At 39.3% G+C, this 62,317-nt stretch overlaps 2 protein-coding genes across 2 annotated transcripts; one reads left to right on the forward strand and one right to left on the reverse strand.

Annotated features, from left to right (window-relative positions):
- Nucleotides 1-3,637: 3,637 nt before the first annotated feature.
- Nucleotides 3,638-43,031, forward strand: LOC139714638 (DENN domain-containing protein 3-like; the record flags this gene model as incomplete). The annotated part of the gene is made up of 21 exons (XM_071626318.1): nucleotides 3,638-3,835; nucleotides 5,617-5,757; nucleotides 7,624-7,730; nucleotides 14,787-14,945; nucleotides 15,630-15,857; nucleotides 17,489-17,634; nucleotides 18,832-18,885; nucleotides 23,340-23,389; nucleotides 23,871-24,007; nucleotides 24,981-25,156; nucleotides 25,935-26,033; nucleotides 26,562-26,742; nucleotides 27,734-27,864; nucleotides 30,498-30,718; nucleotides 31,436-31,580; nucleotides 34,328-34,455; nucleotides 36,014-36,165; nucleotides 37,116-37,252; nucleotides 39,616-39,734; nucleotides 41,418-41,540; nucleotides 42,156-43,031. Coding segments are annotated over 21 exons (3,024 nt in total), but the record flags the coding sequence as incomplete, so codon positions are not given.
- A 16,170-nt stretch (nucleotides 43,032-59,201) lies between these two features.
- LOC139714639 (RBPJ-interacting and tubulin-associated protein 1-like) lies at nucleotides 59,202-59,858 on the reverse strand. Its single transcript, XM_071626319.1, has one exon. It carries the CDS (start codon nucleotides 59,856-59,858, stop codon nucleotides 59,202-59,204), a length of 657 nt encoding a protein of 218 aa, XP_071482420.1.
- Nucleotides 59,859-62,317: the final 2,459 nt, after the last annotated feature.

Here is a 62,317-nt window from a genome sequence, read left to right on the forward strand (position 1 = left end):
ATAGTTTGTTTTTTTTTTTAGAAATGGGGATTCAGTTTTCAACTTTTAATGAGATGATTGGAAACTAATTATATGAATTACTAAAGAGCATACAATCCTAAGACTAGAGGAATTCAAAGTTTAGTGATGGAGATCCAAGTTGAAATGGTTGTGATATAAATATTTAAACAGAATATAAAGTAAAATGATTTTTTTTTTATTGCAAGTGATACACAAATTGTCCTTATTCAGGTTTCAATAATAGCCACGACAAAATTCATGGGTAATCTACTCGATCACTGGGGTTCCACGCAGCAGGTATTGCTTATTTATAAAAATTAATATTTCTTGTGTCAAGTTGTTTTTTATTGAAACGAAATGGCAAACTGCCCTTCATCAATGGAAGTAAACACCTTCAACTATTCAAGTTTTCAGTAGTAACTATCCTGATAAAAATAGGGCATACATACTCAGGTTGGTCATAAAAATATAGAATATGATTAAATATGATTATGATGGTAAATATTTGGGGAATATTGTTCCCTTGTCAATCTGGATCAGTATTTGAGTAGTGTCAACTGATTCCATTCCAATAATTATGCAAAAATTTGTTTATGGGTATTTTGCAAAATTATTTTGCAAAATACCCATAAACATGTCTTTCCACACACTAAACGAATGGGGGACAAGGGGCATGCATACTCAGGTTGGCCATAAAAATATAAAAATATGATTGAATATGATTAGGATGGTGAATATTTGGGAAATATTGTTTCCTTGACAATCTGGATCAGTATTTGAGTAGTTTCAACTGATTTTACTTCAATAATTATGCAAAATACCCATAAACATGGTTCTTCACACACTAAATGAATGGGGGACAAACTGTCCCATACGTAACTGTCCCATACGTAACACGTCATGTCTGTCTTTAATTAGAACCTGTAATTAGAACTTTTTACCTAATGACACGAAACTTACCTGTGATAATCTTGAGTGTTGTGACTTTCATCACAGTGAGTTACAAGTTGTAGAATGAAATACTTTCAGAGAGTTTTGAGGTTGAAAAAAATGTTCAAAAAAACAAAAATTTTCTGGTCCCATACGTAACGGCACATATTTTCTCTTCTAGAATATAAATGTGAAGGTCATTTTTCTCCATTTTTTGCATGATCATACTTCTTCTAGATATCAATCACCATGATAAAGTTTAATATGGTCAAAAGCCATTAACACTATTTTTCAGGTCATAAAAGTCTCTGAATGTCCCATACGTAACGCGCGTGTTATCTTGGACTTGCCCTTCTTTGTTTTTTCGACCTTTTGTTTTTGTTGTTTTTTTAAACAAAATTTGTGGCAGACACTTTTTGAAGCATAGTACTCCTAAAACAAATTAATTTTAGTCATTGAGAGTAAAAATAAGCATATTCATATGAACCATGTGAAAAAACTCAATTTGCATTGACTTTGTACACAAAGTCACATTTTTGAGCTGTTTTCGGCCTCACGTGCATGTACAAAAAGTTACGTAACTTCAGAACCGCACCCCCGGGCGTCACAAATTTGGTGTCAAAATATGCGGGAAACTCTAAAGAAAAAAGTCATAGAGCATCGCGGCGCGAGCATTGCGTGTTGCAGAGTAATCGCGCGAAATGTCGAGGGGGGGGGGGGCCTAAAAGGCCCCCCCCCCAGTCTTTTTAGGGTTAAAGGAAATAAAACCCATCATGGTAGAAAATTATCTGGTGTGGTGTAAAAGGGCTGTTGAAGTTGTGACCTTTGACATCACTGTAAAGGTGTTCCTTGCTGATGGGCGGTGATTTGGCTCAGACGGTAGCATGTCTGCCTCCAGATGAAAGGACCCAGGTTCGATTCCTGAGTCTAACTGAGCAGTGTTATGTGGCATTCCATCCCCTCTTCTAGTAAGAGGCAAAACACTCTGTCCCTTTATTGCAAAGGACATTAAATGGAGGTCCTGTGTGTGAGTTGACTCGTGAACGCACATAAAAGATCCCACTTCATTCATTCATTCATCACAAAGAGCAAGATGCTAATCTGGTGAAGTGGTCACATATGGTGTACCTACCCACACAAGAAGACGGGCGGAAGATGCCGACCCCTCTGTTTCGCCCCAGGTGGCTATAGCAATAGCCAGCAATTGGTGACGTTGTGCGCCATATTGTGCCAAATGCTGAATGAACTTGTTGCTTTCATATGGAAACCTGGCTGTACACATCTGCTTTTTCCTCCCTTTTTTTTTTGTATGTGTGAATGGAATAGGTGATTGATAAAGACACCGAGCTCATAGGTTTCTAAAGACCTTCAAAAGAGGAAAAAATATCTTGAAGAGAAAGTCATCACTGTCTTTCTCAAAGAGAAAGTAAATTTGCCACAAGTGAAAGGATTGGCACTCAAAGTTGTAAAAAACAAAAAACTTTGCACGACCATCGGGCAAGTGATTAGGAAATGTAGACCGCGTTTAAGTTATCCATCATGGCAGCCCAAGGGCACTATTTGTATGGATCTTGTAGCCTTGATAGCACATCAAACAAAAAGTGAACAACAGCTGAAAAGATGTTATGCCTACTGGTGATGTGACATTTGCTCCTGCAACAATTGCTCTGATCTTATTTTCTCCAAGGACTTATGGGCGGAGTTAGGGTTGTGATAGGCTTTCAGGTTTAGTTTGATACGAGGATTAGAATTATAGGGTTTGGGTCATGTTTGTGGGTAGGTTTTATGTTTGGCTTAGCATGCAGATATTTCATGGGAGCAATTGTCACAGGAGCAAATTGTCATGGAACTGTGCTTAAGATGGCAACGAGAAGAATACAGAGCTCATTAAAGACCTATTCTGCCCTTAAAGGAGAGTTGATCCAAAAGAGAAAGTTGCGGTTAGATAGCTTTGCCTCCATACGGCAACAACATCCTGTCCGGTGCAAGATGCTAGGAATTGGATTTCAGTTTATTTCAGAAACATCTCTCATTTTTTTGTTGTGCTCCAGCATGTGGAAGAATTTTGCCCCCCCAGTAGGTGATTTTGCAGGTCCCAAGTCTTTATGTTTCATTAGGCGTGGTCAGACTGGCAAAAGATCGAGAAGTTTAACATCGCAAAGTCTTTGCGATCTTTTGTTATGCAGTCACACTGGCAGCCAAACTTGGATCAAGAAAGAGTGCGCCATCCGATGGCTAGTGATTGTGACGTAACAATGCACATCTGTTCATGACAATGGCCTCATGCTTAGGAGACACCGCCCACAAACAGATCAAGAAGTTTGTCGGGGATGAGGGAAATATCCTTAGTTGGAGTGGGAAGTTTCACAAGAAGTTTTGCGAGAAGTTTCGCGGGAAGTTTGCGGTCACACTGGCAAAACTTCGAGATCTTAAAGATCGCGAACTTAATCTTCTCGATCTTTTGCCAGTCTGACCACGCCTATTTTGTTTGTACCCTGATGTAGTGAGAAAATCTGATATAACAGTTATAGGTACTGGTAATTGCCATGGTGTTTTGGGTTCTCATTTGAACAAGGTTCCCATTTACTTACAAAACAGGTTGTTGCTTTTTTCTAATACCATGAGGCAGTGGAGTGAAGCTCACATTGTATTAAAGTTTGTTTCGAAGCCTTTGTAATGACTCTTCTCATCTCTTTATCCCATCAAGTCCTTCATGCTGAACGAGTTCACCATCAGCATCCCGCCGGCGGACGATGCGGAGAAGCCCGTCGTCGATGTCCCGCTCCACCTCCCGTTCCTCATCTTCTCCCTAGATGACATCCTGAAAATCATTGCCGGCATCCTCACCCAGCAGAGGATTGTCTACCTGTCACATGACCCTGCGCTCCTTGTTCCAGTCATGGAGGTACGTGGGGTATCTCCCTGAGTGGCAAATGTTTGCAAATAGATCAAATTAAAGCAAATATTTACTTTTTGTCAGGGTTCGTAAACTGTTGCAATCAAATTTATTGGCAGTTTTTCTTGTTGCAGAAATTTGCAAGGCTATTTTGAACATGTACAAAAATGTCTCTGCTACAAGAGAAACTGTTCCCGACAATTAAAACTGTTTACATCTGTGATGCAACTGTTTATGAACTTGATTGCAACTGTTTGCAAATCCTGACAAAACATAAAATTTGCTACATTTGCACATAATCGCCATTCAGTGAGATACCCTCTTATGCGGGATGACCGAATTGAAAATGTAGAGAAAGTTTGCAATGTTGATTGGTGTGATGGATGCAATAGGCTTGTTTACTAAAAACATATTCTAATCCTATGCATGACTTTCTTGCAGTGGTTCTTTGTAACAACCTGAAAGCTTGCCTGGATTTGCCCAACATAGCAATGTCTAATGCATGCAAACTGGACTCCTAGTATTGAAAAGTGTTTTGAGATACAGGTTGATAGAATAGCTCATTACTGCATCAGAGTGGAAGAAACATCAATTGTTGTAGATGTGTTAGTAAACTGATCTGTTGCACTCACCATCGTATGGCCCAACATGTGTAGTTTTCATTTGCCAAGCCCTTTTCATTTCCTCAAAATTTCATCTGTAAGAAGTGAAAGTCGTCAGAAAAGCATAGAACAATAATGTAATGTAGTCACCTTCAGCTTCTGGCCGTTAGATGCCACATATTGATGCCAAATCCTTTAAATTTCCTCGAAACATTTGTGCTGTCTCTTAGTTATCTTATTTTAAGCCCTTTTCATTTCCTCAAAATTTCATCTGTAAGAAGTGAAAGTCGTCAGAAAAGCATAGAACAATAATGTAATGTAGTCACCTTCAGCTTCTGGCCGTTAGATGCCACATATTGATGCCAAATCCTTTAAATTTCCTCGAAACGTTTGTGCTGTCTCTTAGTTATCTTATTTGTGTGTGTGTGTGAGTTTTATTAAAGATGTATTTCCGCCTGCAAAATATGAATTTCTCATCTCTTTGTAGAAATTATGCCCCACTTTCTGTTGAAGGACCTACTTCCCTCTATCATTAAAGCATTGATGACTTCTGTAAAGGGCACAAATTTAAAAGAAGTGTTCCATTTCTGCACAAGAATTCTGTATTTAATTCTGTAAAAGTGCATTTCTATGACTTAATAGTTACAATCTGTGATGTTCCACCTGAAGCAAAGAGACAACAGAGTTTGAAGCCCTACTTTACCCTTTTAACCCCGTTGAGGACGAACTGATTTTGCTATAACACACATTTCCCATAGACATCTGCCCGAGTATACTCGGGACTCGTCCTCAATGGTTTAAGGACTTTTTACATTGTGTACGGCATTGTGGGGCTTTTTGTACCAAATAGCACTCAAGCATTCAAAGGCATAAAGATATATGCACATCAATTACCGGTGTTAGATCAATGTTGATAAGCATTTTGTTCTCCATACTGCCATACAAGAACTTGTACATCCATTTGCATCAAAGACTACATCAGCTGTATGTCAATAGCATGTGCTCCCTTCATAAAATCTTTTCCTATAATTATGTGGTGGTAACAAGGATGTATGAACTGCTTGAAAAAAAAAAAGGAGGACTGCAGAGATTCATAGTCAAATTTCATTGACATAACCAAATTTTAGTAAGATTTGGATGTAATTGGTGGTGTCATCTTATATCTGTTCAATTTCGATCCTTTTTCAGTGCTTCTTCAACTTCATCCTGCCCTTCAAGTGGCCATTTGTCTACGTGCCAGTGGTTAGCGCCCGTCTTCTTGACCTCCTGGAGGCCCCGGGCTGTTTTATCATGGGCTGCAACGCCCAGCACAGGAATAGAATCCACCAGGTGATGTGAAATGGTTGTGTCTTTGACCCCTTAGGGGTCAGAGCACATGAGAGGCAAGATCACCATCAGTAAATGATTGCACAGCTTGTGGGCAAAAGCTCTATTATACGAATAGTGGATGGTCACGAGTGTGATTGTACGAGATTTTGCACGAGGTGAAAGATAGAGGTGCTCTATTCAACGAGGCGAAGTTGAGTTGAATAGTATACAAATGTATGCGCCTCGTGCATGTCGCACCATTGTCAATACTCTCGAGCGCGCCGCACCTTCACTAACGCCACGAAATAATCCTGTGCATTATTTGTTTTATAAAATGGGTCGAAAACTAACAGCATTATTCACGTACCTTTGTGGGTCAATACCAGTCAGCTACATGTAGCACTCGCTCAAAAGTCAAGATGTCCGAAGATGTTCGTCCCAAACATTTACGCACGTCGCACTCGGAAATCCCGCACATAAGTACTGTACGTACATATAAGAGTATACGTACGCCACGTACGTGTTATGCACAACAAAGGCCGCCGGCTGTTGTGGCAGCCCGAACTAGAAGTTGTTTACAGGATTGACAGCGCGTATAGTAGCGCGTGACGCACTTGTAACAACTGATTGAGTGCGCACTGCTAGTGTAAACATTGTGACGTACGTCAGGCCCCGGCCGTGCATTTACTAAGAAATTAATGCACGCACACGTGACTCATTTCAGCGCTTCCAATTGGCTACATTCTTGAACCCATTTTATAATGCGCCTCATCTTTCACCGAGTGCGAAATCTTGTTCCATTACATGAGTAAAGACCATACATCATACACAATGGAAATTGGTGAGGTCAGCCATGCAATATCCATTTTTGCTCGCACAAAATTGCATGACTGACAGAGACAGCGTGCAATTGTACTTTTTAACTACATGTTGCATGATTGACAATCAACCAGTTGGATAGCTGCATTCTTTGTAGGTGCTGTATAATGGATGAATGAAAAGCATCTATTTGTGGAAAAAAAACAACGAAGACCACCTAACAGTGCAGAGCTGCCAAGTCTCCCTCATTCTACAGGAAGCTCTCTGAAACTTGAACAAATCTCTCCATGTCCCAAGAAAATGAAATTGAAAAGAAAATCCTGATTTAGAGAATTTGTTTCACCTATAAAGAAAACATGTGCTGGAGACAAAATACATGTCTCCATGTTTGCCTTTTTGGAACCCCAGTGAATGTTAGCACCCTTGACAATGCGGTATTATGTGTGTTCTTGCATAGGCACAAGATATTGTGGCTAAGATCTATTTAACAATAGTGGCGAGAATAGTGTTCAGATCTTTAAGGGCCCGTATAGGTTGCTTCTTGGCATAATTTTGACACAGATTCATTGTCCGTTACTTACAATGAATTCATTTACTTTGAGATACTTTCCAAATTTAATTATCAATGTATCTAATGATGAAGGAAATTGAGTAGTATGGTATTGTCAGCTTTTCCCAAGATATTCTTGAGTAGACTTCAATACTATTGTACAGTGGTGGTTGATAAGTCTCAACATCAAAAATGTACTTTAGCAAATAGAGGCATCAAACAATACTTCCCTCTTATATTTTTTCTTTACTTTTTCTGTCGTTGATAAATCTTGTACATTTTGAGCTTGTGTCCACATAATGTGTAGTCATATATTGATATTGAACATACACCTTATAAAGCAATTAGCTGATGAGTTAACTGAAGATTGTGAAGATTTCTTCTTCTCTATAGCTCTTTTTAATAAATTTTAGTGGTAGTACGTTGCTTGTTAGGGATGGATATAAACATTCATAAAATGTCTAACTCTACTGTTATGTGTAGCATTATATATTTCTGTTTCTTTCCTTGGCTTCCAGATCGAGGGTCTGATGATTGCGGACATTGAGAAGGGCATTGTTCATGAGTGCTCCACCTTATCGGTGCCTAGACTCCCAGAAGGGCCAGCTGAGGGGTTTAAAAAGCAGTAAGCATGCTTAAAGTTTGTTTGTCCCTTTTGCAATCCTTAATATTTGATTCCTTTCATAAGCTGGTATATTGTACTGGTAGGTAATTCAGACCTTTCCTCAGAATGATAAAAGTGGAAAAAGCTTTATGATGGAGGAGGAAACAATATTACGGTAAATGTGGAAATTTTTACAGAGTTGAAATTTTTGCGCATTTGGCGCAACCAGAAACTAGCGCGAAAATAAAAGCATGCGAATATTTTTGCTTTCCATATACTGTGGTAGTTGATGTGTAGATGATGTAGAATTAGAAACACGCGAAACTCGTCTTACTTGGCAGAGCGTGAAAAGTTACTCATGCAAAAATATTCACTTTTGCAGTATACTAGATTTCAAGTGAATTTGTTCTGACCCTGAAAAAATTCCAACCATATTCTTGCTACAAAAGGGGAGCGTATTCTCGAGTTACATGGGGTTATGTATTCATTTCTTTCATAAAAACTCTGAACTTTATTACTGTAAGATTTCATACATGATGCTGAGAGATACTATTCTTCAACCTTGCAAAAATTTTGTGATGTTTGCGAAGGGGATGTATATGACCTTTGAACCCCCCCTCCAAAAAAAAAAAAAAACGAGACATGAAAACTCGTCACATTGAGGACGAGTTAGGTGATACGCTTGTGGTCATCAGATGACGGTCATCTGCGATCGACAAAGAAAAGAATGTGATATAGGCACCTTGAAAATATATTGAGCGTGCATGCCAAACCGTTTCTGTAACCACTCGGCCACGGGTCATCCACGGAAATGGTAAGACAAAAAAAAAATACACACAACAATGTATAGATATAACAGGGGGAAAGTCAATGCCCACTCAACTATTAAACGTGGCCGTGTGAACATCTATTGCATTGCTAGACGGAAAAGCGGCCTTGTAACGACTGAGGTCGCTATGCCATTTCTGGCAACTTGGGAAAAATACGTCCCGCAGACATAAAACCTATAATCGGCTGGTTTTTGATACCTTGCCTTTAATCACGCACGTGTGCAACCTTACGTCTCTGAGACGTCGCCTTTAACCTCTCAGTCATACGTCTCGACGAGAAAATATGAGGAACGTAAACTTATATGTGAAAGATGACTCAGGAATCGTTTCGTCCATCTTCCATTCTCATTTTCAGTTTTATGCTGCAAAATACTCAACCTGGTGAGAAGATAAAAAAAAAAAATAATAAAATGTATGATTACTGCAGCTTATTGTCTCAGCTACAACATACTTAAGTTTCAGAGGAAATCAAAATCAAGTGAGGTAAAGGTGCTCGAGCGTTATCGAGTCAATGCATGGATAAAAAACAAAAATCCCCTTTCATAGACATAACGTACAATCTTCGCTGATTTCGATATCTCGCCTTTAACCATACCTTCTAGCATGATGACGTCATCAAATTAGAAAATAACGATATGGACTTGAAAGTTGTTCAAAGTATAACATATTCATCGTACGTTGTCAGTTTGCTATTGACATGACGATCGATCACATGAACATGAGGCAGCTATTAGTACCTGTATGAAATTATTATAGGCATGGTTATCAAATTCCCCTAAAATTTCCTTATAATTGCTTTATTTTTACACACAGTTAAGCTATCCCTTTAAACTCGTCACAGTTTAATTAGGATCATTAACATCATACATTAGTACCATATTCAGTTCCATAGCTGATCACGTTTGCTAATTAATTAAGATTAATTGTCTAGAATGTGTCATATGGCCAACCTGTATACACACGTACACACACACACAATGCTAAATGTATGTATCAAACCTCTGTGACACAACTTTGAACTAACTGTAGGAATTATCGCTGTACTTATCATCTATACTTTTTATCACTATCTGAAACTCCACAAAAACCACTAATTGACAAATAATCATCAATACAGAAGACTGACTTAAAGGAACAATTCAAATACCTTTTTTACAATGTATAGCTTGTTCTATGTATAAATCAGCACAAAGTAACCACAACTACATTGTGTTACTGAATTGATATGAACAAATTTCATTTTATTATAATATTTTAAATCAGTTTGAAAAGCCCAGCCTGCAAAATTTTGCAGCAGTCGAAGTAATGCAGTCTCCAACGCAAAACAAAGGGATACTATGTGAGTGTGTGCGTATAGTTGTGTTTACATGCGAACGTGATTTCTACATGGACGAAGGTCTAGTACTCCATTGAAGAAAAATCAAATTAAAAAAATAATTATTTTCTTTCGTGCTCTTGTGAGATTCGAACCCGTACGTGTGCAACCTCACGTTTCTGAGACGACGCCTCTAACCACTCGGCCATACGTCTCGACGAGAAAATTAGAGGAACGTAGATTTATGTACGTGAAAGATGAATCAGGAATCGTTTCGTCCACATTCCATTCTCATTTTCAGTTTTAAATTGCAAAATTGTCAACCTCATGAGGAGATTTCAAAGAATAAAATGCATGATTACTGCAGCTTATTGTCACAGCTACAACATACTTAAGTTTCAGAGGAAATGAAACAAAATCAGCTGAGATAAAGGTGCTTAAACGTTGTTAAGTCAATGCATGGTTTAAAAAAAAACTCACCTCCCATAGACAATACACGTAAACTTGTCCGATTTTGCGTCTTTACCTTTAATCACAATTTAAGGTATGATGACGTCATCAAATATCAAAAGCATGATATGGACTTAAAAGGCAAATGTTCAAAGTACAACATATCTGAATTTGGGATAATATTGAGCTTAAACAACAGAGATACGAGTAAATGAATGACAGAAACAGTACCTCAAAAAAATTAATTCCACTTTTTTGATTTCAGATGATGATATATGACGTCATGAGTTTTCCTGGCAATATTGGTACTTGAAACGTTATTTCCAATTCATATGCTTTTGTAATATGCAATAGAAATATAGGGTCAATGGACGATTTAAAGAGCTATGCCGAAATAAACAAAGACATGTTTTTTCACTATATTTGCAGAAAGACGCGCGCGCGGAATTTCAACTTTGACGCCAGTGCATTTCTTTGTTATAGGTCAACATCGATCGGAAATCAATGGATATTGTTACTCAAAGTATCAGGAATCCAAATCAGTTGAAAAAAATGCATTTTCATGTTGCTTACGCCCTCTGCGCGCGAAATTGCGCGGACGGACGCGCACGCGAGAAAATGTTTGAAACGCTTAAAATTGTCTGAAACTTCGAGATTTCCCATTGGGAAGTCGTTTTGAGCCTTTTAAAATTTTGACGCGCGCAAACGCGCGCGTAATGAAGACCTGGGTAACTAGCGTTAAAAAGTAAGATAGAGCGTGACCTGACCTTTATGTCCACCGAAAATGATACAGAAATGATATCCAGTTATGAAGTTATGATCGATCATGTGACAAGGTCCGAAAATCACTAAATGGCGCCTAGATGACGTCATAGATATGTTACTGTCATGAAAACCTTATTGTGGCTAGATTTTGTCATGAGACATGTTGACTGAAAATGTCATGTTATTCCGTAATATCATTGTTGAGATATTGACGACACAAAATGTGGCAGAAAGAAAGAAGAATAAAAAAAAAGAGAAATTTTGACAATCACAATAGGTGATACGCTGATAGCGTATCACCTAAAAAGACTAGGAAAAGTCATGATAATTTAAGTAGCAGCAATGTGGTATTGTGGATGGGGTTGTGGCCTTGTTAGAAGGAGGTTGCGGGTTCAGTTCCTGTCTAATGCAGATACTTCCTTTTACAAGATATCTGACTGTCTCTATCCCTCTAAACTCAGGTCAGGGTGTACATGTATGAATGGCTCCCAGTAGGTGCAAGCTGTTACTTTTTTGTTATGCCTCCGCAACGAAGTGGCCGGAGGCATTATGTTTTCGGGTCGTCCGTCCGTCCGTCCGTCCGTCCGTACGTCCGTACGTCCGTACGTCCGTCCGTACGTCCGTCCGTCCCGTTTTGTTTTTGTCGATATCTCAAGAACCGTGTGGTGGTTTTACATCAAACTTGGTATGAGGGTATATCCTTGGGGGATAATACTTTGTGTGGATTTTAGGGTCACAGGGTCAAAGGTCAAAGGTCACAGGTTATTTTGTGAAAAAAATTGAAATTTCATGTTTTTCTCCATATCTCGCAAATGGTTTAAGGTATCTTCATGGAACTTAGTATATATGCTTGTACTGATGGGCAGTGATTATGTAGGGAAGTTGGGGTCGTGGGTCAAAGGTCAGGGGGTCAAAGGTCAAGGTCAACTCCTCAAAATATCACTACTTTCCTTAGAATGCAATATGCCTGAAGGTTTTTTTTTTTTAAACTTGATGTATGGCATGTATTACCCAATATATATTTTTGGGGAAGTTTCTTGCCAAAAGGTCAAAGGTCAAAAGGTCAAAGGTCAAGTGAAAGTGCTAAATTGCACTTTTTCCTCCATATGTCGAAAGTAACTCCAGGTATCATCATGAAACTTACATATTTATGCATGTTCAACCTAACAGTGATTCTCTTTGGAACTGTGAGGTCAAAGGTCAAAGGCCAGGTTTAGATAATGCTATTTTCCCATTTGATACTGAAATTATACTTTTCCTCAATACCTTGAAAATTACTCAATGCATAAACTTATAAAAGGGTCAAAAGTCAAGTAAAAATCATCAGTTCCCCAAATACCTGCACTCTGACATTTTAATCATTCATCCAATTGAACCTAGTTCTAGGAAAGTGAACATTCAGCACATTTGTGTCAAACCTGTCCTTTTAATATTTTGCCAATTGTGTGAAACTGTCATCACACATTGTCAAGACATTGTACTATAGACCTATTAGGAGAACCATGCATTATGGCGGAGGCATATCAGTAGCCGTAGCGATATGTCTAGTTTATCAGTAATTACTTTTTGGGTTTTTTTTTCTCTGTAGGTGATAATGCATGTGTTTAACATGAAATGTGTGTGTGATTGTGTGTTTTTGTTTTGTTTTTGTTTTTTGCAATTTGAGTTGATATATTAATTCTTCCCATGTTTTAACCGAGTATGATTTTGCCAGCAATTGTTATTTATTTATTTTTTATGTGCATTAGTACACTTTTTGATATGCAAAAGTTGACAGTCTTTAGTTCAGTGTACCTGGCAGAGCTCACTCCTTTGTGCAAAGTGTAGAATGATGAATATATCAAAACAACAACAATAACAACAACAACAACAATAACAACAACAACAACAACAACAACAACAACAACAACAACAACAACCCACGAACAAAAATGTACCATGTGCGTAGTTGACTGCTATTTTGGTACTAGAAGTAATGCATTTTATTAGCGGTTGACACAGTAGTGTGGCCCCACACATACAACCTACAAGTGTCATTTTCTGAAGCGAACTCCTGATATAATGAGGAAGTAATACATCATTTCTGATTCACTAGATGTCAATCATTTTACTCGCAATTGCAGTCACAGTTGACTCATGTGATTGCTCAATCAATAGTGATCAGGTAACAACCTGCGGAAAATTTGTGCAGTAAGTGGTTACTATATGGACTTCACCTAGGCTTTAACGATGAGTCGATTGTGGCAGTCATGTTTGTGTTGCTCAGTGTCTCAAAATATCAGTACTTTCTGAGTGACCTACTTTATTTAGGTGTTGCTGTTGTCTTGTTTTGTTGGTGTTGTATTGATGTTATTATCATTTTCCTGTCATTCATTATAATGAAATTAACCTCCGCGTTTTTTCCTGTTGATCAAAAATAACTGGGCTGAAATATATAATTGGCCTGTGTTAGCCTAATTTTGTACACTTGCATTTGGATCACTATCAAGAATTATGCCCCTCAGGTGCTGGCCTCATTATCAAAGTTGAGTTTTTCTATTGTGAGCCAGATCTAAGTTGAGTGTAGCTTTTATTCTTAGCGCCCTATTTAATCATGTGTGCCATCATGCTCTATTCAATGGTTTCAATCATATGATATACTGTATTTTTGGAACATCTGAGAATATTTAAACTCATCATTGTTTACAATCATGTAGTCTTTTCTTCTCTTGGTCATGTTGGAAGATGAATCTGTGCAACAATATGTACGTGGGCTGAGGACTCTTTCCCTCCATACCCACACACAACATATACATTCATGTGCTCATTTTTGCTTCAAAAGATTTCATGAGAAAATTAGATAAAAGATAAAGATTTGAGAATCAGCTAAACCTGAGATTTAGCAGATGTTCCTCTCCAAAATGAAGAACAAGATAAAAGGCAAACTTCCCCTCTAAATACGTTCTCATTGGAAGATACACTTCATTTGGAAGAGGTATATGAAATGAGAGTAGTGAGACATATTTGTAGAAATTCTAGAAGAATTTGATGAATGTGTCAAATGCAGACATATACATGTAGGTACCTTTAGCTGATCACAGCATCATTCCTGCGACAAATGCTAAATTTACTTCGAAATGACTTTTACTTTACCATGATCATGTTTGTGTTGTTTTGCCAATTTTATATAGTAACATTTTAGTCAAATGCCAGGCTTACCCTGAAAATAGTTTCCCATTTGCTCTCATTTGTCTAAGTTTGCTCATATTTTAAGAGACATGTCAGTGCATTTTCATTGTTTTTATCCAAAAGAAATCAATCAAGACTTCAGTTCTTCTTTGGGAGAAACCTATACCAAAAAAGGAGACTGACATTTATATATGCAGTCATCCGTCTTCATTTCAGACTAGTCTTTAATTGTATCATTTCATTTCATTCATTTTATTTCATAAATCTATTTCAGCACAGCACATGATACTGCTAACATGGCTGTTCTTCCCCATGTCTGTGCATCACGAGGTAAAATGACATACTACAAATCATATATACATGATCATTACACATAAAAGTATAAAATATATACACTACATAGAATCAAGCAAAATTAAATAAAGCAAAAAAAAAAACAACCAAACAAACAAACAAAAAACAAAACAAAAAAGCAAAAGACAAAAAAACAAACAAAATCAAATCAAAGTATACTTAAAAATGTGTCTTTTATGGTACACCCCTACTCAGGTTCTACCACGCCCGGGCCAAATACTATGAGCTGGCCACGCTGGGCAAGAGTGTGCCCGCCACCCTGGAGATGGAGCGGGCCCGGCGGCAGAAAATGGACCGGCAGTTTCAGCAGGAGATCCAGGAGTCCTTCCTCGAGATGCTCGTCCTCATCTTCCGGTAAATAATTAAGCCTTTGTCTGCCAAGGGGTCAGATTTCACACACAAACCTATGGATTGGAAATTACTGTACACAACAAATATTTCGCGAGGTTTTTATTTTCGCGAATTTCGCGAGTTGGGTGCTATTCGTGAAATTAAAGACATGCTGAAATATTGACTCTTCTCCCGATGTGAGTGTGACGTACGCATGTACATTTCTTCGTTCAGTACAGGACTCCAAGATCGCAAATTTAACCACTTTAGAAAATTTAGACTCGCGAGATATATGGTGTATACAGTAATGTAACATACAGAGGGTTAAAGAAAGAATAGATCCAATAAGATTTCATATTAGGACTCCCTCATTTAACGTCACATGCTCATAACAGCCATGCTTATCAAATAAAAGACACGTTTTATTCACGTTTCAAAGATAAACAAAACAAAACCTCCTTAATAACAGTCATTGTATAGACTGAAGAGTATGATTAACCACCTCCCCAGAAAAAAAAAAAATGAGAATAATCCAGCAACTGATTGTATCCTTACTACCTAACCTGTATTACATGCACTATTGTCACCAATTGAGACTTTGCGGAGCATTGGAAATAACTTATATTTGTCCTGCACATACAGTAAACTAAGATGTAACAACATTAAAATACCTTCATCCCATTCTGTTCTGTTTGTTTTTCTGGGTAGCGAGTTGCCTGAGTTTATGAGCATGGACCAGCGCTGGTTCAAGCTGGACGAGTTTGTCGCCTCCCGGACGGACGAGGAGCGGAAGTTCTACGACGAGGTGGTCCACTCGCAGATCTTCAAACCCTTCCGGGAGGACCGGCTGGACCAAAAGAAGGACTACTACACCCAGATGGAGAAGAGGATTCGCCCGCCAAGTCTTAACGTGTCTGCGGTGGTAGACCAGAGCAGGTGAGTGTGAATGCACAGAGTGATATGGTTTACAGACTTGTGACGACTCCCTGCAGATATGCACATGTAAACAGTTTTTGCTACATCACAATTTTATAGTATCAGGTTTATGGTTTCATAAGGATTAATCATAAGAGTAATCTTACGATAGATGCCATTCAAAAAAAGTTACTCTTGATCTGTTATTAAACCTGTGCCTTACACTGTAAATGAAGCATAGGTATCTTATGTGACACAGACTTATGATTATTGATCGTACGCTAGATTCACTAAGTTACACTCAGTAAATGGAGCATAAGATCAGTCGTAGCTCTCTATGAAACAGGCCCCAGGGCTCTGAAAAATTCAGTAAGATATAAAGTTAGATGCTGGGGAGAGACAACAGCTTGCTGTATCAGGTTTTTTTTTGTAGCAATGGTGTACCTTCATACCAGCATTTTATTCATTTGAATGTTAAAGATCCGGTAGCGTGGGGAGACATGGGTGGCCCATTTGAATCAATCTTCATCCGCTGCCTGCTTGGGTACATTTGAAAACCACAAATGGCGCATGTCAACCAATATGTGCATTGAAGCATGGTTCCATGACATTTGCTCCTGTGACAATTACTCCCACGGAATATCTGCCTGCTATTAAAGCCAATCATAATTTCTACCCACAAACATAACCCATACCCATATGCTAATCCTCACATCAAACTAGACCTAAAACCCTATCACAACCCTAAACTTTACCCTAACCCTAAGTCCTTGGAGAAAATATTACCAGAGCAATTGTTGGAGGAGCAAATGTTGTGTCACTTGAAGCATTATACTTGTAATGGATTGACTCTAGTTGACATTCTTCAGCTGTGTGTTTACAAACGTACTTTTATAAAGATCAGTGATAAAGCTGTATCAAATTTGCTGTAAGGATTCTTGAATATATCCCTGCCGGGCCTCCATTCTTTACCTTGGTGCCAGCATTTTATTTATTTGAATGTTAAAGATGCAGTAGCATTGGGAAACATGGATGGCTTGAAGAATCAATCTTCATTTGCTGCCCACTGGGATACATTCGTCTACCACAAATAGCATTTGTCACTGAATATGTACATTGAAGCGTACACTCATCAAAAAAATGTATCAGAAATCAAAATGTTTAGAACTGTTGGAGGATTTGTAATGCTGGACTCCAGCAATGCTGGACTCCAGCATACATTTTCCAGCCGTGTGTGTACGTGCATAGAGATCAGTGAAACAGCTGTACACAATACGTTATGGGGATTCTTGAATATCCGAGCTGGGCCAACCTTCACACTCCATGGTATCCTCATGCTACCAGGGGACTGTTTCATGAAACTTTTTGTCAGTGATTTACACTGACAACTGTTAAAAGCTACTGAAATCCTTGCGTCTGATTGGCTGATAGCAAATTTGTTGGTGAAAACCTCCGACAAACTCGATGATGAAACGCCCCCCAGGTCTTTAGTCTTTGAATGTGAAAAATGAAAAGTTGATCACTTTTATATTTGAAATCTAATTTTTATGAAAGTTATATGATTATTTCTGTCTGCCCGTCTAATCTTATTTATGGAAGTCAGCCTGAACAAGTGAAGAAGAAACCTACAAATGCTTGTTTCTGTGTTGCAGACTCCGTAAGCCCAGCGCTGGACAGGTGTGCCCGGATCCCAGGCGCCGTAGAGTGTCCGCAGCCCGTAGCCTCAGCGAGGCGGGTCAGAGTTCGGCAGACTACGCCCAGTTCATGCTGCCCCCATTCCACATGCCCTACACATCGGGTAAGATATAGTCTTGTGAGAGCCAGGAAGACATATCAGTCACTATCTGTTTTAATACCTCTTCTCCATGTTCATCACCATGTATTCTTTTGATAGAGATATCTTCGTCTATGTACCAAGACTAGAGACTGCTCTAAATTAGATCTAGGTTGGATATTACTTCAGTTTAGTGCTAATCAAGATTTTTCTGTTTTAACAATTTGTATTTGCCCAGAATGACAGATAAAATAGGCTATTGTATTTTTTTTTTTGGGGGGGGGGAGAGACAAAGGAAAAAGTGGTGTGAGGTGCTATGAACTCACCCATTTCCCATCACCTGATTTTCACATTGTTGGCATGACAGAGAAGTTGATTTCATAAGAGAAGATTTTGCATTTAAAGTGACCATCAACATGTCAGGCAGTCACAAGCAGGGATTTCTCAGGTGCCCCAAGGTGGTTAGATACTAATACATCTACATGAAATCACCCATCTATTCTAAAAGAAGGGCAAGCACATACCCATATTATTTTAAGTGATCAGGGCATCATAACTCAGGATATGAGAGTGATATGCCAGTATATGATTTATGGACTGTATTATGTAACCTTACTGAATTTGTGGATGGTGGAGGGGGATTCCTGGCAGGCATAGATGCACGGAAGTAAAAAATTGTTAATGTACCTCTCAGAATATATGTGGCTAAAGATGGCAATAGCTCTTTTAGAAACTCCAACGTTTCCTCTTTTGGAGAGAGATTTCCCACTTTAAGGCCATTTCCATTTCTCTCTTGCTTGAGTTTGAGCTCTTCCACTCAATCTGTATTTCACATACAGTTGTAAGATGTACATTTGTATTTCTTATGCACAACTTTAAAGAGATGGTATAGTTTTGGTTGAGATGGGGCTTCAGGTTTCCAACTTCTTTTTGTGTGATATTATGAGAAACCTCTTATGAAATATGAGCAGGCGCTGGACCTGGCCCTGGACCCCGCCTGGCTGCAAGGGACGTTTAGAGTCTCCAGTCTACCAGGGGGTCCAGGCGGGAGAATCTCCTGTTTGAGAGATGCTTCTGGTTGGAGTCCCCAGCTCTTTGTTTTTAACCCATTGAGGACGGACTGATTGTGCTACAACACGCATTTCCCATAGACCCCAGCCCAAGTATTCTCGGGACTCGTCTTCAACGGGTTAATTCATTAGTCTGTTTGATCACCTGCAGGCAATGATAAGGTCAGAGAAGAGCTGTCCGTTGAATATCCCGACGCCGAGCAAGGTCGGTTGGAATCTTGAAAAATCTTCTGCGTGCAAAAACTCATCTTCTCTTTGCCTTCTTTTCCCTCATATTCGCTGTTGAGAGAAGCATACATATGTGTGTCTCTGAAATCCCCTGGATTTAAAAAAAAAAGGAAATAAAAATTCTGAATTCATTTGCTCCACCATTCTGCACTACATGGTGAGTTTATAAACATCACGTGTGATAGTAGATGGAGCATTTTCATCCTTTCTGAAATAACTCAAACTATCAATTACGATATATAAGTTTTTCCATATATTTATATGATACCCACATCATATCTATCTGCTCTGCTTTTCCAAAACGATGTACCATTTCTCCAAATAGTAATCTATATTTCCTGATATGGCATGGTGGACCATGCCCAAAATCTTAATTGCAAGGATTTGACAGAAAACCCAAAATGTTTTCTAGTTGTTTTTTTATGAGGCCATTTTCTTTTTTTTAATGGTCATTGTAACACCTGAAGAATTGCCTCCAAATCAGCACTCACTTCAAAAAAGAAAATCTCTCCTCTTTACTGCTGTGACTGCCTACGAGGGCGCTGTCCACATTACTATATTACCTGTGAACCGACTGCACACTTCATCTTTTAGCAGTGTCTTGACCTTCCGTAGACCCAGCTGGGAACGTCATCTTCCTTGACCATGATGAGACAGTCTACTCGTGTGATAGTGTCCAAAAAATTGGATGCACAGCTGATTGTATCAATAAAATAATAAGAAGAGATGACTTCCTATTAGTTCATTGAAAATTCATATGCATATTTCTTCCATGCTGTTACTTATTGCAGACAATTTCTAAATCAAAGCTGTATTTTCTGGCACCTGGTTAATTTCAGCCTTCTGTGAGCAAAGCTGTTCAAATGCCTCAATCATTGAAATCCATAATTCAGCATTTACACCTCTAGCCAGCCACATGTTGATAATTTGTCAAAAACGCATTCATTGTTAGGTTTTAGGAAATAGGTTTAAGAATGGAGTCAATCAGAAGCTCTGAAATGAGTCATGTGTGTTCTCTATATTCTTTTTTTGGTAATCCATGAGGAGGAAAAAAAAAATCGTGCAGCAAAGAAGCATTATTGCACTGCGTGTTATCTCCTGGCAGATTACTGATTGCTCTGTGTAAGCGCGCAACTAGCTGGGCCTAGTTGTAAGCGTGGCATGAACCCAAACAATAATTGCTTTTGTTTGTAGGGTCGTCCGCACGGCCGATTGAAGAGCAGCTCCATTGTAATGAAATACAAAGTTGTACCAGCTGATGTCATACAGTAGTTCGTAAACCCGTTTTATGAAACAAATAATGCACAGGTTTAAGATCTATGCTGTTAGCTGAAATGCAGCAAACTCTTGGGTGTTCACAATGTTGTGCAACATTGTGTGCCTCGTGCATGTTACACCATTGTATTAGAAAACCCTTGAGTATCCTGTGTCTCCACTGATGCACAGTCTCTCACCTGTGCATCATTTGTATTGGATAGGTCAATATCATTCCATATGTTACGTAAGTCAATATCATTCCATATTTTACATCCTCTCGTGTGAAATATGAGCAAATTCATTGAAATGATAGGATATTGTATGATTGTATAGTTTGGTGTTAATGCTGCTAATGATGCTTTTTGCCTACTACCACAGGTGTTAAGGATAAGACCTTCACCCCTTTTTACCTTGAGTTCCCAGATGGTAGAAAAGGTGTGTCAATCTAGCCAACTTTCTGAAAAAAACCTTTCAAGCAACAGCTGCAACATGTTCATCAGTCCATGCAGAAATAATGATCATCGCAAATGCGGCAAACATTATGCAATATAATCCACTATCAAATTTTCAGCATTTTTACATAGATCATGTTACAAATTGGTGAGGGTTTTTTTTTTTTTTTTCCAATGCAAGCTTTCATCAATAGAGCATTCATTAGAATCTGAGAAATGTGCTACCATGGAATTGTTACCAGTGGACATAATATCTGCAGAAATGGTCTGTTTTCATGAACAAAGGGAACTGGTTTCTTGCAAAGAGAGTATAATTACAGAGGTGTCCTGTCCTAACTCTTTCTCTCAGGACGAATGGGATCGTGTGCTTGATCTGTGTTCGTAGTGATATGGATCGATTACATCTTATCAACAGGAATAACAGTAAAAAAAAGAAAAAAAAACTCTTTGGCATATATTTTGTTCTTAAAACTTGTTTTCAAAGTCTGAAAAGTTGGGATGTTTAAGAATGAACCCTCACTGCAAAAATCATCAGTCACAGCTCTTTATGTCATTGCAAGCAAAAGAACAAACAAACAAGAAGTCATCGTATCAGTTTATCTATCATGCTGGAAAAGTGCCAATACATTTCTTCTTTGAGATTCCAAGTAATTCATGGTCCCATACATTTGTGTTTTTCCCACCACATAGTAGTGTTTAATGTGTGTGTGTGTCTGTGTGTTTATATGTGTGTGAATGTATGTGTATGTGTGTTTATATGTGTGTGAGTGTATGTGTATGTGTGTATACATGTGCATTTCAATTAACTGCTAGATGTCATATTGCCTTCTTTCACCCTCTTCATTAGCCCAGTTGTACCAGAGTTTCTTCTAATTGTGCATGCAGTAGCTAGTTCACTGTTCAGAGCGCAAAGTTCATGCTAACTTGTGGGTGCCAGCGTCCCATGTTCATGCTGTAGCCGTGAGCAATGATCAGTTGTGTCAATGTCTACTGTGTGGACTAAATTTCTGGTATGAATCGGGGCCCATTGTGCAGTGTGTGTGCCTCATTCACATTTCATAGGATTGGCCGTATCAGGCATCTTGAAGTGGTGCAGTAAATTTGCTTTGCCTCAGAAGGGGTTGATATAATAATTGAAATGCGTTGAAGGCAAAACTATTTTCAGGTTCAAGTTGCTCCAGTTGTTTTCTTGAACATGAGCAATTTATTTATCGTATCTTGTTCATACATATGTCTTATGTTTTCAGAATTGTATGCTCAAGTCATCCCAACTCTTACATGTACATGTGTAGCTCTTAAATATCACTGCAGTAGATTTCATAGTTGTATTTGCTCTATCAATGATTTTATCATTTTCCGGGTGGGGGAGGGGATTTGGGGATAGGACTATGTCTTTTTGAGCAATTGAGTTGAAATAATTTTGGTTTGACTATCTCCCCAAAAGTTTGGCTGTCTTCCTAGGACTGGCATCTGCAAAAAAAAAAAATGATAATAAAAAGAAAATGAATGAATGAACGAATAAATAAATAAATAAGGAAATGAATGCATGAGTGCATGAATGAATGAATGAATGAAAGAATGAATGAATAGATAACTAAATAGATAAGTGAATGAATAAATGAATGAATAAATAAACAATAATATTAGTAATAATCCCCCATGGAAATAGCCATAGTTTGCAAGCCATTCTATATGTATTTAAAGCTTGCAGAAAAGGATTTTTTTCAAGGAAAATTTAAAAAGTAATTTAATTCCACCTTAAACTCTTTCATTTGTTGAATATCCTGCCATCTGCAACCCTTTCGCCTTTGGCCACCTCAAAAAACAATCTACCAATTGATTTTCTTCAGTAAATAGGGGTTGAATTTGCACGAAGACTTCTGGTTGCTAAAGGATTGAAAAAAAAGTTGGTAAACTGTGAGGCACAATTGCACATAGTCATTCTTTACCATTGGGATATGCCATTCTTTACCAATTTGTACAGTCTACAGTTGAAATATGAATGTGTTTGAAGTGTTGGAAAAGTACCTATAACATTTTGATTTATTTGGATATGGTCATATGCTAACCATGTTTCATTTTTTTTTTTTTTTGTGATGCTCAAAAATGAAGGTGCAGCAAATTATCACAGCTCTCAAAAAACTATCACGAATCACCTTCCTCTTTTATCCTGGGTTTATAATCTGGTTGAACGTGTGTGCCAAATTTGTTGTCATTTTGCTAAAAATGCTAACATCATCATGATTATTACTAATCAATTAGCAAAACAAAAATCACTATAGTTATAACAGTTTAGATAACTATGTACATTCGCATGGAAATGGTACGGTTGACGTATAACAGATAAAATGAACAGGGAAGCATTCATGACATAGGCTAAGGCCAATGATCTGAATCTTGCCAAGACTAATTGAAACAAGCAACATCTAAAACAAAATAATGAAGAAAAAAAGATGAATAAGAGGAGGTGGAGAAATAGGAGAAGAAGAAGAAGCATGAAAAAAAGAAGAAGCAGAAGAAAAAGGAAGAAGAAAAGAAGAGGAAGAAAGGGGATGAAGGAGAAAAGATTTTAGGAAGAAAATTGAGAAATTTGTTTAGAAAATGTCTGAAGACTTCACAAAATTAGAACGTGATACCAGTCTCACCACCAGTTCAGCCATAATTAGCCACCTCTAGCGGCATCCTCTCAATAATCCCCCTCACTCTCTTTCCCCACCTGTAGCTCATCACTTCTTCACCAAATGCATTGAGCAGCTGGACAACTCCATTGAGGTAAGTAGACGTACTCGCCACATCATGACGTACTGTAAAGTAAGACATTTTCGCGGCATCAAGTCTTTGGCAGTTGAAGCTGACTGCCTTTTTTCTGTGGTATGAAATTTTCACAAATTGCCATTGGCATTCAATTCATATAGCATGACAAGAACTTTACCATGCATTTTCAATTTACAAAAATCTCCAGTTGGCTCTTGCAAAATTTGCAAATTGAACTACACATGTAAAGGAGAAGGAGAAGAAGAAGAAGAAGAAGAAGAAGAAGATAATTGTGATTGATAAATTGATGCTAGTGATGGTAGCAGTGATGATTATGATGATGACGGATGGTAGCAGTGATGATGATGAAAATGATGACTGTGACAAGGAGAAGGGAGAAAAGGGATGATGGAGATGACAGTGAAAATAATGAAGATGATGACAGCGATGTTCATCGTTACCGATGTCAAGCTTTAATTTGCTCTCCTGCTTCCCACAGAGCTGCAAGCACCCCCCTCTGAAGGCCTCCTACCTCTACCTGAGAGGAATGTTCCACGTGGCGTGCGGCAGCCCCCTCAAAGCCCTGGATGACTTCCACAGCCTCCACACCACAGACCTCTCCATCCTTCCCTCAGAGTGAGTAGACGCCTGTCCTTGCTATACGATGATGGCAGGATGGATAATGGAATTCTGTAGCTTAAGAAAATATGGTGAAAAGACATTTTCTTCTGTGACAATTGCTCCAGTCTAATATTCTCCAAAGACTTAGGGTTAGGGTTGTGATAGGGTTTTAGGTTTAATTTGATGTGAGGATTAGGATTAGTGTTAGGGTTATGTTTGTGGGTAAAATTTATGATTGGTTTAGCGTGCTTAGATTTCATGGGAGCAATTATTGCAGGAGCAAATGTCACGGAACCAATAATATAGATGATCCATGCCATATAGTACTAACAGAATGTCTGATGGAGACCTGCTGCTTTGAAAAACAAAAATCACTCCGCGCAATGATTATGAGATGAATAATGGAGTTCTTCAACTTTGAGTGATCTGAATGAAAAAAATGACATAATGGATTGAAAAAAACGGCAAAGTGAAATCCCCTTTTTCTTTGCTCAATTTTCATTTATGTTGTATACATTTCTGGTTGATTTCCCTTTCTTTGCATTTTGAGAGGTATGCTAAAAAATTCATACTAAACTAATTACACATCTGACTTTGGATCTGCCATTACCTGTGGGGACTGAAGTTCAATACTGTAAAAGAAAAGTGCAGTCACATCGCAGACACTCACATGCTTTCCAACTTGTCTAGTATGATGCTATTAAAGTGCATTCAAACAACATTTAATGATGTATGTGAAGTTTATAGAAATTTGATACTCAATTTCATCATGTAATTGTACCTCTTACATTAAATATTTCCTGTATTCATAATGATCTATAAGTGTTTATTCTGTAATTTAAAGATAATATTTACCATTCATTTGGTTTTGTGATCAGTAGTCTAGTACCTAGACTTTGTGCTTGCCATCATACTTAATGTTTATCTCAAGGGATGAGCAGGAGCTCTTACTTTCCTTCCTCCTTGTGATGATAATTCTCTCACTCAGGACCATCACTCAGTTGATGGACAACATGAGTCCGGAGGAGAAGGAGCTGCTACAGAAGAAGGACTTCTTCAAGAGAGGCGAGATGCTGAGGAAGATCAGCCAGAGGCGGCTGACTCCACAGTTCACCAGCATGCCGAGCGTTCAGCCAGAGGACCTCGCTGGTATCGGAGAGCTGGGTGAGTGGTGGGAATGCACTGCCGCTGCTCTTGGTGGTGCTGAGGGAGATGATGATGTCAGTAGTGATGATGATTGAGGATGATGATGACGGTAATGATGGCAGTGATGATGGTGGTGATGGTGATGATGATGAAGGGAATGAAGATGATGATGATGATGATGATGATGGTAATGAAGATGATGATGATGATAGTGATGATGATGATGATGGTGATGGTGACAGTGGTGATAATTATGGTGATGGCGATGATGAGGATGGTAATGAAGATGATGATGATGATAGTGATAAAGGTGATGATGATGATGATGATGATGAAAAAGGGTTGTGCTAGTTATTGGCCTGGTGGCAATGACAGTGATTAGGATGTTGGTGATGACAGGGATGCTAATGATAATGATGGTGGTGATGATGAAGAGGATGGTGGTGGTGATGATGAAGAGGATGATGGTAACCATTACTACGATGAAGTTGATGACAGTGATGATGGTACTGACGATGGCAGTGATGATGATGACATGATGAAATCCTTGCATCTGATTGGCCGAGAGCCATTTTCTCAAAATTTGTCGGACAAAACGCTTCATGAAATGACCCCCTGGAGTGTACTTGTTGGGAGTTAAACTGCTCTCAGAATGCAGACTTCAAGGTTGATGATAGTCATCAGCACAATGTAGTCTTCATTTTAAGCGAGTGTATACAATTATTTTACTCAAACTGTTACCATTCCTGCTGTAATTCTTTTCTCACCTCCCATTTTCTTTACACCCATCATGCAGGTCAGCGAGAATTCATTCACTGGATGCAGTACTTGGAGATCGCCATAGATTTGGACGTAATCGATCGCCTCTTCAGTGCCCTCTCGGCCGGCTCAAGTTGTGAGTTTTCTCCAAGTTTGCCATGACATTATCTTCATCTTTTCAAACAAAATACTCTGTCTTAAGTTGGAACCTGTTCAGAGTACAATTTCTTCTGTCTAGATCCAAATCTATATTTGGTGATTTCTTTTGATTTCTTTGTCAATGCATTAGTTGTCTAATGTTTATGTTATTTTTACTTGCAGGTCCTGTAGAAAAAATTAGTAATTTTCCATTTCAGTATTGTCATATTGTTATTGATGCCATTTTGTCTAATGAAGGTATCCCAGTTGTTGTCATACGTGTACTTCTCACTTCTTGATCATTGTGGCCCTTCGTAGATAAAATGTCAAGATATGGTCCAGTCCCATTCAGTCAAATTAATGTGGGGTCAGTAACATGATCATTGTGACCTAACTCAGACAGGGCAAATGTTTTCACTGTGAATTACATTGAAGGTATCCTCTCAGTTGTTTGGTGAGAGACAGCAGTTACGCCACCGACAATAGATAACCTGACCTTTGACCTTGCCCTTGTCTCTCCTAACAGACCTGGATGCCGAGACATTCCTTTATTTCTATGAGTCGTGGAAGGAGGGCATAGATGAGACAAAATCCATCCCACTCAACATCTACAAGGAATACCTGGACAGCACTGAGAGTGTGCTAAAGGTGTCTGCCCTGATTCGCACGGATGACGGGATGGGCAGGCTTGTTCTCACGGAGAAGAGGTGAGGAGGGATACCGTATTCGCCGGCGATAGGGCCGCAACGCTGGATAAGCCGCATCCCGACTGTGGTGATGAAAAACAAAAAAAAAAACTCAGAAGGATTTTGTTCAGATCAAATCTTCATTTACTTTTCTTCGTTCATTTTTATAATCTAACTTTGTTATTTCTATGTGTTTCCACATGTTTCCTAGCAATAACAATACCAATCGGCACATTGCATGGTCCCATACATGATTATGTGTGTCGGTTAGGCAGGTGATTCTCTGAGTTGGAAAAACAATACAGTAGTTTGCTTGTGCTGGGGTATAGGCCTCACCCTGACTGTACTGCTTTATTTTTGTTAAAAATAGTGTGGCCTTATCGCCAGCGAATACGGTAATGCTCTTTTTCTTTTTCTTTTTTTAGGTCACATCTTTTTCTCGTACTTTCTTCTTGTCTGATAGGAGTGAAGGCTCAGGGGACTTTCTTTGTGTAACTCAAACTGTTTTGTCAGTCCCACATATACATATCTTTATTGTTTTCAGCAATAACAATCTTCTCTAAAAGGTTTTTGTTAGTTTTGTTTTCACGCTTGAGTAACATGATGATTTTTGTTGTGTGCACAATTTGTGAACAGGAAGAAATTATCTTTACCAGTCACACACAGAAAAATTCTTCTGCGGTGTAATTTGTCTTCAAGAATATGATTTGACTCTGATGAGAAATTTCAGAGGTACTGTATGTAAGGAGTGGACATTTTCGTGCATTTCACCCGACAAGAAACTATCATGAAAATAAATGCACGTAATTTTTTTTTTTGCTTATTATATGTATTTTTTTCCTTGTTATATGTTTAGAATCTGCAAAATCAAAAACATATGAAGTTTATCTTACCCACCAAGCGTAAAAAAAAATTACCAAAGTGAAAATTTCCACTTTTAGTGTATTTCAGGAGCATGCACATTGATGTGAAAATGGCTGATTGATTTGATTTTGATGTGTTTCTATTCCAGGCTGTTCTACATGGCAGAGGGGAGTAACATGTACAGGGAGGTCGTACGGTGTCGGGACATCGAGAAGTTAGAAAAGTTTGAATACTTCAACATCCTCCTCAGCTGTCAGGCGCTTCGCATCTACAGCACGAGTAAGATTGGATGTTACCTTTCTCTTTTATGTTTTGTTTTGTTTTGTTTTTAGCTCACCGGGGCCCTGTTTCATAAAACTTGTTATCAATAACAACTTACGATAGTTGTTATAAGCTACTGAAATCCTGATTGGCTGAGAGCAAATTTTTCATAGAAATGTGGCAGTTGTTACTGATAACAAGTTTTATGAAACAGGACCTTGATCTCAACCAAACATGGCAGAATTCATCAATGGAGGTGGAGATCATAGTTTGTACAACTGGTAGTGATACCCCTGGGGGCCCCTAGAACGGGGCCCAAAGATGCAAAACTCGCTAGTTCTCATAATTTTGACAGTTTCGTCTTCTTTAAAACAAGTGGCTGGAATGTGACCAAACTGGGCAGGAATAATCAGTGGGGAGAGGGAATCACAGTTAGTATGAATGTTGATGGTGCCCCATAGGGGCCCTTGGATGGTGTCAAAATACTCCAAATCACATATTTTATTTTATTTTATTTCATTTTTAGCTCACCTGAGCCAAAGGCTCAAGTGAGCTATTGCGATCGCCCTTCGTCCGGCGTCCGTCGTGCGTCGTGCGTCGTCCGTCGTCCGTCGTCCGTCGTCCGTCGTCCGTCGTGCGTCGTCCGTCGTGCGTCGTGCGTAAACTTTTTACATTTTCATCTTCTTCTTGAAAACCCCATGACCGATTTTCATCAAACTTGGCAGGTAGCATCCCTAGGGGGTTAGGAACTCAATTTGTTAAAATGGGCACCATGCCCCACCCAGGGGGCCCCCAGGGGGGCCCAAACCCCCCAAAATTAAGGAATCTGTAAAAATCTTCTTCTCTAGAACCAGAAGTGATAGAGCTAAGTTAATACTATGAGTTAGTACATTGATGACTGTAGTATCAAGTTTGTTCATGGCAGAATCAGGGGTGCCCCCCTTGGGACCCAGGGGAGGGGGGTGGGGAAGGGTTCTAATGGGGCCTAAATTGTACATTTTCATCTTCTTCTTGAGAACTCCATGACCCATTTTCACCAAACTTGGCAGGTAGCATCCCTAGGGGGTTAGGAACTCCATTTGTTAAAATGGGCACCATGACCCACCCAGGGGGCCCCCAGGGGGCCCAAACCCCCCAAAATTAAGGAATCCGCAAAAATCTTCTTCTCTAGAACCAGAAGTGATAGAGCTAGGTTAATACTATGAGTTAGCACATTGATGACTGTAGTTTCAAGTTTGTTCATGGCAGAATCAGGGGTGCCCCCCTTGGGACCCAGGGGGGGGGGGGGGGGGGGGTGAGGAGGGGTCCTAATGGGGCCTAAATTGTACATTTTTATCTTCTTGAGAACCCCATGACCCATTTTCACCAAACTTGGCAGGTAGCATCCCTAGGGGGTTAGGATCTCAATTTGTTAAAATGGGCACCATGCCCCGCCCAGGGGGCCCCCAGGGGGCCCAAACCCCCCAAATGAAGGAATCTTTAAAAATCTTCTCTAGAATCAGAAGTTATAGAGCTGAGATAATACTATGAGTGAGTACATTAATGACTGTAGTTTCAAGTTTGTTCATAGGAGATCCAGGGGTGCCCCTCTTGGGGGTAGTTGGAAGGGTCCAAATGGGGGCCTGAATTGTACGTTTTCATCTTCTTCCTGAAAACCTCATAATGGATTTTTGTCAAACTTGGCAGGTAGCATCCCTAGGTGGTCAGGATCTCAATTTATCAAACTGGGCACCATGCCTCACCCAGAGGGCCCCAGGAGGCCCCAATTCCCCCAAATTAAAGAATCTTGAAAAAATTGGGCCCTTATTGTACATTTTCATCTTCCACTTGAGAATGCCTCGTCAAATTTTGGTAGAGCTGTGAATAATTTAGATTAGTGACTGCGTGAAAGGTGAACTTGCGATACTCAGGTGAGCGCTAGACCCGCGGGTCTCTTGTTTTAAACATTTTCATCTTCTTGAAAACTGGTGGCTGGAAATTGACCAATGGGTTGTTGTCCAAGGGGTCTGCAGCAATTCTGAAGAATCTCAAGATGTGTGAAATACATTGAAGTTTTAACTCCTCATGTGGAGTGCAATGGAGGTGAAGTACACTGATTGAAAGAAAAATACCCCCTGCAGGTGTCTTGTTGTTTTGATGAGTGGCATTGCTATATTGAGGTCTGAGAATGCAGTGGACTTATACTGTAAACGTTGATATTTTTTGCGCGATAAATTTTTGTTCCGGGCGGCTCAAGAACATTAATTTGTAGGTTCTTGAATTCACACTGTGCAGTTGTCATCCCATTCAAAACATTCACATAAAATTAAGGAGATATTTTCGCCGGTTTTAGAATTCGAGTTAGCCAAAAGTAGCACGAAATACATGAAAATTAATGTGCCACAAAAAATGCCTCAGCACCAAATGGTGCCTGAGGCTTTTTTGTTAGGAAGATATGTAGTTGAGGCACGCTGTGAATCCAATATGAATATCCAAAATTTATTTTATAAATGATTATACATGTTTATGTGTCCAATGTCGTTAAAACATTACCAGTAGATGTTTTTATCCCTGAAATATTCTTTCTGTGATTATAGCCTTTCTGTCAGTAATTTTCACTCGGGTCTACATGCATTCATTCATTCATTTATTCATTCATTTTGTGATTGCAGAACCCAGCACAAATCCCTATGTTGCCAATTTGAAAGTGGAGCGCAACTGCTGGTTCACGCTGATCACGGAGCTCTGGGCGGGGAGGGTGATCTCGGAGGCCCAAAAGGACCCGCAGGTCGTCCAGCAGGCGGCCCGGAACGTGAAGCTGATCGACGCCGTCATACGCAGTGCAGAGAACGAGGATGCCACACATGCCAAACACCTAGACAGTGCGGTTTGGGTAGGAGACAAATCATTAAGTGTTGATAATCTACAAATAGCTGTGCTGTACAAATTGTGTGGTACATAATGACATGGGGAAAGTGAATCCAGTCAAACTGTGTTGATCAACACCATGCTAATTATGGTCCAAAATGGTATGATAAAGTCATGTACATGTATGTTCAGAAATTTAGATGTATTGGAAATATGAATACTATTTAATACACTATGGAGTTTTGCTCCAGTATATCTTTCACACTTAAAGATTTATTTTTCAATGATTTTCTTGTGTGAAATTGTGAAAAATCTAGGCAAATTAGTAGCAGCAGTACTGCACACTGTCACTGTTTGCTGCGTCAGAGTTACTAAGACTGCAAGCCATTGTGTATGGCAGAAGGGCATAGGTACAGATATATCCTACCATATTGAATGGCTAGCTGTTCTGGTAAATGTGACCTAACAAGAAGGTCAAAGTGAGTAAAACCACTTTATTCAATAGGAGAATTTCAAAAAGTCTTAATGTGGAAGGAAATAAGATCTTATAAATGTGTCCTTCATTCCCAAATTCAACTCCCAAGGGCATGTTGGTTTTCATGGCTTCTGGAGTCAAGAAAACAGGAAGACTTCTTGATTGATTGCCTTGTGTTCGTTGCTACCAGAGTGCAACAGAGATGCACCCTCTTGCAAAAAACATGGTTGCTTTTTTATCGTTCCGTTCACGTTTTTCCCACCACAGCACCTCTGCCACTTCACCAGGCTGCGGGAGGAGGGGATGGCCATGGTCCCACCCGAGACCCGCTCCGCCCTGGTCCACAAGTTCAACCCGTCGAGCAATGAGGCCCAGAAGACGACGGTGGAGGCCATGGTCTACACACCAGGCAGTAAGGCATCCCAGGCCTCGAATTAACCGACGGCCACCGACGGCCATGGCCGTCGGTGCCCCTCTCGTTGGCCGCAATGCCTTTTGTTTTTTGATCAAAGTTACGGCCAAAAAAAAATGTGCCCTTTTTCTTGGGGCCTTGGTGCCCTTTTAGAATGAAAGTTATTATTTATGACGTATGATATGCCCTTTCTCAAAGTCTCTTTAATAAGCTTGAACAACTTTCCTGATCTCAAATATCATACCTTCAGTTCACTCGCGTCCCGATATATCTGATTCAAACTCAAAGTATCTTTGCGAGATACGAGACGACGTGTACATGTACGTACATGTACGCCCGACCGGCTTTTACCGTCCCGACTGCCTCCGCAGCGCAGCGGCCGCGAGTATGTACTAGCTAGGCAGCGCATATTCAGATAGAGTAGTAAAGAGTGAACACCAAGTTCACCAAGAAAAAAGAAAAATCCCACGATGCCACTCCAAGGTGTGCCAGACTGAGGAATGGGGAGGGGTGGAGAGAGAGAGAGAGACCAATCAACAGAAGAAACCGCGCATACTGGCGCATTCTTGGAGGTCATGAACTGTCTGTCACAGACTAATCATAGCAATCTACACGCGCGCGCAAATTCCTTTGCCTTGTGGTTTTACCAGCCAGCTGTCGGAATGTGCTTTGAAGTTTCATGGCAGCCTGGCCTGGCTGGCCTGAAAGGGTGTCGAGTTTCAATCAATACCTACTGTTGTTTTATTCCTGTTTTAAAAAATGTCGTTTCACCTGATAGAAACGCGGAGATCGGGAATGTGTTACAGCTGTAGGGAAGAGGTTTGTGTTGTGTGTTGCACTTTGTGTGTGTGTGTGTGTGTGTGTGTGTGTTTCTTTATTTTTCTCGGTTTGTTTTTCTTCTTTCTTTTTTCATAAACACCAAACATGCCCTTTCCAATGTGGCCTTGGTGCCCCTCTGGCTGACTTAAGTGCCCTGGCATCCCATATTTTTCTTTTACTTGGTTCAGTCTGCCTGATTGGCGCTGTTCACTGACTCTGTATTGCTTGTAACGTTGGGCAAGCCTTGAATCCCTGTTTATCGTATTCCTGTTTATGTTACAATAATTTATCTTATTATATTAAACGGGTTAGTCAAATACCGGTTAGTGATTGGCTAAACACAGTCACGTGATGGAGGCACATTCGTTATGTTCGCCCATGGGCAGAAAATTTTTTGTAATGTTCTCCCATGGGAAAACATTTTCACGTAGCAAATGACAAACGATACCAAACGATTGAACGATCATATTTTTCATGCAATCGATAGGATGAATTTGCCTATTCCATACAATGTGAAAAAGCAGATGACCGATTATTGTGATGCGTACGAAAGCGTGATTTGAAGGACCCGCGCACAGTGAATTTGGCTCTGCGCGAGCGATCGAGTGCGTTGTGCTGGTGGTTGTATTTGACTAACCCATATGATATAACAGATGATGACTTTTGTTGTTGGGAACATGTACCAAACGTTCCACCAAGGAGGTTCAAGAGAATGGAGTCACAACTGTTGTATTTCCTTTGAAGTCACGTTCGATGTCGCCACTCGAAAGTATGTGAAGCATGTAGCAAACTGGATCTGCCGCACAGATAGGAAGACAATTGACTCATCATCATGTCTCATTGCATAATCATCAGCCACTTGTGCATAATCATCAGCCACTTTCTAACGAAAATATGTCTTTGTGATGGTAATCACTTTTCGCCATCCCTACTTATAAAAGATAGGTGGTATATAATGGTAAAGACACGGGGATGCGCAAATAGAAGTTGCGCAAAAAATGATGAAATGAAATTGAAAATTACTCGACTGACTGTGCTCGGCCACTCATCTGATATATCTATCAATATAGAATTATACTCCAAGATTATTCCATATCAGTTTTATTTGGAGGAATAAAGTGGAAAAGTGAAAAAACCGGCTTTCCGAGAGGGTACAGTTTTAAACACTTTCACATGATACAGCTCTGATTTTCACTTTTGCACATCAACTTGAAGGGATTGACCTTTGTTTAATGAGCTTTATCATTAAGTGAGATTTCGTTTCATTTAATAGATAAACAAGCAAAATATAGCCAACATTAAGTTATGTTCAAAATGAATCTTCAGATTGCTCAGACGGTGGCATCAAACCCCGTCACCAAAGGCACAGATGCACCTGTGGAATTCTTTTGTATATCAATAAAAAAGTGACAACTGTTTGAATAATTACAGCCAGTTAGAACTCCATCTCTTAAACCTCCTTGGTTCCACCCTCAGGGTTTGAAATGCTATTTCGGGAGGCTATAAGTCCCTCGACTTGGTCTCGGGACATAACCTCCCTCAATAGCATTTCAAACCCTTCGGGTGGAACATTTGGTATGTTCCTTCCCCCGCCAGTCATCATCTATATAATGTGCACAATACCATTTGTGTACATTCTTCTAGTTCTTCTAGTTGCCTGGGCAAACCGGGGGTGGGGGGGGGGGGGGGGGGGGTGGGTGAAGGTTGCCACCTTTGCCTATTTTCCAGTGTGTGTGTGTGTGTGTAGGCTGTGACTAGGGACACCTTTACACTGCTTTTCACCCACTTCTTTGTATATTAAAGGCATAACATAATAATGTTAACTTTTTTACAGTAGGCCCTATAGAATACCCGAGTTATGTTACATATTTAAAATTGTATCATATAGGACTGTTACCTGATAACCTTCCAAACTAAATTCCATTCAGACCAGAGTCTGACTGAGGAGGAGGCAACGCCGAAGCTCTGGTGCGCCATGGGGTCAGGAAAGGTCAAGGTCTTTGACGGCGGGAAGTTTGTCCTCGAAGCCGAGTTCGCCGACGCCAAGGATAGAGTGGTGAGCTGGAAGGTTTCGCTGTAATCTTCAATATTGAAGCACTTTGGAAAGCATTTAGTTAATGAATATTTAAAGATAGATTATGATAAACTAGAAAAGCACTCAAAGAGCTCAGACCACCAAGCAGCTCATTGTATCTATCCACTAATGCATCCTGAAAATGGCCCTCATTCCCAATGATAAAGAACAAAGCCTTTCTATTGTGTCTCAGAGTCTACCTTATCAGCAGCTTCCTTCACGCTGTGCCTGGAACGTACAAGTGCTCAGGACTCGTATGCATACCTCAAATATGTGCAGCATGAACCCCCTTGTTTGTTGCCTACATTTGCCGATGAGAATTCATCAAAAAAATTTGTAACAAATATCCTGAATCTAGATAGTTATCCAGTTCACTGCCAAAATTTTGTCATCTTTTCCTTGTGTCATTAATAACTTTTCATCCAAATTTGTTTACAGCTTTTTGAGTTATTTTGCAAACAGACAGACAATGAAACACACCAATGCCAACAAAATACCCTCCTTGGTGGAGGTAGTGATTCTCCAAAATCATTCAAATTGAATTTTTGAGATAAAATACTATAATACATACGAGGGGGATACAAAGTGCTAAAGGTGACTTTGATTTGATCATGAAGACAGCTGATGTGACTGAAATGCAGATGGCTATACTTGACCCTTTACATGCCCTGTGCCCATACAATTTGCTTAATTTGCCGAGATTTTTCATCAGCGTTTAGTAATATCTGTCCAAACTTGACCTAGTAGTAAAGTTATCAGGCCCACTCAGGTGTAGCAAGGGTGCCTCAGATCAACAGAAAGGCCCTAGCAAGACAAATGGGATTCTTAGAATGAATATTGGGTGATCGCCAGTCATTGACAATCACTTTCCAGACATGAATGACTTAAGTCAACGAAAGCACTCCGGCATGCATGCCAGTCAGCGATCGAAACACAGCAAGAGTTGAAAGTCAAGTGACTAGGTACATGTATATCCAGGAGGTACTCGAGTACTGCAAAAGCTGTTATTTTCATGAGCGTTTAATGTTGGGCTGTTAATTTGTCGAACAGACAGGCATTAGTGCACTAATGCAGTATGATATAGCCTTGTGTCAAATTGCAAAAACAACATCTTGCAAAAATGTCTGTGACCTCCTCATTCACGTAAAGATCTGTATGCAAAAATAATAGGTTTTAAGGAAGGTAGCATGCATGCCAGCTTAGGCACAGGGTAGGGCAGCGAAAGCTCTGCATAGTTGTTAGACCACATTATGCAACTCTAAGCATGCCCACTGTGAAAGCTCCTTAGGTGCTACAGTGCACTGCTGTTATAACGAACACGGTTATAACGAAATTCCGGTTACAACGAAGTAAGAATTCAGGCCGCAAAATTATCCACTCTATGTATTTTGATTGTTTATTTGTTTGGTTTTAATGAAATTTCGATATGATAAAAAAAAACTGCCAGTCCCGAGGACTTTGTTATAACGGGAGTCCACTGTACCAATGGTATACTGTGTTTACTTGTTGTCTTTATCGTTCTGTGTCATTGTTACTTCAGTGCTGCCTACTCAGTGTCCGAGGGGAGCAAGTGTGGGCGGGGTCCTTCGACACCACCATCTACATCATCGACATCGGCACCTGTCTGTCCAACAAGCAGCTCATGGATCACACCGACATCGTCTCCGACATGACCATCTCAGAAGATGAGAAGTTAGTCCCGCCTTTGCTGTAGTCTCTCTCAATCTCTTCATGTCTTTATTTTTGCTTGTACATCTTACTGTGACTATTCTCGTTTCAAGTCTGATATTGTTGGCTAATGCAGGCTTTGAAAAAGAAAAAAATATCTTCTGCTGTACGGAATGCATATCAGGAGCAAAAAATACTCATTACATTCGATCCAATCATTTCCTGCATATGAGGTTGACAAATTATGCATTGTGCAGTTTCATCTTGGGGATATATACATTGTGTTTATGTTAAACTAGTGAATAAATGTATCACAGGTTGGTACAGACCATCTCTTTTCTCTCTCTTTATATGTTTATCTCTCTCTTTATTTCTATTCCTATCTATCCATCTATATCTCCCTCTGTTTCTCTCTGTCTGCAAATATATATATATATATATATATTTTAGTTCATGTGTCTGTTAAACTGTTGATCTATTTGTCTATCTATCTATCTATCTATCTATCTATCTATCTATCTATCTATCTATATATCTGTCTGTCTATATGTATGTGTGTCTGTATCTCTATCTATCTAACTATGCCTGCCTATATGTATATATGTTTGTAGCTCTATCTATCTATATGCCTGTCTGTCTATCAATCAATCAATCAATCAATCAATCAATCAATCAATCAATCAATCAATCAATCAATCAATCAATCTATCTATCTATCTATCTATCTATCTATCTATCTATCTATCTATCTATCTATCTATCTATCTATCTATCTATCTATCTATCTATCTATCTATCTATCTATCTATCTAAATCTATCTATCAACTATCTATCTAATCTATCTGTCTATCTATCTGTCTGTCTATATGTATATGTATTTGTATTTCTATCTATCTATATGCCTGTCTGTCTGTCTGTCTATCTATTAATGTCATTCTCCTCTTTCTTTCCCTACCCATGTCCACTTGACCAGGACTGCCTTCACCTGTAGCTTGAACGGACAGATATTTGGCTGGGACTCCCAGACGCTGGCTCAGCAGCATCAGATTCAGCTGAAGAACACCAAGACCCTGGTAGCCATCAAGTGGTACAACGGCCACCTCTGGTGCTGTGAGTTGCACACTACACCCAGTAGTTTAATCCGTGTTTGTTTGTCTGTTATTTCATTTCATGTGACTGTTGAGTATTGTTCAAAGAGATTATACCTATAGAGTAAGTAGTCGCCATACGCGTGCGTACAAATAGTGCGTCCAAAATTGAAGAGGGAGCGCACACTCAGCTCCTGGCACTGGATCTAAGTCTACGTTCAAGTCATATCTTCTCATATCATATCTGGAATGATATGTTATTCTTTATTACACATTTTCATTTTCAGAATCACAATGTGGTTAATTGTTTAAATATTAGTTTCTACGATGATATCATATCGTTTGAACCATTGGGTAGAGTCCAGACCTTTTTGTTGTTCGCAAAATAAACAGTGGGAACTTGGGTGTAGACTACACAGTACTTGACATTATGACGTTTGTTTCGCATTCATTCCCACTCACGCCATAAAATCAAACAACATAAGGCACCATTATGGCGCTTAAACATGACCATTGTGACGTCACAATAAAACAGCGCAAGGTCACTGCGCCGAATATTCAAGTCGAGCGCATTAAACAGTGCGCTGCCATCTACTGATTAATAACTGTACAGGATCCGTGCAATGGCGGCTCCCACAACGCGAAATGGCAGCTCCCTCGTGCGGCTGCCTCCCCACTGGACTACGCCCTCTTGTGGTATAATCTCTTTGGTATTGTTGTTATACCCCCGCCAAACGAAGTTTGAAGGGGGTATATAGGAATCAGCGGACGGTTGGGCGGTCGGTCGGGCGGTCGGTCGGGCGGTCGGTCGGTTGGGCGGTCGGTCGGTTGCAAATCTTGCGTCGCGAACTACTTCCTCAGTTTTCAACCGATTCCCATAAAACTTGGCACAGATGTGTGCCTTGGGTTGTAGATGTGCAAGACGTATTTTTTGACAGTACCCAAAAGTACGTTGCCATGGTAACGGCATATTATGGGCAAAAATGGGTACAAATCTTGCGTCGCGAACTCCTCCCACAGTTTTTGATCAATTTTTATGAAATTAGGTACAGATGTTCATCTGAATATGTTAATGTGCAAGACACATATTTCCGCAGTGGCAAAAAGTGCGTTGCCATGGTAACGGCATGTTATTGGTAAAATATAGGGCAAAATGCTTCATGGCAAAACTGCTTCATCAGTGTTCTTCCAATTCTCATGGAATTCATATTGAATGTTTGTCTTAGGATATAGGTCAGCATGACACATTTCTTGACAGTGACAAAAAGTATGTTGCCAAGGTAACAGCTCACATATTATGAGCCAAAATGATGGAAAATTTTGTGTTGCAAACTACTTCCTCAGTTTTTGCCCAATTTCCATGAAACTTGGTACAGATGTGTGCCTTTGGTTGTAGATGTGCAAGACGCATTTTTCGACAGTACCCGAAAGTACGTTGCCATGGTAATGGCATATTAATGGCAGAAGATCAAGGAAAGATCTTGCAGATTTAACTACTTCCTCAGTTTTTTGACCAAAGCTTATGAAATGTTGTTTTGACCAAAGCTTATGAAATGTTGTTTGGCGGGGGTATAACCAGTCGCTGTAGCGACATTTCTAGTTTTTCATCAGGACAAAATTTGAAAAAGAAATACAGTGGACTTCCGTTATGATGAAGTCCTCTTTTGTTATATGAAAATTTCATTATAACCGAACAAATAAACAAAAAATACAGAGCGGATAATGTTGCAGTCTGAATTTTTACTACATTGTAACCAGAATTTCCGTGTTTGTCATAATGGAAGTTCACTGTATATATGGGCAGCGACGCAAGAAAAAGAGCCCTTAGGGCATAAAATACCAAAATGAGTTTTCACTGCCGCATTGTAGAATGAACTCTGACGTATTTAGATGTGTAAAATGTTTTCTGAAATTCCATGAATGGAACTGCCTAGATTATGAGTGTGTTTATGAGATTTAAAGGGATAGTATAGTTTTGGTTGAGATGGAACTTCTATTTTCCAACTTTTTTCATGAGATAGTAAGAAACCTCCTATGAAACATGAAAGAGCATATTATTTGATGAAGATTGGTTTTGGAATGGCTGAGATATCCAAACAAATTGATCCTAATAAAAGGTAGGACCCACCTTTTATTAAGATCACTTTGTTTTACTTCGTTTTTGGATATCTCAGCCTAAAAGAAACTTTGAATTTCTATTCAAATGGTATGCTCTTTGGCATTTCATAAAGTGGTTTGTAAGTATTTCACAAAAAGTTAAAAGCTGAATCCTCATCTCAGTCAATGCTATACCATCCCTTTAAGCACCAGTACATGTAGTTCAGAAATGTAACTGGGAGCTTGACCAATGATACGTCTACAATTCTTGTCTGTTCCTTTATTCAGGCACGAAGAATGACATTCGAATAATCAATGTGGACGGGACAGAGCTGAGACGTCTTGAGCATAAAGACAAGGAAGGGATGTCCTCCATTATAGAATCTTTCCTCATCATTGGCAGTCGGGTAAGAGATAAATAGATAGATAGATTGATAGATTGATAGATAGATAGATAGATTGATAGATTGATAGATAGATAGATAGATAGATAGATTGATAGATAGATTGATAGATTGATAGATAGATAGATAGATAGATTGATAGATAGATAGATAGATAGATAGATAGATAGATAGGTAGATAGATACAACGTAGATCTATAGAAGATACTGTAAAACGAGAAATTTTCGCGTGCACTTTAATTTCGCGAATTTCGCGAGCGCCAAGATTCGCGAAATTAAAATGCACGCGAAAGTCCTTGTTTACACTATATGCATTGAACGCCAGTGGCACTTTGCGAAAATTTCATGCCACGAAAAAGGCTGTCGGTTCCAATTCGCGAAAATATCATGCCGCGAATATATCATGTTTTACAGTAGATAGATAGATAGATAGAAAGATAGATATATAGATAGATAGATATACTGTAAAAATTGAAATTTTCGCAGTGTTGAAATTTTTGCACATTTCGCGCAACCAGAAACGAGCGCGAAAATAAAAGCACACAAATATTTATGCTTATCATATGTTCCAGTAGTTGAAGTCGTGATTCCGCGGAACTTAAAACACGGGAAACTCTTCTTCGATAGATAGATGGATAGATAGATAATCATATAGATAGACAGAAACAGAGAGAACAGAGAGAAACATACCTAGAGAGATAAATTGATGGACATAGAGGTAGTTGTAGATAGATACAGAGATAGTTAAATGTATTAGGGACATGGAGAGATAAATTTATGGATGTAGATATAGAAATATGGATAAAGAGATAGGTAGATGGATAGATAGATAGATAGATAGATAGATAGATAGATGAATAAGTAGATAGATGGAGTGATAGTGTCATTGATTGATACATAGATAGAAACAGAGATATGGATAGACAGACAGCTGGATAGATAGCAAGAGAGAGGAAGAGAAAAAGAGAGAGAATCTTGTCATTGGCAGTTTGATCATATAGACAGGTGGATGATAGATGGATGGACAGATAGATAGATGATAGCAAGAAAGAGAGAGAGAAAATCTTTGCTGATTGTCGGCTGTCGGGTAAGATGGATAGACAGATATTGGACAGATTCATACATACATCATAGGTGGATAAATAGAGGGGGGAAGCAAACAGAATTTGTCAGTGATGGAGGTGGTTTCCATGGTTACTGAAATGGGTGTAAGTAGGGACTGCAAGGGTTGGACAGAAATTCAGAAAGCACTTAACAATACACCAGAAGTGAGACGCCAGGAACTTGTGTTCAAGGATGGACTGATATAACAGAAATCTTCCCTGGTTGTCGGTAGTTGGGGAGGTCATCATCATCTTCATCATCATCATCATCGGTTGTTGGGAAGATAATGCAGCAAAAGACAGAGAGAGAGAGAGGGAGAAAGCAAATGGAATGTATCAGTGATGCAGGGGGTTTCTATGGTTACAGATATGCATGTGGGTAGAATCTGTTTGTTCAAATTCAGAAGGCTCTCTCCAAAGAAGTCATATGATGATAAAGAATGGAGTAATAATTTGATCAGTCAGTGGATATATTGAGACACAGGGACTGTTGAGAAACGCTGTTCAAAAAGTGTAGAGATAGAAGATGCTGACACCACTTCAGTGCATTGCCTATGGTCTGATGTACTCTCCCTTTCTCCAGGTCTGGACTGGGTGTGGTCGACGGGGCGAGGTGGTGTGCTGGAATCTGGACACGTTCAAGCAGGAGAAGCTCCTCACCGTCTCCTGTAGAGGCATCAGCAAGCTGGTTGCCATTGGCAACAGGGTGAGTAGTTATCTGAGAATACTAACACAGAAATGATATGTACGACAACCAGTTTGTGGGTGTGAGTGGCTTATTCAGGGGCTATTTAAACTAAACTGTGCCTATGCAGACAGTTATATCCTTTCTGTGGTAAGACCCTTGTTAAGTGAAATGAAAGTATGCAATATATGCAGGCAGTTTCCAGGTTGTGTAAGTGGATTCTGCTTGTTGATGTTTGCTAGTTGTTGCATTCTTTATCTTTGGTCATATTTTTCCCCTGGCAAATGGAAACTTTCTGCGAGCAATGTAATGTTTGCAAATGTGTAATTTGTTTTTCTATTTGTTTTTGTTTTTGTTTGTTTGTTTGTTTGTTTGTTGTTGTGTTTTTTTTTTTTGGGGGGGGGGTCATAACTTTTCCATAGATGTAAGGATGACAGTATGCAATCAAGGCTTAAAGCCAGTATTGTGTAACTTGCTATTTGTTTTCTCATTTTTGTTGTCATTCTCCTCCTCCCCCTCCTTTTTCCCCCTTCCTCCTCTGTCTCCACCTCCCTTCAACCACAAACCCTCATCCCCTTCATCCCCCCATCCCTCACCCCCCTCCCCCTCCACCCTCTAATCTCCACCCTCCCCCAGATATGGGCTGGTAGTAAGCAAGGTAAGATCCACCTCTTCAATGCCACCACCTGTGAGTGGGAGCAGACCCTGGAGGCTCACGAGGATGCCATCCGGTCCATCTGTCACGCGGAGATGCGCTACGTTATCACGGGCGCCGGCAGCAAGGACGGGAAGGTCGCCCTCTGGAGGGCAAACTTTGTCATGAATTGAAAGGGCCTGAGAGGGCAAGAATGTTGAGGCCTTCCTATATCTATTTTGCACACAGTGCATTTTGGTGGTAAGAACATTCCCGGGTATCATGAGTTTGGACTCAAGAGTTGCCTGATATGCAAAAACCTGTGAAAAGGTAGTAGCAGAACGCCAACATGCATTGATATGGTCAGCGTATACCTTTCACTGCCTGACTATCACAAAGCAGGAGAGGTTTGAAGATGGACGTGGGCATGTCGTCAGGTCGGCCAGCACATTTTACCCGCTCTGCGTGTCGAAGCAAAATCAGCCCATCCTCAACAGGTTAACATGTGCTACAGCCTGACTGTTTCATTAAGAGTGGTAGATTTGTGTGAAATCTAAATGATGTGAATATTTATTTGTGCCTGAGATTTATCAATCTCTTAAAGTATGCAATATATTCTGTTTGGTAAGAGTTTTGCAGTCTTCCTTTTACAATGCTGCGTGAAGTCCACAATCTCATAATTTTGTTGATAATCACTTCTAAGTGCTGATGCCAAATATGAGCAATGATATGTATTTTGTCAATGCTTTAGTTGAATGTTGCAGGGAAATAAAATTAAAGACCATTTGTGTTTCGTACAGTAGTTTGGATAGCACAAGTTGTGCTGGTACATGCATTTGTTTAAAAAATAATGTTAAGTTTTTGTTAAAAGTATGGAATTGATAAGACAATAATTATCTTTTGCAACTGCCAAAGCTGTGTCTGATGATATTCAGCAATTCCTGAAAAACTAAAAGTTTGTGTTCTATTATCTTGGATCCCCCCACCAAGTATTTTGTTTTACATTTTCTCTTATTGTGAAAGATGCATTATCAGTAGTAAGAACATGTTAATTATGACATATGAGTAGTAAAAAAAAAATGATAATAATTTTGGACAAGTGTTACAACAGCTTGAGTTGGAGAGCAATTTTAGGCAGGAGCTTTCATGAACATTTTTAAAACTTCCATGATATGTGGCGAGATACTGCTTTTTAGCTGACATGGTAAGTTGCATTTTGATGGACTGACAGTAGTGAATGTTATATGGACTACCTTACTTGTAGGCTTTGCAGTGAACTGAGATTGATTCAATGGAAGAACCATATATCCAATGACCAACTCCCTGTGAACCCTACATTTTGTTATTTATTTACTTATTTTTTTTTTAAATTACATTTGGAAATTAATGCAAATCACTTCATTTATAGGTGAAGAATCTTGAATTCATTCCATGAGGTTTCCTGAAGACCAATTGACAACAAGTGATATGTAGATTTTAAGTGTACATTTGTGGAATGTAATATCTGTATATTATGTGTCTTATGTAGTATCTGCAAATGTTTATACATGCAAGTAATCTACGATTTCAGTTTAAAATGTGTATGATATGCACATGTACAATCATATATATAATGGTTAGACAGAGTTGTGTTAACTTGTGTTGAAGATCTGTACCTAAATGTTTGTATGTTATGTAGCATTAGACCTCCATGTGATATGTGTAATGTAAAATGTGTATGCATATGTATAATCATATATAACGGTTAGAGCATATGCCCCAAATTTATGTATCTATGTACATATTTTATTTGTTGCTCAGGAATGTTATATACTGATAAGCATTGTATAGGAAAGCTAGACTCTACTTACGGTGAAAACTATGCAGCCAAAATGGATGTACTTAGAGCACTGGAATTATTTGGTCACTTTTATCACAGTCAAAGCAGTGATGTTTGCATGGTGCTGGTAGCATGAATGACTTTGTCGGTTATTGCGAAAATGACATGACAGTTTAGAATAGTGCATTACAGATCACGCACCTATCCCAGTGAATGAGACGTATTCTTGACATGAATTTCCAATGCAAGAACTCTTGGTCATCTTGTAGAACTGTGTGCTTAGAAGGAATGAAAGTAATGCAGAGTTGATTCAGACAATTAGAAAAATTATTGTAAAAATGTGATGTTTACAGTAGTACTGTTGTAACATGTGTATTACATGTATGTATCATGTTAATATAGCTTTGTAGATAGATATTGTTACAGTTTATGTGAACTTGGATGGTATTGAAAGGGTCATAAGAAAATGTGTCACAGACTAGGTTCTAAAGAGAGCCGTTTGCTTTGTAGTGCCCCATGAAATGAGCCCTTCAAATATAATAAGTGTTATTTGTACATCAAATGTTTTTGTCGATCTGTCTAAATTTCGTACAAACATGTCATAATTCAGAAGCAGCAGCTGTTGGTTGCTCAACGCTCCCACTTTTTTAACAAAGGCAATACAAAAAGTAGGCCTACAGTACTTGCGGATTATGTGGATTCTTTGCACAAGTCATTCATTGAGTCTACATATTGATTTTTGCGTGCACATTTGACTCTGTACTACGTCATGTATAATGTTACCAGTTACAGACATTGTTTTGCATTAAGGAATAATATAATAAGGTCTTATTTACCCAGGGTAGCCTCTTCAATGTTGCCACTGCTCTACCAGAGGGCCCTGCCATTATTATTAGCCTAGCATTGCCAGGTACCCATTTATACGCGTGGGTCGAGAGGGACGTGGTGGGTAAAAACATCTAGTCTAAGCACTGGGCGGGAGAGCCACTGGATGGGGGACAAAAGTAAACTCAACCCCAAAAACAAAACAAAACAGAACTAACTCAGCCATATGAAAATTCTCAAAATCACTCAGTCTTCTTACCACATCAATTACCAAAAATAATCTAATGCACATTAAATCAAGTAATATATTGATTAATAGACATATTATGTGTCTGATACAACACTGTCTGTGGGGAGTCGATAGTCATAATTGAGACATTCATTCCATGGAAAAAAAAATGTTAGAGTTTTCTTTGAAGTCTTTTAAGTAGAGAAGTAGCCATCTTGAGATAACTTAAATGCCCCTGCACGTGCACAACCAGAACTAGGCAAATTAGGTAAGATATGGGTCACATAATTAGTGCAGTTGTCAGTGGGGAAAATGGCGTTGCTAAAATTGTGAAAATGCAATGCCACTTGGACTCACTCTCACACAGGAAGCAGACAAATCAAGGAAGCCAAACATGCATTTATATTGCATAGTCAAACATGCATGTATGTTGCATAGCTAAAATGCATGTATAATTTTATTTTAATCATGTAGTAATACCAGCGTAAGGTATAACTTTAAGTGCAATATATTTTGTATCATGTAGAAGATATGACAGTCCATTACCATCTTGACAATTCCAACAGAGTAATTTTGCAGGTGTATGTACATTTTATGTTAAATCAAAATCTTTTATTTTTCTTATGGCATCTTACTTTCACAAGTTATATGTTTATATGACTGTTATGAATGTATATCTGCATACTGTATTGATATAAATTCTGATTGATCTAACGTGGTGTTTTAGTACTTTGTAATCATTTGCAATTTGGTGCCAGTCACTGTACACTATATTTTACATAAATAGTTGGTGAACAGTTTTTCTTTGCGTGACGTATAAGCTGTCTTGGCTTCCCGGGCTTGGCTTTGACTTTAAATTCAGCAAAGGTGCTAGAATAAAGCAAGAACAATAATTGACAACCAGTAATGGGAACCAGGCATGGCGACCAAGGTTGTTTTGTAGGAACCAACAGGCACAAAATGGTCAAGAGAGTGGACATCCAGGGAAAAGCTGGTGCCCAAACACACACACACACACACACACACACACACACACACACACAAGAACACACACAACTTATTTTAGCTCACTCCGTTTTACATGTCTGAAAGATTTGTGGAAGAAAATGAGAAAGCTATATTATACACTTGGCAAAAAAAAAAAGAAAAAAAAAAGACTTTTTCCTGTTCATGTACAGTATTTCACAGAAGATTTGGATAAAAAGCAGTGTGTCATATAACATATTAAAGATAAATTAATTGGCTTAACAACCTGGTTGATTAATACAAAGGGGAACTTTAAGCATGAGTTAATACATTCGATTTTGTCTTCCAAGGCACATGTTTTAAAGTAAAAAGTGCAGAAATTGACATTTTGTCATTCATTTGTATATGACATTTATGATAGTAATAAGAAAAGACCAATCTAAAACATTGAGAGACATTAATGAAATGGAAATAATGTCTGTTTTCTTGTATCTTTATATCCTCAAACAAAAACAAAGTGGGGAAACTAAAATTCAAATAAAGTTGGGAATAAGCCACAAATTTGACGAAATGAACAGAATTTTATATCATTCTTTTAATATAGGATTTTGATTCATGAGACAAATTCAAGAACCAAGTAATATCTTATGTTTTCCAGATTTGAAATAACATTTAAAATTTCTACCATTTAATATAGCTTGTTCTCTGTTACTGTAGTATTTGAATTTGGATTTGACAGAGTTGAGATAATTCGTCATTTTCTTCCTTTACTTTTAGCTTTACTTTTTGGGGAACAAGGACATTATAGGAATCATAGTTTTGTTTTTGGTTTTGGTTTTTTGCAAGTTAATGCGTGTTTCTGATCGCGTTAAATTTGTCTTGTTTTAATTTTTATATGGAAGGGACATTGACTTACGCTTGTATGACAACTGCATTTTTGCAATTTTTACCTTTGTGCTTTGGAAGAGAAAAACGAGTGTGTTCATTCATGCGTGAAGTTCACATTTTTATTGACCTACTAGGTAGGTAGCAAATTGAATTACCTTTAACATGGTATATATAACATTAATGTTTAGCCCAATGATTTATGAGAATGTGAACTTGAAACAGTGTTTACTTTTTCTTTTTCTTTTTCTTTTTTTTTTTTTTTGCTGAATGTACATTTGGAAGCAAAAGCTGCCGGGTTCTTTTTTTTTTTTTTGATAAAATTAACAAGAATAAAATTGAACACCAAAAATCAAATTGGATTGAACTCAGGCGGACTGGGGACTATCAAATATAAGACAGCGGTATATTATTGGACCGATTGATACCGATTACAATATATACCACTAAATACCGATTTACGCGCTTTTCGAGCGCACCTTCAAAACAGTGGAAAACAAAGCAGTCATGACAACATGAAAGCTTAAGTCCGGGGCTTCCCCAATATAATAGGCCTATCTACGGCCATTTTCATGCTAACTGGATTCAAGGAACTTAACCCTTTATGTCACTGCCCCGCATCTTCATCAGCACAGTTAGTAATCCATCCAATCTTGATCTATTTTAGTTACAAAGTTAGCAAACTCCGTCAAGCGTAGAATAGACACAGTCTAGCCGGAAGGCCATGGTTTATAGGGAGTATATGTTTCATCAAAATTCAGTTTCCAATGCCAATTTGCAAGGAAAGCACTCTAGCCTGTGTGCCATTCAGTGAACAAAGCACATTAAGGGTTAATATATGAACTATGGGCATATGAATGGAATAGGTTTCTTGTGTGTGTGTGTGTGTGTGTGTGTGTGCGTGCATGTGTGTGTGTGTGTGTGTGTGTGTGATGTTCTTTATTCCGAAGGTTCTATATTCCGAAACGCACAAATTCCAGAATAACTTAATTGTTAATCCTTTAATTCGTTAATCCGAAAAAGAAAAAGTGTTATCCGAAAGGTTTCTCGCGTTATTCCGAAGGTTCTCTTATCCCAATGCATTGCTCGTTATTCCGAAGATTCGTTAATCCGAAAATGAAATAAATTTCGTTTCATCCGACAGCAAAAACATACTTGTAACTGACAAACAAAAGGTGCGTAATTACGAACTTTCGAAATTATGAACCTTACTTCGTTTTCGGATTAACGAACCTTCGAAATACCCCATCCCCCCCCCCCCACGCGCACACACACACACGCACACAAACTCAAGTGGTCAACCATACACATATTCTTATAATCTATCCCCTTATAAGAAATGGAAAGGAGTTAGGATTTTGACCCCTTATAGTGGGCATTTGGAAAAGAAGAAATGAAAATTACCCACCTTCACAGGCTTTTGGAAGCTATACAAGCTAGCAAAATTACCCCCAAATGAAACAAGAGTGCCAAGGTGTCTTCAATTTCAGCACTTGGCATGGACAGGAATGTCTTCAGGAACTTTGAAAAGAAGGCCAGCCCGGCCTGTTTTAATTTTTCAGCAAATGTAAACAGTAAGCACATTTGAGAGAATCAGGGCTAACACCGAACACAAAGAAGCCTCACACTTTTCTTTTTCCGTTTTTTTTTTTCCGGGGGTTTGAAACTAACCTAATTAGGAACCCTATTTCAGGATTGTTGGGGAAAGATTTGAAAACTTCCCCTTAGAATTAAAAATATTACGGGAGTCGAAATCTGATCCGGTAGACGGCGAATTTCCTCTTGTTGAGACGCTTCATTTTAAGGTTACAGGTAGCTGTAGAGCTATGATATAGTAGGCCTACTTATTCCATGTCGCTTTCTGCCATAGCACATTAATTGTCAGTTCGTCACACAAGAATGTGTAATAATCGGTTGGTGTGTTTTTTTCACCAATGGCTAGCATTCAGACGGTGATCCTGAACTTCAAGTTTAACTGACTTCAAGGATAAGCTCTTGCCCCTCAAAGGGATGGTATATACAATTAAGTTTTGGTTGAAAAGGGGATTCAGGTTTTAACTTTTTGCGTGCCAAGATAATTAGAAACTATATTTATATGAAATATCAAAAACATGCCATATAGGCACCTACTCTTACAGGAATTAGGAGTTTATTTTATGAAAATCGGTTTTGAAATGGCTAAGAGGTCAACAACAACAACAACAAAAAAAAAAAAGGTCCTAGTAACAGGTGGGTCATATTACCTTTTAATAGGACGACTCCGTTTTGCTTTGTGTTTTTATATCTCAGTCATTTCAAAACCGATTTTCATCAAATAAACGATTTCATCTAAGAATTATATTCTCTCTCATTCTTTAAATGAATGGTTTCCAATTATCGTGAAAAAAAAAGTTAAAAGCTGAGTCACCATCTCAACAGAACCTACATCATCCCTTAAGGCTGCGTTCACATAGAAGTATTTGGTATTCGGTATTCGGTATTCGCTATTCGAGCACCGAATACACCATCACCCGCACCGTCAACTCACCATCCCATGTAGTGAGGATTTCTTCCTCCTACATCGCAGTAAATCTTATTAACAATTTCTAAACTGCATCAGAATGTCAGTCTACATGCTTATATTTGCTAGCGGGCAAAGCCAGACCAAAATTGTCTTTATTTCATAAACGAGAGCCGGTATACGCTGCAAGAAAATCGAACAAGCTCGATTCCCACTTTGCTATACTTTTCGCAGGTATTCGGTACTTTCGAATAGTGCCCTCTTATGTGAACCGGTGTGAGGAAATCCTATCGTTCGATTCCAACTATTCGCGTGCCCTCGAAAAACGAGCCCGAATACCCGAATAGTATACTTCTATGTGAACGCAGCCTTATGAGACAAGAGCTTATCCTTGAAATGAGCTAACCTTGGATCACGGTCTGAACGTAACTTAAGCTATGCATGATGTGATACACTCGACGAAATTTTTAATGCTTGTTTGCATAACAAAAGACCTTGAACTACTCAAGTGTATTACTACCAGAATCTTTTAGGTATCGTTCAAGGTCTTATTGTCTATTGTTGACATGCCAACTCCTCTGCAAAGTGTTATGTAATAGAATCAGGCACCAGAGTACATACCTTCATCACAGCCCTGTCGCTAAACACAGCAAGTCGTTTATTGGCACGACGTCTGGTCGGGCTACTGGAGTACCAAAGAGGTTCCTCTTTGCAGAGTACCTGTACTCGACAGTTCCTGTCAGGTAACAGAACCCCACTACTTGACGGGTCAGGGTTGAGAAAGACACTACTAGTAATACAAACTGGTATAGTCTTAGTAGACGACTGAGACAGATCGAATGCATAGTGTTCTCGTCTTGAAGGTGTCTTGTTGTGAATCGGACAACCGAAGCGCATTTCGCCAAATTCAAATTCGCAATGACCGCTCCATCATCTTGCCCTGATCGCGGCCGGGATCGCAACCAGGCCGGGTTTTCGGTGATCAAAGTCGTCATCCTTCTCTTTCTTCAGTCAAGCATCTGTCTCGGCATGGTGAAGACGGTTGGGGTTCTACTGCCCTCCATGAGTGTCAGCCTCCATCTGAGCGCCACGGACACTGGCATAACTCTGGGCCTATTTACTGGGCTGACGGTTTGTCCAGGTAGAGTCTAAACGCGGGACCTTTAATTCCCGCTCCATAAGCCAGTTTGTGGTTCCAATTTTGCACTGATGAGCAGAATTATATATCATGGTCATTTGTGCCAATAGGACATGTTGGTTTTACATTCACTGAAATAAGCTTCTGTGCTGTAGTAATGATTATTCACTAATCAATGTAAAATTAATGTAAAATTAATGGTTTGCACTTGTCAACACATGCGTGACACTAACATCAGAATTGGCGAACAAGTATTTGGCAAAATTAATAGAAACTGGTTGTTTAGTACTTTATATATTCAGTGCAAAATAATGGATGGTTTCCGAAGTGGTGATAATGACGGACCATCAGGTCACCTGGTCCACGCAAGTTCACTTTTTTTTTTTTTATGACTGCTGAATAGACCGTTTCTGTAATTTATTACAATTTATGGATGTTTTTCTTCCAACAGCCTAGTAACGAAATATTTCGCTCCTGCTCCCTATCCCGTAAAGTACCCTAGGAATGAATCTCCAGTAGTTGCTATGTATAGGTTGGGCAAGCCTCCAGCAAGCTTTATTGGTTTAAAGGGGCAACCTTTTTGAACAAAGCATGCATAAAATCTGAATACATTATACACAGAGCCGGTCTGTTTATTACATTGTTACTTCGGGCAAGTTACATGCAATATAAAATTTTACTTGTAATGTCGCTTTGAAAACGAGCGAACTAAGTGCCTAGCTATAAACCAGTTCCTAATTTACATGCACGTTGGTACAAAATAATGACCTTTCTTTTCTTTTCTTGGTTGGTTGTGCACTTAACATAATTACGTCATAATGCATATACTGTAAGCTTGCCCGACGTAACAATTTACGGTATCCATGTTCAGACAACGAATGAACTTGAGTAGACCGCAGGTGACCAGAATGGTCCGTCAAGTTGATGGGGAAGTATCCATTTCTTTGTTTTGCATATGAGCATGCTCTAACAATACAATTTCGGTTAATCTTGCCAAAGTACCAGACCTGCTGGGGCCCGTTGCATAAAAGTTACTATCATATAACTTTGCCATCCAATGGTAACTTCCATGGAATTCTTGATTGTGATTGGCTGTTGAGTACTGTTGCCATGGTAGTTACCATTGGATGGCAAAGTTACCATAATTGTAACTTTTATGCAACGGGCCCCTGTTGTCGGGTGGATGTGCTGCAATATGGCAAGCATCTTTGGTAAGGATAAAATGAATAAGCACTGCATCACTTTGAAAAACCATCATGCCTGCTGCATGGTACAAAAGACCTTTTTTTTTTTTTCTGCTCATGCGCAAAGTGGAATTACGAACTGGCTTATAGGGCCTAACTAAGAAACAACGACAAAAGATCACCCACGTGCACATTAGCTAAATCCGAACTAGCTTATTAGTGTAAATAATATTCTTGAACTGCTTTATATCATTTTCACATTTGGATGCATCTCCACTCTGTATAGATATGAATCTATTAAACATGTACTTTTGAATATAAATCTATTGAACCACTATACACTTCAGTGTTTTGCTAATGTTGATGGACTGAGCCTCAATAACATAACGATGGCATAGTGGAAAATTTTATTCATGTCAAATCTGTATGCACCTATACCAAACGTGATAACAAATAGTTGTTCTAGTCTAGCCGCTGGAAAATGTCAAAACGAATAAAGAAAGTGACGCGCTAAAACCATTGATATACTCACGAGACTAGAATTTGCGGTATAAAGGCCTTTATACTGTACCGTCTTCCTATATACTCGTACACGTATGACTATATAAACAAGTCGAATGATTTAAAAAAATCGCAAAGGTGCTTTTAATCTGATAAGAATAAAAATGTTCGAAGGTTCCTATATATAGTTCAAATAAAAGTTGTGCGTCTGTAAGTCCTACAATGAAAGCTATTCCCCTATTGTTCTCTTTCTCTCCATTTCCTGTTACTGTATTAACACTTCAGCACCATTTCTGTCGTGTCTCTACCGACGTCTATCGGGGAATCATAGCCGACGCCTTCTCGTCATTGGAGCCTTCCTTCCGGCGTGTGGAACTGGCCTCACAAGTTTGGCGGGAAACAAAACAGTTAGCTACTTACATGGCATTGGCAGGTCCGACTTTATAGAATATACACGTGCTTCTTTGCTTGGCAAAACATGAACATTATGAACAGAAAGATCAACTCTATCCACATACATGTTGGTAATATGTGCAGATGATACGACGAGATTGTAAACACGACGTGTCTGTCTTGTTTACGACGAGAAGTTAAGATGCAACTCTGGCAGTAATTCAATAATAATCTTAATTATCCCTTCTTTGCCATATAATAAAGTTCTAAAAAACAAACAAACAAAACAAAACAAAACAAAACTCGATGACCCCTAGCTTGAAGAGAGCCGGGAAGAGAGCATTAATAATGTGCAAACTCCCGCTATGAAATACATGTACCAGTGACAGAAGTTTCCGTTTCGACTTTCCCAGCAGAATTGGGTGGGGCGCTCCATCTGAGTAAGGATATATATATTTTTTTTTCGGGACAGTCTTCTCATCCTAAGCCAGTCGACTTGCCAAGTCAGACCACTCCATCGTGTCTTCTTTGGTTTGACTGAAAGAATACATTTCGATTGCTATGCCTTTAAAATAACGATTTAAACAGAGAGGTTCGATGCTCCTTTTATTTATTTTTTTTTTTTTGGGGGGGGGGGCGGCAGAAGGAATAGTTTCAAAATACGTTTGATGAAACCGTGTAGTGTCGTGGAAATGTGAAAAAGCTGCACTCGTGTTGCGATTGTGACGTCATTGGGTGAACACACGATCGTATTACACATAAGCCTGCTACTATATTGCCATGCTTGGTGTCCGACGCGATCCTCATCAATTTGATCCTTCTTCATCCCCTCTCCCGCGTGTTTTCTTTCTACCTTTCAGGACTAGGTTAGGGCATATTGGCAATTTCTACAGTTCTGGAGCTGAACGAAAGAGCAGGTGATAGGTTCAACCGTCTCTTCATCATTGCAAAATCTGGTTACTCCGTGGGGATGATTCTTATTCCTCTTCTTGCGGACTTCCTGCAGAACATCTACGGCTGGCGGGGCGCCATGCTTATCCTATAGGCGGACTCCAGGGGAATCTGATCCAAATGGCCGCCGCTATCAGGCCACGCAAGCGGACGAGAAGCGCAGAAGACGTCAATGACGGGATGGCATCGGATGGGGACGCAGGCGGATCTGGTAATCTCACGAGCGATTACCAACGAGTAGCGAGCAGTGACATCACGAGTTCTAACCGCAAAACGCCGCAAGAAACACAAAAGCGTGATGTCGGCACAAGGAAGGCATCTTTAGAGAGTCCGGGGAGTAGTGGTGACCCGATGTTGACCATTGAGGGTGCTTCCACATCCGGGTGCGCTGCCCCTGATTTAACTGATGACCACATGCTTGAGGAATCTTCTGACCAAGAGATGCGTGGTGAGGCTGAGCGAGAACGGCTGTTGCAGGAGCATTCGAGCATCTCACTGGGAGAAAAGTCTGGAGAAAGGAAAAGTGCACTTCAACTCCATCAAGATAACGATATGCTTGGAAGCTTCGAAGGAAGATCATCGGAACGATGTGGAGATGACGCCACACTTGGGAAATGGAACAGAATGCTTCAAGCCGTGAAGGAGTTAGACTTTTATCGAGATCCGAAACTGGTTCTTGTACTCATATCGAACGTGCCATATGCCATGGCGGTCGGTGGCTGGTACTCCTTTCTTATACCCATGGCCATGGAGTGGGGCATCCCTCTTCTCCGGGCCCTCGTGCTGAGCTTTCTGCGCTGCGGTGTCCTACTTTTTGGTTCGCGTGTTCGTGGGAATGTGGGCGCGTCGACTGGAAAAGTGGGTGCTCGATGTCTATCTAGCCCTCACCGGCATCAACATGATCTCTCTTACTGTCGACATCCTCTTCTCAATCTACGCCGTGATGCTGGTGACGTCACTGGTATCGGCTCTGTGCATCTCTCTCCGGAGTGTCTTCATCTTCATCATAGTGCGAGAGATGGTCTCCAACGACAGTTTCCCACTGGCCGTAGGAGTGCTGGAATTCCTCTACGGTGCGGGCAGCATGCTTGGTGCCTACCTGTCGGGCAAGTATACAATGTACTGTAATTTGAATAATGATTGATTTCACGTTCACGTGACAATGTGTATTATGGAGGGTAGGAAATGCATGTACTCATTACAACTAAATGAAAGCAATAGGCGTTTTCACATCAGCCCCATAAAAATCCAAGCTCGAGATATTTTCCAATTTCCCCAAGTCAGAAAATAGCGCGCTATTTCGAAACATCGGGCTGATGTGAAAACGCCTAATGAAAGCAAAGATGCACTGTTCTTTGGCTCGGTATGTCTCTTTTGGTCAGTGTTAAAGCGTAGAAAGCGTTGGAAAAACAAACCAAAACAACAACAAAAACAAACACATACAATAAACTAAACAACAACAAACACAGACACCACACATCTCTTACGGGTCGTTCTTCGAAGACTTGCAGTTACACCATTCTTACAATAGACGCCAGAGCTTCTACTATTCAATTTGTTCGATTTTGAAGTGGCAAATTGCACTCTATACTATACGTATGTGTACCACTGAAGTCCTTTCCCCCTTGTTTTTTCCATATTTAGGTGTGATCGCGGACGCTTTCGGAAGTTTCGGCGCATCCTTCGTGATGATAGCCGTGCTCGAAGCCATAGTATTTCTGCTCCTCATCCCGCCAAGATGTTGCCATGGAAACAACTCAAGACGGGAAGGCAGTGACGATGGAGCTCCATCACTGCGCGGTGGTAACGGAGACGATGCGCGTAGTCAGATGTCTGGGGACGGACCGTTGAAAACAGCCGATGACCATTGAAAAAGACGCAATACTATTTTTGTGATTTCTTACCCGGCAAACTGTCGTTAGCAAAAGCGTAGTATTTATATTGCTAATTTCTTTTTTGTGTGCTCCGAGGACCGGAACGACGAGTGTTTCAATAGATCTTTTAGAGGAAATTCTTCATTACAATTGTAATATGAAAAGAAGAGCTTTCTTAAAACAGGAATCTCGGGGAAAGGCATGCCCGTCACTCGATATACTCGCTTTGATAATTGTTTGAAAACGATGTGCATCGTGAGTTCTTATTGCTTGCCCGTTTTTATCATTTTTATCATAGTGGAAAAATTCAGCGTGATTTGATCACATTGTTCCTGGTGACTCGCTAAAAATACTGTGTTGAATTACAAGTACACGTACATGAAAAAAAAAAATCATCTTTTGTGTTGTTCATTTTGACGCGTTCATGTCATCTGACCGCGTCGGGTTTATTTTCTTCTTCAGTGCACATTATCATTATTTTTTGTACACAGAAATGTACGGAATACAATTAGTTTTTTCCATGATCTGTTTAATCCATTTACAGTGTACACGCTGTCATCTAAAAGATTCAAAAATTGTACATGTATAATTGTATAAACAAACTCGCCTTGCTGAACTCGGAATGTTCGAGTCGTTTTGAGTTGTGGAAAACCTATTATAAGATGTCACTGAAAGAGAACTATTGGAGCAGGTTGCTGAAGATATCGGCGATTTATTGGCTGAAAGAACAGGGTTTTTAGAGGGTACATGTACAGGTATGACAATTTCGACCTTCTTACACGTACATAGTACAAACAGGACTGTACATGACAAGGTTCTCTTCCACCTCCGTGGTTATACATTATTTTGAATGTTACACGTGCAAACAGCTAGAAAAGACTGTTTGACGGTACAAGAGTCGAAGTATGAAGACATTACAACCTTAATTTTTAGACGTCCTTTTGTGCACACTGCATATTGTATGCAATATCACTTTGATGATTTCTTTAAATTCATACCTGTTTTCTTCCTAATTTCTATAACTTATCAGACACTTGCCACACATTTTCTCCCAAATAGGCTTACTTGAGGTGCAGTCGCCCCAAAACAAAACAATGTCCACTGTTACGTAATAAACAAGTCACAACCATAGAAATACAGTGTATGACTGAAATGAATAAAATGTTTAACTTGTCTGTTCACATTGCATGGATTAATATCAACTGATCTGCTGAAATCGTCATACCACACATTTTGGAATGCATATTATCAATTCAAAATATCATCGTGTCAAATTTTCTATCTAATTCTTGATTCTTTGTGATCAAAATATTTCTGTGCCAACTTCACAGGGATTAATTTCATGACTTCTAAGATATGGTTTTATACTCTCTATGTCAGTTTGAAAAGCGTGCAATGTGATAAAACCTGGCAATCCCTGATGACAATGGAATTGTACATAAAACTGCTCTTTTACATTACCACTCAAGAGCCTCTGTGTTGACACCTTACAGCATTCCTTGTGCAATAAAATTACCCTCATGTCGTAGATACAGCTGTGCATAAAATCAGTGCAGCATCTTCCTACTGAAAACAAAGAATCCACATGCACAATTGTATTTCAGTTTTTCTATGATGTACGATGGACTATTGACATCACATTCAGATTAAAGGCATGGAGACAGTGCACTTACATCTTTCTTTTTTAGCGTGTGACTAATTATTTACAAGTACAATATATTTGTGTATGTACAATCCTTTACATACTGAAAAACATTCATTTACATGCAGCTCGGACTCGTAATAAGAAAACATGTTTAAGCATAATAAATCATCCTTTCCTGCTTACTTTACAATTCAGAACATAGAAAGGCTAAGCTCTGTAACATTTCTACAAGACAAAAGGTTTATTGAGTGCAGATTGTACGCCAAACGTGGTGCTTTTCAAGCATTCTGTCTGTGCTAATTTCAAATTGTCCTCACCAACATACAATTTGAGCATACCACTTTCACGCACTTGCTCTGCCAAAATGAACAGTGCAAATGGAAAAATGCCCTGATCTACACTATAAACAATATTTCATGGCTGGTCAGTCAAATTAACATTCATTGAAAAAAAGTTTAAGTGTCCAATACCAAATAAACACAGTAATAAACTTTAGTTTTAAAAAAATGTCACAGATAGTAATATGAAAACAGAAAAGACAGTCATTGACAAAGTTCTTACTACATTGTATATTCAAAATGACACATTATATTCTATGCCACGGGAAAAGCAAAGGCCGACCTGGTGTTCAAGTTTACTTCTTTATGAAAAGTACTGTAAAGTAATTGTACACAAGAGCAGTTGATTTTTTTTTTTAATCAGAGAAGAATTGAGGAGTTTATCAGTTTTATATACATTGTATCTTTGCAGAATAGTGGCGTCGGTATCAATTGATTTATATTGATCGCTCTATCCTTTATCAATGTCTCAATTTCCCACAGACTGTGTAGAATCCTACTGCCTCGTGTGGGCAATGGAGTGAATGAGATGGTATTCTCCATTTCTTTTTTCTTGTGAAGTGGAACCTTGTTATAAAGAGGTTAAATATTTAGAGAAAATCCTCTAATAATAGTGTGATTAAATTACAGGTCCAGACTCTTTATATTTCTTTATTTTTGTACCCTGATCTAGTGAGAACTCTGATATACTGTCATGGTTTTAAGGTCTTGGTTATAACAAGGCTCCCCTGTATCTGGATTCTTTTTTTTTTTTCAAAGATTTTGCATGATCTATATACATACAATGCTAGATTATTGCAACCATAAAGTACTCTGGCGCAAAGGATATTCCTAGTAAATTCTTATAGCTGAATTTGTCTCATTAGTTCAAAATGCAGTGAAGACAGAAATGTATGCAAGCCAATGGTAGTTTTGTGATGTACACGTATAAGATCCTTACCTCGTGTAATTTGCATCATATACAGTACACTGTACATTATATGTGATTGCTACCTGGTACCAAAATTATTCTTTGAAGAGGTTTGAAATTATGAAATATTCAGGGTTTTAGTTAATCTTTACTAAAACTTTCATGGCTCTGTTTGTTTCAGATTGGTCTGCTCATCATGTGAAACTACACACAGAGTGGGTCTTCATGTGAAGTTACAGTTTCTTGTAGAATTTCAAAAAACAAGAACACAATGAGAGAGCCCCCTGTAATTGCTAGAAACCTTCTTTATGCATGTCATCTGCTGAGCACCTGCTAATCAGGGCCAAAATGCTGGCTTGAAATAAGTGTTAAATTAGACAAAATTATTCATTCACAAGTGTATTTACTCAATTGCACTATCTAATGCCCTTGATATGAAATTTTAACATACAGTACGACTTACACCACATCAACACTCATACTTGTAATGTACATAGTCACTGTCTTCTGTGAGTTGTGGTTGATGTATTCACAACACTTGGGACTCAAACGTTTCTCTTGATGTACACTGCATGAAGGTATAACATAGCACTGAAGTAAATCTTACTCCAAATCAACATGTTAACCTTTAAGGACTCATACACATCACTCCCCTGTGAGTTATGGTTAATGAATTCACAACATTTAGGACTCAAATGTCTCTCTCGATAAACACCACAAGAAAGTACTTCTAATACATAGATTGTAGGTACGTTCGATGAAAACAAGACATTTTCCAATTTTCCTATATCCATGTAGAAAGACAGGAAAAGCACACATACCATGATATTCTGTTGAAAGGACAGTTGTACAGGTAGTCACTTATATGTACATGGGTCTGTTTAAGGGTTTCACTTCCACGGAGGAGGTTTATTGGGTGTTGCTGATCGCCTGCCTGACGCAGACTGGGGTCTACTCCCTGATGAGGATCTAGGACGACTCCCGGTCGCTGACCCAGGCCTGCTCCCGCTGGCTGACCTCGGACGACCACTTGCCGAACCGGGCCTGTCACCAACCACCGAGCTTGGTCTCGACTCGGCCTCAAAGCACATGCTGCCCTGCACAGGCGGAGCCCACGTGAGGGTCGTGTTTCTGCGCCTGTCAGCTTTCTTATCAGTCCAAGGCGCTTCAAAGGAAGGCTCTTGCAGGGGCGCACCGAACAGCGACTGGTCAATGTAGGTAGGGGTGTGCTTTCTGATTCGGTACTTATTCCTTGTCATGGGCATGCTGGAAAGCTGGGGTTTAATGGATGGCGACACTTTCCTTCCATGTGGAGATGACTTTTGTTGGGGACTATCATTCCAGTCGTCTGTGGACTTCCGTCTGTCTCTATGGGACCCGAACAGCGTTTCATCAATGGAGGATTCGTGTGACACAAAGCGATACTTGTAGGACTTTTTAGGGTTTACATTTGGACTCTGTCTGCCCATTGACTCCCCTTGTAAGCTGAGTCCGGACTGGCGACCATCTTCATCAGTAAAACTGTATCTACCTGACTGATTGGCCATGAGTCTAGGTATGGAATCAGAACTTTATGAAGAAATGATGCACAAATCACAGCTGCTCATGGCACTTACTGTTCGGTGCCTATGGACCTCACACATGAGTTTCCTCCAATGCATTTTTCTTGTCCAGGCTATTTCAAAACAACTTTGGCACTTGAACACACTCTGAAAATAATCTTCTGTAAATTCTGTAGAAAATACAAGAGGGAGAGAGAGCGAGGGACAGAGAAATATTAGATACTTGCAATTCACTATAAACAAATATTTGTCTAACACAACTAAGCATTTATATATTACTGTGACGAGTCAACAAGCAAAATCAGTTAAAGCAAAGATCTGTGTCTGTAACACTTGGAATCAAAACATGTACAGTGCACTCCCGTTACAACGAACACGGTTATAACGAAATTTCGTTATAACGAAGTAAATCTTCTGGTCCCAAAATTATCACCATTAAAGTCTATGGTTCAAAATTCGCTTATAACGAACACGGTTATAGCAAAATTTCCGTTATAACGAAGTCTTTTCCGAGCGCCAGAGACAAAGAAAAACAAAAGAAATGTGCTCCATTATAACGAAATGCGAATTACTTTCGAAAATACATAGCGGAACAAGCATTTATAGCGTCTCTGCATGGGTGAACGCTTCACACCACTGTGTGTTCGCTCCATGTGTCACGCAGTTTCTGAGGGGAACTTGCGTTTATTATTGTAATACAATTATCCCATCACATTTCACATAGCTTTCCATTGTATGATGAGTATTCAGCAAACAGAATATGATATATATACGTGGTTTCCTTGTTTTCGTTATATATTGTATTAGTTCGGTTATAACGAAAAACTGCCGGTCCCGAGCATTTCGTTATAACGGGAGTGCACTGTAGTAATGACTAATGTACAAAGATCTAAATTCAAGGATCAAGTTTCCTGTCTGCTGATGTCCACGCATTCTTGATACTGCTTTCACTGAAAGACTTACTTTGGCACACGAAAAAAAAAAATGAATACCGGTAGTAAATCTAAAAAAACAATTTTGATATGTGACAAAGTGAAAAAGGAAAATGAATTGCCGAGAGAGAGAGAAATTTTTTTTTTTTTATGACTCAAATTATTGTTTACTGACATTTGCATATTTAGCCTGTAAACTCCCGAGTTCACTGACCCTAAATGCCAAAAGATTAAAAAATCCTACAAAAATCCATAAAATTTCCTGGATCACTACCAACATAAAATCATCTAGAAAATCTAATCTTTAATATTTGTGTTATCATCAACTCGGCTAGCAGGTTTCATTCAAACAAGCAAACAAACCAATACTGATGAAAATATATAACCTCCTTCCTTGGCAGAGGTAAACTAAAGTTAATATTAAAAGACAACCAGATGCCAAACGGTAGGGTCCATTTAGGGATATACTTTTTTTTAATAATTTGGGATATGAAATTATGAGATTTGGTGCATGACTAATGGTATGCCTACAATCATGCATGACAAATAATCAGAAAGTGATTATTTATATGTTCATCCTGTCTCCATTTACACACCAACCCACTGTCCAACGCTAACGGACCGATTATACAACTTACAAGCTACAACTTATACAAGCAAGATCTAGATCTGAATCTAACGTTAGGTCTAGTATAGTAGTAATCACGGTAATTGTTCAGCTTATATTCAGGGTATCTCACGTTGATAGTGTCAGCCAATATCAAAGTTTGGCACATGCTGCATGCTGTCATAACATCATTTAGTAATAGTAGCTGTAGAGTAGCATGTTGACCAAAAATTGTTGACAGGTTTGTAAAATAGGTAACCGCAGGCCGCACCACCACTCGCACCAGGTCAGGCCAGCGACCGCGACCCAAACACGTATGACACGACACATAATCTAGTACGCGGGACCAAGAGATTGTTGAGCCATCGACATCGGCCCCTGCACAAACAACGGCGGCACTATCATCACGTCAAAAAGTCTTTATCTTCTCGTCCTACCATTCTTATTGGGGAAATCATGCAACTGTTTATGTGTAAGATAAATTGGCGTACACCAGAATAATCATGGGCAAAAAACCTTACCTTCGCGTCCACATAGCTCGAGTAGCAGGTTACTGTCAACAACTGACATTGTTACCAATCAACGGCTTCATTGCTAGACTCGCTACCAGACCCCAACTAAATGCTCACTTGAAAACACAGTTTTCCATTCCTTGTTCACGGCACTGGTGCAGACCAACGGAAAAAAATCCCACTGAATTCTTTGTGAATCCACGGTACGGATTAGGCCCGGCGGTCCCTGTCTGTTTTTGATTGTCGTTGATCATAATGGTCATGAATACAAGTGTCATGACAGGGGCGTCACCAGCTTTTTTTCAAGGGGGGTGCGTTTTGACACTAAAATGTAACGAGATTTTTGGACAGACATTTGGAATATGATAGGAAGCTCTCAATCCCTAGACTTTT

The sequence above is a fragment of the Diadema antillarum genome, unplaced genomic scaffold (assembly GCF_040938485.1).
Source record: "Diadema antillarum isolate AM-2024a unplaced genomic scaffold, OU_Dant_1.0 seq00002358_RagTag, whole genome shotgun sequence".
Lineage (NCBI taxonomy): Eukaryota > Metazoa > Echinodermata > Echinoidea > Diadematoida > Diadematidae > Diadema > Diadema antillarum.

Bases quoted from the DNA above. Each gene is read 5' to 3' on its own strand.
- LOC139714639 (XM_071626319.1), bottom strand. From the start codon at position 59,858: ATGGCCAATCAGTCAGGTAGATACAGTTTTACTGATGAAGATGGTCGC.